This window comes from Hemiscyllium ocellatum, chromosome 15 (assembly GCF_020745735.1).
Source record: "Hemiscyllium ocellatum isolate sHemOce1 chromosome 15, sHemOce1.pat.X.cur, whole genome shotgun sequence".
NCBI classification, from domain to species: Eukaryota; Metazoa; Chordata; class Chondrichthyes; order Orectolobiformes; family Hemiscylliidae; genus Hemiscyllium; species Hemiscyllium ocellatum.
In genome coordinates, this window is record NC_083415.1 from 18,452,236 (window position 1) to 18,524,324 (window position 72,089).

Here is a 72,089-nt window from a genome sequence, read left to right on the forward strand (position 1 = left end):
GGTGGGAACCAGCCAAGGAGGAACAGCGAAAGCCTATACATATTTTTGACAGATTCAGCACCCAACTTCAGCCAAAATTGAAATAACAGATATACCAATTTGAATTTGATGGCCTCAGAATGGTATAGACAAAACAAAACAATTGAAAAATGTAGCCAATAAATGTAAGTTTAAGAATGTAGCTGAAGGGCTAATGGATCTACTAACCTGGAATTCCGATCTCAAAAGACCGAATGCAGTAATTGGAAAGGATGAACTCACAGTTTCATAGAATATAGACAATGCCAGACACACAAAACAGTGAACAGACAGATAAGAATACTAAAAGCTCAGATAGCTAAACTTCAGTTAAACTAACAGCTATTTGGCATGGTGAAGTGAAACCTGGACAAAAGCACATTTACCATGCAGAGCGAAAGACAGGGAGAATCTGTGGATAACCACATGAATTCACATGGATCAATCTGCAGAGCTTGTTGAAAGGCCAGTCGTTGGGAGAACAAAGATGGCAGACAAATGACCAGAACATAAACAGTGCAGGTTCTCTTCACTGTAATGTTATAGCTCAAAGACAAATAAAAACTTCAGCTGCATTTGACTTTTCACACAGTCAAAACATCTCAAAAACATCATAGTCAATGTGACACTTTGAGAATGATGTAGAGAAACATGCTTATCAATTACGAAGCAGCAATGTCCAACAAACTGCAATAATAATGCTAACCAGGTAATCTAGTGATGTTCAATGTGGGATATATTGGTTAGGACACAAGGGGTAACATCACAATATCGACAGCATCCCAGCAATAGTACTAAAGATGTGAGCTCCAGAACTTGCTGTGCCTCTACCCAGGCTTTTCTACAACAGTTGGAGAAAGTGAGGCCTGCAGATGCTGGAGATCAGAGCTGAAAATGTGTTGCTGGAAAAGCGCAGCGGATCAGGCAGCATCCAAGGAGTAGGAGAGTCGACGTTTCCCGCATGAGCCCTTCTTCAGGAATGAAGGAAAGTGACTTTCCTTCATTCCTGAAGAAGGGCTCATGCGGGAAACGTCGACTCTCCTGCTCCTTGGATGCTGCCTGACCTGCTGCGCTTTTCCAGCAACACATTTTCAGCTCTTTTCTACTATAATTACCACACTGGCATCTACCTAACAAAATGAAAAATGCCCAGGTATGTCCTGTACTTAAAAAACAGGACAAATCCAATCTGGACAATTATCACCACATCAATCTGTTCTCAATCATCAGTAAAGTGATGGAAGTTATAGACAACAGTGTTATCAAGCAGCTTCTCCTTAGCAATAACCTGCTCACTTACATCCAGTTTGAGTTCTGCCAGAGCCACTCGGCTCCTGACATCATTACAACCTTGGTTCATACATGGACAAAAGAGCTAATTCCTGAGGTGAGGTGAGAGTGACAGTCCTTGACATCAAAGCTATATTTGACTAAGTATGACATCAAGGAGCTCCAGCAAAACTAGAAAATCAGGGAAAAATTCTCCGATGGTTGGGGTCATACCTGAGATACAGGACGATGGCCATGTTTGTTAGAGATCAGTTATCTCAACCCCAGGACATTTCTGCAGGAGTTTCTCTAAGGCTATAATGATGTCAGAAGCTGAGTAGCTTTGGTGGAACCCAAACTGGGCATCAGTGAGCAGGTTGTTCCTAGGCAATGATGTTCCCTCCATTGTAAGAAGCAGGAATGTTCACTGATGATTGCACAGTGTTCTGCACTATTTGTGGCTCCTCAGATACTGAAGCAGTCCATGGTCAAATGCAACAAGATCTGAGCAATATCCAGGCTTGGACTAACAAGTAGTAAGTAACCTTTGTGCCACACAAGTGCCAGGCAAATGCCATCTAATAAGAGATAATCCAACCACTGTCCCTTGAAATTCATTCCCAAATTTTAACATTCTTGGGGTTACCATTGACCAGAAGCTGAACTTGACTCAGCATATAAATACAATGGCTACAAGAGCCGGCCACAGTCTATGAATACTGCACTAAGTAACTCACTTCCTGAGTCTCTAGCCTGTTCCCATCTACAAGGCACAAGTCAGGAGTGTGATGGAATACTTTCCACTTGCCTGAATGAGAGCAGCGCCAACAACACTCAAGAAGCTTGATACCATCCAGAATAAAACAGTCCTCTTGACTGGCACCACATACACAAACATCCATTCTCTCCACCAGCAACATCCAGTAACAGCAGTCTGTACTATCTACAAGATGCAATGCAGAAATTCTACCAAAGATGCTCAGACAGTAACTGCCAAACCCATGACCACCTCCATCGAGAAGGACAAATGCAGCAGAATACCACTACCTATACGTTTCCCTCCACATCATTCATCATCCAGACTCGGAAATATATTTCCTTTTCTTCAATGTTACTGTGCCAAAATCTTGGAATTTCTTCAAAATAAAACTGTGGGTCTACCTGCAGGACATGGACTGCAGTGATTCAAGAAGTTAGCTCACCACCACCTCTCAAGGTGACGAGGGCCAGGCAATAAAATGCTGGTTACAGTTAGTATTGCCCAGATTCCATGAGTGAATGGGAAAAAGACTGCTTTTCTTATTGAGCACCATGAACATCTTATATCCACTTGGGAAAACAGGCTGACCTCAGTATAATATTGCATTGAAAATCCATTACTATCTATATTGCTTTACTGAACCTTTAGTTTCCCATTCCTCCCTGTGCAGTTTGAAGAGTGGCTTCAGTTCCTAAATGAATTCAAACATTGTAATACCTTGCATAAGCAGGAAGAAAATTCATCCACTATGATGTCCATAAGAGACTGACACATTTTAAAAAGAGATCCAAATTTCCAGTTGTTAGCTAAAATAATAACAAGACAAGATTTTATTTAATATGTTTAAAATGTAACAAATGAATAATAAAACATCATTGAATAAGCATTGTTCCCATTTTATTGATATCACCCTCACTTTCCAGAGAAATCAAGTCAAACAGTTGCTGACAATTGCTGACAGTTCCCAACAGATTGTTTATTTTTTTATTTTGCCAGCCAGCAAGTTCTAATCACAAAACTGACTTTCTCTTGGAGTTTACATTGTTGATTACTTTCCTAAAGCCCAAGCTAACAAATCTTATAGCCTCCCAGAAATCCACACAGATGTAGTTTTCTCAGTCACACATAATCTGCATTCTGCATAGTCAACAATAACATCAGTAATGCTTCCTGCTTCAGAATCTGGAATGGTTGCCTATATCACATGGCTTTGCCTGATTGGAAGGTTGCCAACTACCCCAACCAAAAAAGGTTACCTTTCTGTGACATGCACAGATTGTAGTAACCTGACCTCAAAACTGGGATCCTCTGCCCTCTGTTCCATGGCAACTAGAACTACAACTTTAAGAAACACTATTTCTCTTCATTGTGAACTTGGAGACTGTGATCATTGTCTCCAATTATACATATCTTGCACCTTCGATGAACTCTTATCAAGTTACCCATGACTACTGACAGACAGAGTCCAGAAGAGGTCACATAACCTCCTTATTTTACTCCAAATTTAAAGGTATAGTCCCAATATATAAAAATCTTATAGCCTCATAACAAAACCATGCAATGTCAAAGATAACTTTAATTAGGATAAGAAAGAAAAAAAAAATTAAGCATATGAACTGAATGCAGTGTCTAATGATTATATGAAAAGAAACCAGATAACCCATCCCTAAATGAAAATCCATGCATTCAGAGAATAAGTAATTGGGTATTTAAGCTCTTATACTTGTTTCCCCTTTTCTCTATTGTTCTTTTACATTTATGTCCAAGGATCCTTTCATACTTATTGTTTTGTCACAGTCAAAGTCCACCAGTAGCTTCTTCTTTCCAGTCTTATAAGGAACAATCTTACAGTTCACTTTTGCTTTTTGATTGGGTAGTATATCTGAAAACCTAAAGTGAAGAAATAAAGAGGAGAAACAAAAAGTTTAGAATTCTAAGACAATGATTTAAGCTGATCTTGTTTTTCCATATACAATGTGATGATAGTTATATTTAAACAAAATATATAAAGATTTCAGAATAGTTGTATGCGGGTATTGGTTAATTTTTGGAAGATTTTAAAAAGAGAATATAGAGGTTGGGAAGTCATGTTGAGGCTGAACAGGACATTGGTGAGACCTTTTCTTGAGCATTGTGTCCAGTTCTGGTTACCCAATTATAGGAAACATATTAAGCTGGAAAGGGTTCTGAGGAGATTTACTAGGCTGTTGGCAAGTTTGGGAGACTTGAGTCATAATGAAAAGCTGGATAGGCTGGGACTTTTTTCATTGGAGCATAGGAGGTTGAGGGTTGAGCTTCCAGAAGTTTATAGATAGGGTTAATGGTAGGTGTCTTTCCCCTAGTTTGGGGGATTTCAAGACTTAGAGGGCATATTTTTAAGGTGAACATTAATGTGAAATATTTGTTTATGCTCTGGTGATTTATAATAAATAGAGGAAACATTGAAGGCCATTACCTTGTTTTTTTGTTAAGAATAGTCAAGAATTAATTTTAATTTAGGAAACACTTAGAGTGAAAAACTTTAAGGCAGCTTAGAAAAAACATGAAGGAAAAGCAAAGATAATTTTCTCCTCGACAGAAGAAAAGGACAGTTCAGGGAAGGTAATCATTTCAGTAAAAATGTTTAGTTTATGAAATGAAGTTAAGGGGATTGGATAGAAATCCTCAGGTTAATGGGTTTTGAATAAGTTCTCAGTTTTGTCGACATTCATGTGAGAAGATTCCATACTTCATAGAAACTGAGGGGAATCATTTAAATAGAACTTAAATATTTTATGGATGCAGAGGTGCTGGCATTGGACTGGGATGGACAAGATCAGAAATCACACAAAATCAGGTTATAGTCCAGCAGATTAATTTGAAATCACGTCCTTTCGGAGCACTGATCCTTCATCACCTGACAAAGGAGCAGCGCTCCGAAAGTTTGTAATTTCAAATAAACCTGTTGGACCATAACCTGGTGTTGTGTGACATTAGATCTTTTTATCCATAGGGGCGAACTCTCTGGATTTGTTTCTCTGGAAAGTCATAGAGTCATAGAAATGTACAGCATGGAAACAGACCCTTCGGTCCATGCCAACCAGATATCCCAACCCAATCTAGTCCCACCTGCCAGCACCTGGCACATATCCCTCCAAACCCTTCCTATTCATATACCCATCCAACTTTTAAAAGTTGCAATTGCACCAATCTCCACCAATTCCTCTGGCAGCTCATTCCAGACATATACCACCCTCTGTGTGAAAAGGTTGCCCCTTAGGTCTCTTATATCTTTCCCCTCTCACCCTAAACCTATGCCCTCTAGTTCTGGACTCCCCGACCCCAGGGAAAAGACTTTACCTATTTACCCTATCCATGCCCCTCATAATTTTGTAAACCTCAGCCTCCGACGCTCCAGGGAAAACAGCCCTACCTTGTTCAGCCTCACCCTATAGCTCAAATCCTCCAACCCTGGCAACATCCTTGTAAATCTTTTCTGAATCTTTTCAAGCTTCACAATATCTTTCCGATAGGAAGGAGACCAGAATTGCACGCAATATTCCAACAGTGGCCTAACCAATGTCTTGGTGTTGTGAAATAAATTAAAATATTTGTTTTATGATTTTTCTAAACCATCATCCATGTCTAGATAGCTTGTTACTTCGTATTTTTGAATTTTGTTAAAGAAACCTTTGTTCTGGGTTTGATGAAACTCTGCCTGATCGTGTGGCTACTTTTCAGTGAATGAACCCCCGTGTTAACAAAAGCAAAATTACCTCACTTATTGAGCATGATTTCATTCTGAGCAGTATATAGTTAAGTGGGATCTTAATGGTGCTTTGTTAAGTGAGATTCTTGGTATCCAGTTTGCTACAGATTAGAATGCAATACTTTGCTTTTCAGCTCATCAATGATGCTATTCGGCTCCATGGTGCCTTCTTTTGAAATCAAATGGCAGGAAAGGCAGAAGTACTTACTGCTGTCAGGATTTTCCAGTCTTTATGACACTAGCACCATATTTAAAGCCCAGCTGCACACTATTTCAGAAGTTGCAAGCCAGGGGCTGCCCGTCACACTTTGGTGTTTCAATATCTTTACAGAACACATGACCCCAAGTGGAACATCACAGCATCACTTCTGGGCAGTTATATATTGATCAATACCCTCATTTAAGCAAGTCTGAAGTATCGTCCAGTCCAAAACTTCGTGTTTTGTGTTCCCGCTGCACTGAAACAGCAGTGAAGAAGGAAAAGCTTGGGGATTGCTGATGATTTGTTTATTAATAAGTTTACCTGATGGTTCCTAATTGATAAAGCAAAGAGGAATTTGACAAAATGGACATGTTGAAAAGAAAACAATTATCTTTGCTTAAGATTCAAATTCATAAGTCAGAATTCCAAATGATATGATCCAATTCTGCCCCTATCTGGATCTACAATGGTAGTGCAACATCAGTCTTTCAAAAGTAAGGTTGGCTTTGATCGAAAATATATATATGGTACACAAATGACTTTGCAAACAAACTGCAAAGTATTAAAATATTCCAATCATTTAGCATGATTAGCTTTTTGGAAAAGGGTAGAGGATTTTTTTTTCGCAGACAGTCAGTAACATGTGGCGGACTCTTGCTGTCAATTAGGGACAGCAAAGTTGTCAAAGACCAGTTTTTTTCCTCATTCACAGAGTGAGGGCATCTCTAGCTAGGTCAGCAGTTCTTGCCCATCCCCTAACTGCCTAGAGGGCAGTTAAGAGCCAACCACATTGCTGAAGTCTGCATCACATGTTGGCCAGATTTCTTCCCTAAAGGGCATTAGTGAACTAGATTGGTTTTTCCAAAAATTGACAACAAGTTCATGGTCATCATTAGACTCTTAATTCCAGATTTTATATTGAATTCTAATCCATGGTAGGATTAATAGTTTCTGAATCAATAATCTCACGGTAATACCATTAGGCCATTGCCTCCCTGAAGCTTACAGGGACAGTCATATATTTTGGTCAGATCTCCGCCCCATGTTCCCTATAATTACATTTGCCGCTGTATGGACTTCCAAGGTTCTGGTATAGCAGTGACTTCCAGAAGTGAAAATCAAAGTGTTTGCACCCCATTTGGCATGAGCAAGGTATGTGCAGAACCCCAGAGAAAATGTGCAGCATCACAGTTAAAAGGGAGAATTGGTCTCAGCCACTTCCATTAAATTCTGACCCTGTCAAAAAAAGACAGCAATCGCCAACAACACTGAAAACAATCCTGCTGCACCTTTTAAATTTCCTGATAAATGAGCCCTTGACAGAATTCAAAACACTACATTATTTTCATTAATTTTATTACAGATTAATTTCATAAACTTTATGGTGGCAAAGTGTTAAGTGGTGCTGCCTCAGGAAGATCTGAGGAAACCCGTGTAAAAGATTTGAGAGCTTCCACGCTTCTGCTATAATTCGACAGGAGACTGACTTGAAGAAATAAAATGAGACCAAAGTAAGGCAGATTTCACATATATTTGTGAAATTTTGTTTGGTTAATTACTCGTTCAGCAACCAAACTTGGACTCTAGATAGAAAGGCCATCCTCATCACACATGACCCTCTGAAAGAAAAATATTCGCTTCATCTCTGTTTTAAAGGAGCAACTCCACTGGTTTTGAAACAGTAATCCTGAGGTCTTAATTTTTACCAACGTGGAAACATCCTCTCCGTGTCAGTATTTATCAGGCCTTTTATGTTTGGATCAAATTTCTTAAGTTTCTAAATTCCAGTAGGTAAAAGTTCGCCTGCCCAACCTTTCAGCTTAAGACAAAATGCCTAGTCCAGGTATTAGGTGAAAATGAGGATAGCAGATACTGGAGATTAGAGATGAGAGTGTGGTACTGGAAAAGCACAGGAGGTCAGGCAGCATCCAAGGAGCAGGAGAATCAACATTTCGGGAAACAGCCCTTCATCAAGAATGAGGCTGGGAGCCTTGAGGGTGGAGAGATAAATGGGAGGGAGGAAGGGGGTTTGGGGGGAAGATAGCTGAAAGTGTGATAGGTGGATGGAGGTGGGGTAATGGTGATAGGTCAGAGGGGAAATTGGAGCAGATAGGTGGGAAGGAAGTTGGTCAGGTAGGACAGGTCAAGATGGTGGTGCTGAGCTGGAAAGTTGGATGTGGGATAAGGTTAGGGGAGGGGAAATTAAGAAACTAGTGAAATCCACATTGATCCACATTAGTCTGGTTAACCTTGTCAAACTATTTCCAACATATTTACACTCTTCCTTAATAAGTTAATCAATAAAATTATCAGGTTAAATAAAATATCATCAAAAAACTGATACTGGAGATACATTTTAAAAGATCCTTTACTTACTTTACTTCTAGTTCATCTTTAATCAGACCCACTCCTTCAAGAGTCAGAACACAATTCTTCAGAGTTTCAGGGGTGGTGTTCTGAAGGTTGATCTCAAGGCTCACTTCTTTATTCACAGTAATGTCGTAATTCAACACCTAATGAAATAAATTAGTTTCTAACACATTGAAATTATACTTCATTCATTTTAAACAAGAAAGATTAATAATTGCATGACCTTCAATTGCATATATCTCACCTGTGACATAATATTTGGAATTAAACAGACGTCTTCCCAAGACAACAAATATGAATGCTGTATTACACAATGTGATTTCTATTCAGGTATTTTCCAAAATACTAAATAACATGCTGGTAAAGAGCAGCTAACAACTCACAAATAGAAAATATAGTTGTCCCTCCTTCATTGACTATTCAAGACCTTTTCGGGCAACTTATTTGTGAAGGCAACTATTGTCATCATTGGCAGCTAAGGTCTCCAGGGATGCACAGGTGCATAACAGGTGAGAGTGATCCAGTCCTACAGAGTCTAGTTAGTGCACTATGCTTTGTTTTTCAGCATTCCTGCTACTAAATACATGTTGTGAATGCTGATCAGGAGCAGGAAGAGCAGGAACAGGAGTAGGATATACAGCCCCTTGGGTTTGCTCTGCCATTTAACTTGTTTAAGGCTGGTCTGCACTTTAACTCCATTTTCCAACCTTTGCTTCCTATTGCTAAGGTTATCAATTAACAAACCATTTCAGTTCTGGCAGAAACTATTCCCTTCACCTCCATAATCTTTTGGGACACAGCATTGCAGGTTTCTGCTACAATTTGAGAGAGAAGATGTGCAAAATTGCTCATTCTGGGCTTTTTGGGAGGTGTGGTTGTTAATCACAGATTAATTTCATAATAAACAATGAGAAATTGGGTAACTTATGTTAATTAGGTGCTATGTATTTTGAGCGACCAAGGTTTCGGCTAACTTCAAACTCATCCAATTCACCTACTCAACACTTCAACTATTGAAATACTTGTTACCTCTGAGGGTGACTATTCCTATGCAGTCCTGATGGGCCTCCCAGTACCTGTCTGCTGTAAACTTAAGCTCCTATTCATTATTCCCTGTTTCTTTATTCACATCAAGTCTCACTTAACCAGCACTGAAGGACATTGGTTTTTGGTCAAGCAACTTGGTTTCAAAACCTCCATGTCTCGAGCCCTCAATATCCTTCAATATACTCCATTCCACAACTCTCCAAGATAACTACACTATCTAATTTTGGATGCTTCAATGTTCCAAATTATAATTGCACCACAACCGACAGCCACACCTTTGGATTCCAAGGCTATTTGCTCTGAAGTTGCATCCTTAACCCACTTTGTCTTTCGTTTGCTGCTTTATTGCTCCTCATAATCTCCCTCATTGACCAAGCTTTTTGTCAACTGACCAAATATTATTAATACTGTTTCTGTGTCAAATTTTGTTTTCAATTCTCTTCTGAAGTACATTTGGTCATTTTATGATGTTAAGTACACTAGTACAGTATTTGTGGTGTAAGGGCCCTAGGACGTTGGAGTAACCATGCAATGTTGCTATAGGTGTTCCCCATTGGGCATAAATACTAGAATATGGGTAGAGCTATTTGGACTCAGATAGATAAAACCGGAAAAAATTTGAAGAGAGAAGCACATGTAGCGAGTAGTATTAACGATATAATGGTAACATTACAGCTTGGTATATCTTGGGCTAACATTTTTAAGAGTATTTAGTATTATTATGCAGTAAACAGAGTTCCAAAGGAGTCTAAATCACAAGACAGCTCTTGTCTTTGCCTCCCCCTTGTGCAGTCTGTATTGAACTGAAAGCCAAACTCATGAATGTAGGCACAAACCCACAAGACAATACAGAGGCATAAGTTGCTATTCTTATTTTGCAAACTTGAGTAAAGATCTGATGTCATAATACTCACATTGTGACTAAACCTGGTGCAAAATCTATTCTAATGTAAAGAGAAATTAACTTCTTAATAAATATTCCTCAAACAGTGTTGGATTCCACAGTGGAGATTCAATGAGGTGGAACCATTCTTCACCATTACCTTAATAATAATGGAAGGGTTGATCAGAGAAATGTCAGTTATTGCAGATGCACAGGCATTTGATTTTGCTTCAGTTACCATAGACATCAGCTTCATCATGTTGTACGTGTCAGGGAATGAACCATATTCTTTGTAATCTATTTTCAAAGGGATTTCCATATCTAAAAATAGGAGGCAAGGAAAAAAAATATAAACTTGAGTTGTTTAAACTTTTAAGAATTAAATCATAGTACATGAACAAAAATGGTACACTCATAAAAAATATGGATTAACCTTTTATAAGACGCTATCCAAATTAAATCTCCTCGCTGACATTGTTGGTGGATATGGGAACTCATTGCAATGAGAAATAATACTTTAGCCAAGTAATTACAAAGCAGTCAGCTTTGATAGTCTGTACACCTGGCATCCTTGATAGATCATGTGTTTTCTACAAATGGGGAGAAACAGCTACCCGCTTTGCATCCACTGGGCACCTAACCCAAGCCAGTGGGGTCAAAAAATACTCTAGATATATCCTAGGTCTACATTCCAACACTTAATCCATAGTCCTGAATGTTATGACATTTCAAGTGCTCATTCATTCTAAAGGCTGCAAGGCTTCCCGCCTCAACTAGGTGGTTCCCATCACCTTCTTGATGAAAGCTGTTTGTGTCAAAACTGTCAAGATCATCTCTCTACATTTTTCTCAATTGACATCTCAAAGATTCTTGCTAGGCAGAGATGAAGTCCCCATTAATGATCATTATTACTTATCGCCAGCCCACCTCACCTCAGGTTTCAATGTTACCAAACTCAACTTGCAAACCAGCCATTGGAAAGACTCAACATGGAAACCAGAACAGATTCAACTCATTGCTTGCTCCAAAAAGCCTCCAAGATGGATACAGGCACTGACATCCTGGGCATGCTCCATGGGCAATATCCATATGTAGCCCAGGTCTGCGGATGTTAATATCTGACACGATGCAGCTTCTATGATTATACCATATCTCTGATCCACTTCCAGGACACTTCTGCAATTCAATGCTGCACATCAATCTGCATACTTCTTGATAACTATCTGGTACCAAGCACAATTTGTAGTCAAGGACACACATATAACTCAGACTGGATCAGGCTGCATCTCTAGGCTGCTCACTTTGCTCTAAAGCTACCTGGATGCTTTCAGTCTTTCAATATCCATGTCTTGCACTGTCTTTCAATTTTGTGCATTGCCCTGTCAGCCAGAGATATCTGGGCTTATATCTGCTGTCTTGCCAAGCCATTTGGTGCAGACACAACGCCAGGAATTGTATCACTGTTGCTGGCAAGCCTCAGTCCAATTCAGGGAGATAACCTTCACTCAGCAGAACCTGGTGTAGTAAACAAGAGCAGCCCCCTATATCAGTCCAAGTCCTGTTTGTGGCTTTCAGGGTTAGAATCTTCTGCTGATAAAGGGTAAGTGCCTAAATTATAGAATGAGGGTAAGTGGGGAACATAGTAAATGTATTAGCAGTAGATCATGAATCTTGGTGGGAGGTGGGGCCAGTAGCAAAGTTACAGTGAGTGTGAGGTATCATTAGAAGATGGTGGAACTCCTCTATTGGATTGGAGAAGGTGATTTCCCTTCTTCTGCAGGGCTGGACTGGAATTTCTCTAGTTGCTGAGACTGCCCTGAACCAGGTAGAAACCTCAGAGCAGTCTAGCATGTTCTGGTGTCATGGTTTCCACTGCTGGTTCTGGGGGAAGAGCAAGTCCCACCTGTGTTCTACCTGTCCAGTAAGAACTTCAAGACCATGCCTGCACAGTGGACTGGTTCAGGGCAGTCTCAGCATCTGGAGGAATGCCCAGCCCAGCCCTGCAGGAAGAAGGGTAAATAACCTTCTCCACTCCAACAGGGGAGGTTTCACCATCTTTTTATGATATCTCACACTCACTGTATCTTTGCTACTGTCTCCACCTCCCACCAAGGCTCATGATCTGTTGCTAATACATTTAATACGTTCCCCACTTACCCTCGTTCAATTCCCCACTTACCCTCTCTGCCATATTGAAGGCAAATGTCAGAAACAATGCAGGGCAGTTCTAGACCTATAGTGCACATCTGGGTACACAGTGCTGCTAGGGATGCTGGTCCACTGTCTGGTGAGTGGTGAGTTGTTCTGGGAATAAGGTATGGTAAGCTGGGCTGGGAGTTGGACATATTACTCAGCATAAGGACTGAAATGGTAACTACTGCAGTGAGAAAGCTTGCTTGGCTGCACAGTGAGAATCAGAGTCAAAACATGTCGCACTGGAAAAGCACAGCAGGTCAGGCAGAATCCAAGGAGCAGGAGAGTCAATGTTTCAGGCAATAGCGCTTCATCAAGGGTTCTGCCCTGTTACAGTTGGAGTAGTAAGGTTCGAGGGTGGAGGTGCAGGACATGGAGAAGATGCGCTGGAGGGCATTATTGATCACGTGGGAGGGGGAATGGTGGTCCCTGAAATAGGAGGACATCTAGGAGGTCCTGGAGTGGAATTGCTCATTCTGAGAGCAGATGTGGTGGAGGCAGAGGAATTGTGAGTAAGGGAAATCATTTTTACAGACGGAGAGGGTGAGAGGAGGTGTCGTCAAAGTAGCTGTAAGAGTTGGTGAGTTTGAAATAGATGACCATGTTGAGTCGGTCCCCGGAGATGGAGACAGAAAGGTCCAGGAAGGGGAGGGAAGTGTTGGAGATGATCCATGTGAACTTTAGGTCAGGGTGGAAGGTGCATGGTGAGAATAACTCCACTAAACTCAAAGCCACTCACACTTAACCAACAAAAAACGGTAAGATTCAGCTCAGAGTTAACATTGCAGGCGAAAAACATAGATCTGAATTTTCAGGGCACCTCATCATCAAAATGTCAGTTATCAACTCAAATAAAACCTGGCTGTTCCTCAAGGAGATTACAATAAGATCTTAAGTCTTCCATGGTGTATTTAAATTTGAAAGGAGTCTTACGTGAGGGATGCAATAGAGGTAAGGAGGACTTGGAAATCATCTGGACAATGACCATGCTTTGCAAATACTTTTCTTTGTCTCTTTATAGAGACTGCCTGACAAGCTAAGCACTTCCAGATTTCCAGATTTTGCAATATTTTGCTTCAGTAAATATGCCTTCTATACTCAATTTAATAAGATCAGTACAGATTTATATAAGTCTCAACAGAAGTTGTGATTGGCAACATCAGAATCCAACTTAGGTGCTAACATTTATATGCCATTACTTTATCACAGGTTATTATTTTAACAGAGTTATATCTCCTTGAAAATAATAGATAAAAAAGTGTCATGCAAAAGAATCATCTTAAAGCATTTTTCATGAACTACAGTTGCTGTATGCTGTGCAATGAATGTAATAGCTTGTCTCCACAAACATGATGCCGTGCTTCGTATTGAAGTAACTAGTTAACCCAATTTGAAAAAGTTGCTTGAGATGAATGTTAACCAACATAACAGGAGAACTACCTACTGTTCTGTAAATATCTTTAATGTGCATCTGAACAGGCAGTCAATACTTCAATGGCACACTTCATCCAGTAGACAATGTTTCTGGAAATGCAGAATTCCCTCAGAACTACACAGAAACTGTGAATTGGGGTTTAAATTAAGGCCATGTGACTATTTAATAATTGGTCTAATTTGGAAAACATTAATCTGTCCTGTCATATAACTACTACTAATCTTTAAGTTTGAAGACAACAGTTCTTTCATTACCTTTATTGGGGCCGACAGTGATCTCCTTTTTAAATTTCTTGAAACAGCATTTCTCTGTGTGTCCAGTGTATCTTCTTCTCTTTGCCCAAAATCTGAGGTTGCAAGACTTTTCCTCTGATGTCTTGTTGGAAACAATCATGGAGACAGCAACTGGTTTGCCATAGTAAGCAGGCATGTTAGTGGTCATGGACAAACCTAGTGTTTTATCTGGCACTGCGATATTTTGTATTCTATTAGCTTTTTTAAAAATACATGCTTCTTCCATAGAACCTTAGAGTAAAATAAAAATGTGTATGAGATATCATAAAACATTAAAAAAACATAAAAAAATATTATGCCCATCAATCCTGCTATGCCAGTAGTCATGGCTGACAATCTGAATCAGTAGCCTGTTTCCACTTTCTCCCCATTACTTTTGATCCCTTACTCGAAAATTTCAATGTTTTTACCCTTCAACTGCTGTCTGTGGCAAAGAATTCACTGTCTTGTTGAAGAAATCTTTCCTCATCCCAGTTCTAAATGGCGTACATGATATTCATAAATGGTGACCACTGGTTCTGGATTCTCCCATCATCAGGAAGACCCTTTCTGTCCTTACCCTGTCTAGTCCTATTAGAATTTTATAGGTTTCTAGATGACCCCTCATTCTTCGAAACTCCCGTGATTATAGTCCTCAATGATCCAATCTCTCCTCATATATCTGTCCTGCCATCCCTGAAATCAGTCTGGTAAACCTTTGTTGCACTCCTCCTTAGCCAGAACATCCTTCCTCAGATAAGAAAACCAAAACTACACGTAATAGTCCAGGTGTTGTCTTACCAAGACCCTGTAAAATTCCAGCAAGACAACCCTGCTCCTATACTCGAATCCCCTCACTATGAAGGCCAACATAGCATCTGCCATCTCCACTACCTCCTGCACCTGCATGGCTAATTTCAGTGGTTGCTGTACAAGGACCCTTGCGTCACATTTATGTCTGTCTTTCCAATCCATCATCAATCAAATAATAATCTGCCTTCCTGTTTTTGCTACCAAAGTGAATAACCTCATGCTATACTACTTCAGCTATGCATTTGTCCACTCACTCAACTTGTCTAGTACCAAATAGGTTTGCCTACTTTTGTGATGTAGTGTATTGATAACATTTTTTTCTGACAGTTTCATAGTCAGTATCATTGACAAATTAAACAACTGACTTAAAACTGAATTCTTTACTACTTGGACCATGCACATGGATCAGCTTCTTATCATAGTTTACACCACAAATAACTGCCATTTTGTTTATTTTCCAGTTTTAAGAAAATGTGTTAGTTTGTAACCACAATAAAATCATCTATACATACTTTATACATCCTTAACTTGTGCAACAACCAATTTTGTCTTAACTTTGTGAAAATTTGCATAGATTTCCTTTAATTTCCATTAGGATTGTGGATGATACAAAAGTACGACTGAAGATAAGCAATGAGGATGACACTAATCCACAGAGGTATTTGGACAAGTTAAATGTAGGGATAAGATTTGGCAGATGAAATTTAATGTGGAGAAGGGTGAGGTTGTGCACTTTGGCAGGAAGATAGAGGAACTGAGTATAATTTGGATGAAGAGAGACTGCAGGAAGAGATTCAGGAGACATGAGCCTGAATGACAATAAGATAACATATGGGTTCAGTGGAAAATTTGGAAGGCAAATGAATTGGTAAGCCTTTATTTTAAGGGAAGTGGCTTATAAAAATAGGAATGTCATACTAAATCACTATGAGGCTCATCAGTTCATATCTGAATACTGTGTATAATTTTGATCCTTTCAATTAAAGGAAGATATTTTGGCATTTGAGGCAGTCCAGAGAAGGTTCACTAGGTTGATTCCAAAGAATTCTAATGAACAGAAATTCAATAGTTTGGGTCTGTACTCATTGGAGTATATGAGCATAAGAGGTGATCTTATTGAAGTATATAAGATTCTTAGGTGACTTCATAGAACTGCTAGAGTTTGGAAGCAAGCCATTCAGCCCTTTGAGTCTACAACAATCCTCCAAACACCATCACCCTGACCCACCTCCACTACCCCATCCTTGTAATCCTGCATTTCCCATGGCTAATCTACCTAGCCTACACATACTTGCACATTATGGGCAATTTAGCATGGTTAATCTACCTAACCTGCACATTTGTGGATTGTAGGAGGAAACCGGAGCACGAAGAGGAAACCTATACAGATATGGGAAAATGTGCAAATCCACACAGATAGTCACCTAAACAGAGGGAATTCTGTAAAATCAAAACCAATGCATGCTCAATCTCTTCAGTGACTTATTTTAGAGTATCAAAATGTTCACCATCAGATCGAGGTACCTCTTGGCTTGTTTTACCACAAATTTCTCCAGGTTTTTGAATTACAAATATTGATTTCCTCATTTTCATCAGATCCCTGGTTTCCTAATATTTCTGACATGCTTTATGTGTCGTCAATTGAGAAGACAAACAAAAAAATTCTAATATTTCTGCTAGTTTGCTATTCTACGCAGCATGAGGAGATGGGGAATTCAACATTTTGGATATAACCCTTTTTCAGAACTGGGGGTGGGTGTAAAGGGAGCAGCAGATAAAAGGGGGAGGGGTAGGGAAGTGGGGAATAAGTGAACATAGGTAGAGGGTACGGCCTAGTTGGTCGATGGGAGGAATGAATCAGATTGATAGCTGGAAGGAAGGGCTGATCAGAGGAATGGAAAGGAGAGGGTGCTGGGATGGGAGGTTATTTGAAATTGGAGAACTCAATGTTTTGTGCTCCAGACTGTAGGCTGCAGGTCTCCAATTTCAAATAACCTCCCTGCCAATGCCCCATACCCTTCCCAGGCCCTCTCCCTCACTTCCATTCCTCTGTTCAACCCTTCCTTTTAGCTAACCTACTAGATTCATTTCTCCCATCGACTAACCAGATCATACCCTCTACCTGTGTTCACCTATTCCTACCTCAGCACCTTGCTCTCCCGCCCCACCCCTCACCCATTATCTGAAGCTCCTCTTTCACTCAACCTCAACCTCGTTATATCCGAAATGTTGACTTCTCCACCTCCTGACGCTGCCTGCCTTGCTGTGTTCTTCCAGCTTCCTGCTTGTCTACCTTGGATTCCAGTTTTTTTGTCACTAACCAAGTTTGCTCTTCAGATATCATATACATATCATTTATATTTCTTGCTAATTTATTCACATATTTTATTTTGCCCCTGTTGTTCTACTATTGATCACCTTTTTGAGCTTTTAAAATGCTCACAATTTTTTGATTCTAGAGTCAGATACCAATTGTTTCTTGCAAGACTTTTTTGTACGCCAACTCGTAAATGTTAACCAGATATCTCCAATTGTTCTAGTCCCATTTGCCAGCAGTTGGTCCATATCCCTCTAAACCCTTCCTAGTCATACACCCATCCAGATTCCTTTTAAATGTTGCAATTGTACCAACTTACATCACATCTTCTGGCAGCTCATTCCATAAATTATATTCCATCTGCCACTTCTTAGCCCATTGGTCCATTTGATCAGGATCTTGTTGTAATCTAAGGTAACCAACTCCTGTACTCAACACTCTGACCAATAAAGAAAATCATACCACTATCCTAGCTACCTGAGACTCCACTTCCAAGGAACTATGAACCTGCACTCCAAGGTGTCTTTGTTCAGCAACATTCCCCAGGACCCTAATATTGAAGTGTATAAGTCCTGCTCTGATTTGCTTTCCCAAAATGCAGCATCTCACATTTATCTAAATTAGATTCCATCTGCCACATCTCAGCCCAGTGGCCCATCTGATCAAGGTCCCATTGTACTCTGAGGTAACCTTCCTTGCTGTCCAGTACACCTCCAATTTTAGTGTCATCTGCAAACTTGCTAATTATACTCACATATCCCAGCTCCTGACTACTGTTTGGAGGTTGTACATAACTACATACAATTACAGATTTTAAAAAATTTCCTTTACTATGTTCTTACCATCAGGATATTTGTAGTGGCTGGTGACGTCCTCACGTTCATTGGAACCACATTTTTTTGTGCTTATATTGTGGCCAACACGTGATCGCCGAGAATCTAATTTCATTTTCTCGCCATTTTCAAAAACTAACCAATTAACACAATTTGCATTTACTTCAGCAAAAACAAATGGGGCATCATAATTCATGTCAACCACTCCTTCTCTGATTGCCTTTACTGAAGCTGGTCCACAGCAGTAAATTCCTAAAAAGCAGGGAAAATTTGAGTCAATTATAGAAATATGATATGAAATTGCAAAGTTTTTTTTACTGTCTGCACATTGAATTAAACTTTGATACTTGGAAGTGCATTTTCCATGAACATAGATCTATCCCTTTATTAGGGATTTCAATAAATTTCAATATTTTGCAGTTTATTGAAAATGCTCCAATTCAATTACCATTTGGTGTCACAAATTCATAATCTCTCATTTTATCCCTAAATGAGCATAAAATGCTAAGACATGAACATATCTTAAACAGAGGAGCCTTATATTATCACAATATATACAAGATTAATGGGCAATCTGAATAAGATTTTTTAAGATGTTTAGAGGAATTAATAGAGTAGAGAAAAATATACCTTTTCTGATATGAATACCAAAAGAAAGTCATAATTTAGTCTAGAGCATTTAGAAGTAATGTCAGAAAGTATCTCTTCACACAAAATTGGTGCTAATCTGAGGAATTCCCTCCCCAAAACATTTTTAGTACATAATAGTAGTGAATACTGTGGAATCAAGGCAGATAGATAGAATTACATTTTAGATCAGACACAACCAAATCAAATGGCAGAATAGGCTCAAGTGCCTAAATGGTCAACCCTTGTTCCGAAGTTCCTGAAGTGTTGAACCTTCATTCATAATTCACACCGTGTTCCTTAATGCTATTTTGATTCTTTACCTTCACTTTTCTCCTGTGGTGTTGCATCCACTGCCTGCCATCCATCATAACCTGGCTGCAGGTCATTTCGTAACATCCAACATTCATTCCACACATGGAAGTTCCTGAAGCCAAATACAAAAGTGTAAGATATGATATTGTTGAAACTCTCACAGAACAAAGCTATGGTTCTTCCTAAGGAAAGACCACAAATGCTGACTGGTTCTTAGCAACAAATACTGACAGTCTCCAAGAAAACCTATGGAAGTATTAATTTATAAATTGTGACTTCCTGTAAATATTGACCCACTATAGAAAACTCCAATCCAATCAATCAGAAATGTAATTGCAGAAATTATTTATTATTAGAGAAGAACAGTAGGCTTCTACTGCAAAAACAATACATACGGTACAGAAATTTGATGATGTGATGCCTAAGTTGAGACGTCCTTTATCTAGTTTGGCAATGTTTGTTAAATATTTTGAGTTATGATTAGGGCCACTTATTTATTCCTAAGATTGCTATTCTAATTTTACCCTCTATTTGCCAAACTGACAATCTCTGGTCATTGTTCAATATCAAGCTCTAATTAATCTTAATTCCCCAAAAAAGTGATGCACAATATCCAGAAGTGTGTTTTGTTGCAGTTAACATTGAATTAATAAATTGATTACTAAATATTCCAAATAACCATTTCATATTGAAGGCAGAATTGTGGCTCAGTGGTTAGCACTACTGCCTCATAGCACTAGGGAGTCAATTATACATCAGGTGATGGTCTGTGTGGAGTTTTCACATTCTCCCTGTATCTTAATATGCTCCTCCCACAGTCCAAAGACGTGCAGGTTAGGTGGAATGGCCATGTTAAATTGCCCATAGTGTCCAAGCTTTTGTAAATTAGATGGATTAGCCATAGGAGATGCAGGGTTAGAGGGATAGATAGAGAGTTGAATCTGGGTGGGATGCTTTTCAGAGAGTTGATGTGGACTTGTTGGGCTGAATGGCCTGTTTACACACTGTAATGATTCTGTGTATGATAAGCCTTGAACTTTTAGGAAAGCATTCAAAATGCTTCTGTCAAATTTAGGTTTTTGACAGATCTACACTGCTTATATTAATACTTACATTGGCAAAAACCCTTAGGCTAATATGCCATGATTGATAAAGCTCATGTAAATACACAGCTAAAAGAATAGTCCCACAATATGGGAGGATACAAATGAATCCCCTTTAACTATCTTATTAAATACAAATTTAGAATCTCTTTCCTGTCTGCACCACTGTCAGAATACAATAAGTAACCTTTTCCAATTGTACATCAATCCATGTGAAATAAAGACTTCCTATTTAAATATGGACAATTAGACTTCTGTTTTCATGTTACAATTATTCATTCACTCCTTTTGCTAACAAGATACAGTGCAGTTTCACTATGCATTTAGTCGTTAACTCACCAAATGCTATCATCGGATTCTCCCACAGATTCTCCTTCTACGTTCCAGTATTCATCAATGGTCAAATTTGCATTAGTATCATGAGCTGAATCAAAGTTTGTGACCACACGAGTAGGAATTCCCAAGCATCTCAAAACTAAAGAATGAAAATGTAATTAATTTACATCCTTTATTTTCATTAGTGGTAAAGTAACTATCCTGTAATATTCACAACTGATTTTACTATCTTATATTTGGATGCAGATTTCGTAGGTGTGTTCAAAATTTAAATGTAAAGATTGTTCTCAATGCAAACTGTAATGTTAACACAAGATGTGTGATTCTGGCTAGCAAATTAACATGCAGTTTATAGCTAAATTGCTAAAGCTTTTCTGACCCTAACACAATGCATAATGATATCTGTTTCAATAATAGCAACCAATATAGAAGATTAAATATCATTCTTTATTGCAAAATGACTTATGCGGTCAATTAATTCTATCAGGGTGCTTTCCATTTTGACATTGGACTAGATTTAATGTTGACAATAGGACTCTTGCCCATAACATTTTAAATGAGAATCTTCACAATCACTCCTCATAATGTAGTCATCGAATTCAAAATACCACCATGGTAGACCACTTTGGCCTGATTTGACCAGCTGGAGGATGTCTTAATCTTCCTATTTCTCTTGATATAAAGGTCAGCATTTCATGAGTGTTTTTGTTCATTTTTTGGTGCTACAGTGGCACTGTTACACACCACTCCTTCAGTCTGAAATGGAACCTGTTTTTCTTACAACAACACTGCAGCCAATCTTGTGTTAGTGAATGTTCAATGGAATTTTCAGTCCTTATACTTCTAGAGTTTCTTGTGGGTTAATTGGAACTTTTATTGTTTCAACAAAAGATTAGCAAACATGCTGGAGAAGTAATGTAACTATGATGATCTTGCAATTTCTCATGATGTGCCTCTGAATTATGGTCAAGTCAGGAGAATCCAAGGATATTTCAGGCCAAAACCTTCTTCGAACATTAATGTATATCCTACAAACTTTCTGTATACAAGTATATTTGGAAATATCTATGTACATACCAACATTCACAACTGAATTTAAATTGTAAATCCTTTCTTTTAGAGGTACAGCATGTTTTATTTTTGTCTACCTGTGCAGGTGACTGCTGCAAATACCCAGCACTGCCCATAGCGAACTGGTTTGCATCCAAGCTTGTTCCATTTGCGAAGAATTTGAACACTTCCATTCCATTTCCCAGGAGGTACTCCAAAATCATATGAGCCACTCCAGTTGCCATAAATTATTCCATTGTCATCAATGCAATTCACCTGAAAGGATAACACAAGTAATTTTTATTGTGACTACTGTGTAATTACAGCAATAAAGAAGACAGCACAATTGATGGAATCAAGGCCATTTAATAGTTTGCAGCCATTTACAGAGATTGCCAATGCAACTGTTCTTTTTCTGCCATTAATACTTATTAGATTCAGCCTTTTGCAATAAATTATAGGATTAGCATTGATTGCACATTGCATCTTGATTGCTGGGGGGAGGGGGCGTGGCCATGGAGGAATCTTACTGTTCACAGGTTTGTTGTACATTTACCAAAATATTTAATTGGGTGTAATACACTTGGAATATTCTGAAGCTGTTATGTTTTGTCCCACGGTCAGTATGTCAATACTTCTTTAAGAGACATGATCATGACATTGTCACTATGATATGATGGCATGTTATGTTAGCTCATTCTAACTGAAAGCTCTGTAATCTGACATTTTAATGTATAAGGAGAAAGTGAGGTCTGCAGATGCTGGAGATCAGAGCTGAAAATGTGTTGCTGGAAAAGCGCAGCAGGTTAGGCAGCATCCAAGGAACAGGAGATTCGACGTTTCGGGCATAAGCCCTTCTTCAGGAATGGATTCCTGAAGAAGGGCTTATGCCCGAAACGTTGAATCTCCTGTTCCTTGGATGCTGCCTGACCTGCTGCGCTTTTCCAGCAAGACATTTTCAGCATTTTAATGTTTACCCAGACATTGAGGAGCTTGTGAATGTAATGTAATGTTTTGATACAAAAGTTGATTATAATAAACATCCATTGGATTTTTCAATACCACAATATTCATGTCTAGTTCCTTATGTTATGTGCAATCGTATCAGCGTTGCTGCATCCATTAAAACTTCCCAATTTAAGATAAGAAACTAATTAATACCAGCTTTAGAAAGCAAGTATTTGGAAGGGGAAAGCTTCTCATCCTTTGAACAATGTCAATTTCTGTGAATGCTGACAGCTGTATTTTTATTAGTTGCCACTGCAGAGGTCTGTGTAAGCACTTACCATAGCAGACACAATTCTGGAAACATGAACAGGACAACCTCTTTCCTTAAGTGACTCATTTAGATTGGGTGTGTTGTTCAATAATTTGATGCATATGTCCAAAATATCTTCTTCAAACTGTAAGCATATGCATGAGTCAATTGACAAACTGCATTAGAAATCATTGATAAAATTCAGTCTTCATGTTTCTCTCATTCTATAATATTTCATTCAATTATACATTTCTTCTCTATATTAAACAATCATTTATGAGCTGACCTTGATTTTGTTTCACTTCTCTGCCTGATTAAGCAAAATTTAGGTCTCCTGAAGTGATCTAATCATTTTTAGGACCTCATAATCATGAAACAGTTCATTATTGACAAACCTTTCTCTTCTATTCAAACTACAGGCTTTTAAATCCAATTCCTCAAATTACATATCATCTCAACTTCTCCTTTCAAATGTAGTGGTGCCCTACATTCTGCATTGGTTTCTTCAACAAAATCCTACAATCCTCAGTCTACTGCCGTACGTAATTCATTTAAGTGACTCTGCATCATGGTTCATGGTTTTGTGCCTGTGCTTATTGAATTAAGCTGTTTGATTACTCCACATGCAGTATCATTTAGACCAATTAGGGAAATCAGATCTTCCACTTAATGTATAGTTTTATCTCACAGCTATGTGTTTCGGATTACTTTCTGAAATCATCCCGCACAAAACAATAAAAAAAACTGGTGTAACTTTGGAATTTTATACATTGCAAAAACATTGTGTAAAACTGAATTTCACCTAGCATCAGTTGTGTAATTTGAACTAAAATGAAACGTCTCACCTACGATGCAGGTAAATGTTTAATAATGTTGCAAGATTTCACTTCAGCTGATTATTCAAAATCAGAAGTTGCCCTGATTTTCACATACCTGGCCAAAATTCCAGGAACGATCACTGATGTAATAACTGGAGCCAACATAAATAATTCCAGTTTCGTTCATCACATATTCATCTCGCTTAGCATCATTGTCCAGAAAAACCTCATCCTCTGAAAGTAGGTACAACATTGAGCAAACAATATGGGATGTATAATCAAAAGAACAATTATAGACTGGAACTGATAATGCACTGATTCCAGAGTAATGCATGAAAATTAATTGAATGCATACAAAATAGTAAGGTGACCACTCCAGTGCAAAAAGCTGAAGTAGTGGTATATATTTTCAGCCAGAAACACTCAGGGTATAATCATTTCAATGTTCACCAGAGGTCCCAGGCATCAGAGACACCAATCTTTAAATAGTTCATTTCACTCCATGTGGCATCAAGAAAGGTTACATATACTGCCTAGAGCAAAGGCTATGGTTCCTGACAACATTCTGGTATTAGTGCTGAAGACCTGAGCTCTAAAACAATCTGCACCTTGGGAAAAACTGCTCAGTTCAGCTTCATCAATAAGCTATTAAACATCAGTAAAGTGATGGGAGATGTTTTTGACAATGATGTGCACTCAGCAACAACCTACTCATTGATGCTGAATTTGTGCTTCGGCAAAGCCTTACATTTTCAAACTTTATTGTTGCAAACATGGAAAAGGTAGAGCTGGATTCCTGATATTAGTTACATCCCTTGATACCAAGGCAGTATTTGACTGGTCATGATGTCAAGGCAGCTGGCAAAATTGCCGTCATTAGGAATCTGAGACAAAAATCTTCACTGGCTGAAGTCAATCCTACCATAAAGGAGACTGGCTTTGAAAACCATCTCATCTCAGGCTTTTTGCTGCAGGAGTTCATCAGAGTCAAATCCTGGTCCAACTTCACCTGTCTCATTGACGATTATTCTATTATATAGTATGGAAACAGATCCTTTGATCCAACTCATTCATGCCCTCTAGTGTTGGTCACTCCTACCCAAGGGAAAAAGACTTTCGCTATTCACCTTATCTATGCCCTTTATGATGAGCATGAATTTGGAGAGATAAGGACTGAGTAGGGATAGCCAGCATGGCTTTCTGCATGGGAACTCATGTCTCACAAATTTGATTGCGTTTGTTTTTGAAATGTGACCAATAAGATAGATGAGGGCAGAGCAGTAGACATTTTAGATTTGGTACCTCGGTAATGAACCGGGACAAGTGATGGGCTTGTTAGTGGGTGAGCATTTTGGTGATGGTGACCACAATTCTGTGACTTTCACCTTGGTTATGGAGAGAGACAGGTGCGTGCAACAGGGTAGGTTTTACAATTGGGGGAAGGGTAAATACGATACTGCAAGACAGGATCTGAGGAGCATAAGTTGGGAGCTTAGGCTGTCAGGGAAGGATGTCATTGAAATGTGGAACCTTTTCAAGGAACAGATACGACGTGTCCTTGATATGTATGTACCTATCAGGCAGGAAAGAGATGGTCATGTGAGGGAACCTTGGTTGACGAGGGGGGTTGAATGTCTATTAAAGAGGAAGAAGGAGGCTTAAGGTTGAGGAAACAAGGTTCAGACACAGCAATGGAGGGATACAGGATAGCTAGGAGGGAGCTGAAGAAAGTGATTAGGAGAGCTAAGAGAGGGCATGAAAAATCTTTGGTAGGTAGGATCAAGGATAACCCCATGGCCTTTTATGCGTATGTGAGAAACATGAGAATGATGAGAACGAGGGTAGGTCCGATCAAGGACAGTAGTGGGAGACTGTGTATTGAGTCGGAAGAGATAGGAGAGGTCTTGAATGAGTACTTTTCTTCAGTATTTACAAATGAGAGGGATCGTACTGTTGAAGAGGAGAGTATGAAACGGACTGGTAAGCTAGAGGAGATACTTAGAACATAGAACATAGAACATAGAAAGATACAGCGCAGTACAGGCCCTTCAGCCCTCGATGTTGCGCCGACCGAATCCTACCTAACCTACACTAGCCCAATAAGTTCCAAATGCCTATCCAATGCCCGCTTAAATGACCATAAAGAAGGAGAGTTCACCACTGCTACTGGCAGGGCATTCCATGAACTCACAACCCGCTGTGTAAAGAATCTACCCCTAACATCTGTCCTATACCTACCACCCCTTAATTTAAAGCTGTGTCCCCTAGTAACACCTGACTCCATTAGCGGTAAAAGGTTCTCAGTGTCTACCCTATCTAAACCCCTAATCATCTTATACACCTCTATCAAATCTCCCCTAAACCTTCTCTTCTCCAATGAGAACAGCCCCAAGTGCCTCAGCCTTTCCTCATAAGATTTTCCTACCATTCCAGGCAACATCCTGGTAAACCTCCTCTGCACTCGTTCCAATGCCTCCACATCCTTCCTATAGTATGGTGACCAAAACTGCACACAGTACTCCAGATGAGGCCGCACCAGAGTCTTATACAACTGCAACATGACCTCAGGACTCCGGAACTCAATTCCTCTACCAATAAAGCCCAGTACACCATATGCCTTCCTCACAGCACTATTTACCTGGGTGGCAACTTTCAGAGATCTGTGTACATGGACACCAAGATCCCTCTGCTCATCCACACTACCAAGTAGCCTACCATTAGCCCAGTAATCCATCTTCTTGTTACTCCTACCAAAGTGAATGACTTCACACTTAGCTACATTGAATTCCATTTGCCACATTTCTGCCCAGCTCTGCAACTTATCTATATCCCGCTGTAACCTACCACTTCCTTCCTCACTATCCACAACTCCACCGACTTTTGTGTCATCTGCAAACTTGCTTACCCAGCTTTCAAGCCCTTCCTCTAGATCATTTATAAAGATAACAAAAAGCAATGGTCCCAAAACAGATCCTTGTGGTACACCACTAGTAACTGCACTCCAAGATGAACATAGTCCATCAACTACTACCCTCTGTCTCCTTCCAGCCAGCCAATTCCTAATCCAAACCTCTAATGTATCCTCAATGCCATACCTCCGTAGTTTTAGCATTAGCCTACCATGGGGAACCTTATCGAACGCCTTACTAAAATCCATATACACAACATCTACTGCTTTACCCTCGTCCACTTCCTTAGTCACCTTCTCAAAGAACTCAATAAGGTTTGTGAGGCACGACCTGCCCTCCACAAAACCATGCTGGCTATCCTTGATCACGTTATTCCTATCCAGAAGGAATCCAGAAGGTTGTTAGGAAGGAAGATGTGATGGGCATTTTGAAAAACTTGAGGATAGACAAGTCCCCTGGGCCTAATGGGATATATCCTAGGATTATGTGGGAAGCAAGAGAGGAAATTGCAGAGCCGTTGGCAAAGATCTTTTCGTCTTCACTGTCAATGGGGGTGGTACCAGGGGACTGGAGAGTGGCAAATAGAACATAGAACATAGAAAAATACAGCGCAGTACAGGCCCTTTGGCCCTCGATGTTGCGCCGACCAAAGCCTACCTAACCTAAACTAGCCCAATAACCTCCATATGCTTATCCAATGCCCGCTTAAATGACCATAAAGAGTCCACCACTGATACTAGCAGGGCATTCCATGAACTCACAACCCGCTGAGTAAAGAATCTACCCCTAACATCTGTCCTATATCTACCACCCCTTAATTTAAAGCTGTGTCCCCTAGTAACAGCTATCTCCATTAGCGGAAAAAGGTTCTCACTGTCAACCCTATCTAAACCCCTAATCATCTTGTACACCTCTATCAAATCTCCCTAAACCTTCTTTTCTCCAATGAGAACAGCCCCAAGTGCCTCAGCCTTTCCTCATACGATCTTCCTACCATGCCAGGCAACATCCTGGTAAACTTCCTCTGCACTCGTTCCAATGCCTCCACGTCCTTCCTATAGTATGGCGACCAAAACTGCACACAATACTCCAGATGAGGCCGCACCAGAGTCTTATACAACTGCAACATGACCTCAGGACTCCGGAACTCAATTCCTCTACCAATAAAGCCCAGTACACCATATGCCTTCTTCACAGCACTATTTATCTGGGTGGCAACTTTCAGAGATCTGTGTACATGGACACCAAGATCCCTCTGCTCATCCACACTACCAAGCAGCCTACCATTAGCCCAGTAATCCATCTTCTTGTTACTCCTACCAAAGTGAATGACTTCACACTTAGCTACATTGAACTCCATTTGCCACCTTTCTGCCCAGCTCTGCAACTTATCTATATCCCGCTGTAACCTGCCACATCCTTCTTCGCTGTCCACAACTCCACCGACTTTCGTGTCATCCGCAAACTTGCTCACCCAGCTTTCAAGCCCCTCCTCTAGATCATTTATAAAAATGACAAGCAACAATGGTCCCAAAACAGATCCTTGTGGAACACTGCTGGTAACTGCACTCCAAGATGAACCTATACCGTCAATTACTACCCTCTGTCTCCTTCCAGCAAGACAATTCCTAATCCAAACCTCTAATGCACCCTCAATGCCATACCTCCGTTGTTTTTGCATTAGCCTACCATGGGGTACCTTATTGAACGCCTTGCTAAAATCCATATACACCACATCTACTGCTTTACTCTCATCCACTTCCTTGGTCACCTTCTCAAAGAACTCAAGAAGGTTTGTGAGGCACGACCTGCCCTTCACAAAACCATGCTGACTATCCTTGATCACATTATTCCTATCCAGATGTTCATAAATCCTATCCCTTACAAATCTCTCTAAGACTTTGCCCACAACAGAAGTGAGACTCACTGGCCTATAGTTACTCGGGCTATCCCTACTCCCCTTCTTGAACAAGGGGACCACATTCACTATCCTCCAGTCTTCTGGCACTATTCCCGTAGACAATGACGACATAAAAATCAAGGCCAATGGCTCCGCTATCTCCTCCCTAGCTTCCCAGAGGATCCTAGGATAAATGCCATCAGGCCCAGGGGACTTATCTATTTTCATCTTTTCCAGTATTCCCCAGACCTCTTCCCTACATACCTCAAGGTCATCCATTCTAATCACTTGTGACTCAATATTCACATCAGCAACAGTGTCCTGTTCCTGAGTGAATACTGATGAAAAGTATTGATTTAGTGTCTCTCCAATCTCCTCCGCCTCCACGCACAACTTCCCACTACTATCCTTGACTGGACCGATACCTACCCTAGTCATCCTTTTATTCCTGACATACCTATAGAAAGCCTTTGGGTTTTCCCTAATCCTACCAACTAAGGACTTTTCATGTCCCCTTCTCGCTGCTCTTAGCTCTCTCTTTAGATCCTTCCTGGCTACCTTATAACTCTCAATCGCCCCAACTGAACCTTCACGCCTCATCTTTACATAGGCCGCCCTCTTCCCTTTCACAAGGGATTCCAATTCCTTATTAAACCACGGCTCCCTCACAAGACCCTTTATTCCCTGCCTGACTGGTACATACTTATCAAGGACACCCAATAGCTGTTCCTTGAACAATCTCCACATATAATTTGTGTTCTTCCCTTGAAGCCTATTTTTCCAATCCATGCATCCTAAGTCATGCCTCACCACATCATAATTTCCCTGCCCCCAGCTATAACTCTTGCCCTGCAGTGCAGACTTATCCCTCTCCATCACTAGAGTAAAAGTCACCGAGTTGTGGTCACTGTCCCCGAAGTGATCACCTACCTCCAAGTCTAACACCTGGCCTGGTTCATTACCTAGAACCAAATCCAGTATAGCCTCACCTCTTGTTGGCCTGTCTACATATTGTGTCAGGAAACCCTCCTGCACACATTGGACAAACACCGACCCATCTAACAAACTCGAGTTATAGCTTTCCCAGTCAATATCTGGGAAGTTAAAGTCCCCCATAACAACCACCCTGCTACTTTCACTCTTCTCCTGAATCATCCTTGCAATACTTTCCTCTACTTCTCTCGGACTATTAGGAGGCCTGTAGAAAACTCCTAACAGGGTGACCTCACCTTTCCTATTTCTAACCTCAAATGTTGTCCCCCTGTTCAAAAAAGGGAATAGGGATAACCCCGGGAATTACAGGCCAGTTGGTCTTACTTCGGTGGTAGGCAAAGTAATGGAAAGGGTACTGAGGGATAAGATTTATGAGTATCTGGAAAGGCACTGCTTGATTAGGGACAGCCAGCACAGATTTGTGAGGGGTAGGTCTTGCCTTACAAGTCTTATTGAATTCTTTGAGGAGGTGACCAAGCATGTGGATGAGGGTAGAGCAGTGGATGTAGTGTACATGGATTTTAGTAAGGCATTTGATAAGTTTCCTCATGGTAGGCTTATGCGGAAAGCCAGGAGGCATGGGATAGAGGGAAATTTGGCCAGTTGGATAGAGAACTGGCCAACTGGTCGAAGTCAGAGAGTGGTGATAGATGGTAAATATTCAGCCTGGAGTCCAGTTACAAGTGGAGTTCTGCAGGGATCAGTTCTGGGTCCTCTGCTGTTTGTAATTTTTATGAATGACTTGGATGAGGGAGTCGAACGGTGGGTCAGTAAATTTGCAGACAATATGAAGATTGGTGGAGTTGTGGATAGTGAGGAGGGCTGTTGTCAGCTGCAAAGGGACTTAGATATGATGCAGAGCTGGGTTGAGGAGTGGCAAATGGAATTCAACCCTGTCAAGTGTGAGGTTGTCCATTTTGGAAGGACAAATAAGAATGCGGAATACAGGGTTAACGGTAGGGTTCTTAGTAAGGTGGAGGAGCAGAGGGATCTTGGGATCTATGTTCATAGCTCTTTGAAAGTTGCCATTCAGGTGGATAGAGCTTCTAAGAAGGCCTATGGTGTATTAAAGTTCATTAGCAGAGGGATTGAATTCAAGAGTCGTGAGGTGATGTTGCAGCTTGTACAGGACCTTGGTAAGGCCACATTTGGAGTACTGTGTGCAGTTCTGGTCACCTTACTTTAGGAAAGATGTGGAAGCTTTGGAGAGGGTGCAGAGGAGATTTACCAAGCTGTTGCCTGAAATGGAGAATAGGTCGTACGAGGATAGGTTGAGAGTGCTAGGCCTTTTCTCATTGGAACGGTGAAGGATGAGGGGTGACTTGATAGAGGTTTATAAGATGATCAGGGGAATAGATAGAGTAGACAATCAGAGACTTTTTCCCAGGGTACAACAGAGTGTTACAAGGGGACATAAATTTAAGGTGAAGGGTGGAAGTATAGGGGAGATGTCAGGGGTAGGTTCTTTACCCAGAGAGTGGTTGGGGCATGGAATGCACTGCCTGTGGGAGTGGCAGAGTCAGAATCATTGGTGACCTTTAAGCGGCAATTGGATAGGTACATGGATAGGTGCTTAAACTAGGACAAATGTTCGGCACAACATCATGGGCCGAAGGGCCTGTTCTGTGCTGTATTGTTCTATGTTCTATGTTCTATGTTCTACGTTCTATGTTCTATGTTCTACATTTAATAAGGCGTGAGACAAATTTCCACAGAGTAAACTGGTTGGTAACATTAGATCACATGGGATCCAGGGAGAGCTTGTCAGTTTGATATAAAATTGACTTGACAGTAGGCGACTGAGGATGTTGGTGGAGGGTTGTTTTTCAGAGTGGATGCCTTTAACCAATAGTGTCTGGCAGGGATCGATGTTTGGTCCACTGTTGCCTGTTATTTATATAAACTGTTTGGATGAGAATATAAGAAGCATGATTAGTAAGTTTGTGGATAACACCAAAATAAGTAATATGTGGACAGTGAAGAGGTTATCTAAGAGTACAATGGATCTTGGTCAAGTGGACCAATGAGACGAAAGGTGGCAAATATAGTTTAAATAAATGCAAAGTGTTGCATTTTGGTAAGACGGACAAGGGCAGGGCATACATTGTTAATGGTAGGTTCCTAAGGAGTGTTACTAAACAGAAAGACACAGGGGCTCAGGTATATAGTTCCTTGAAAGCTGCATCACAGGTAGACAGAGTTGTAAAGAAGACATTCGGCACGCTTGCCTTTTTTGCTCAGACCATAGTGTAGAGAAGTTGAAACATCATGTTGAGGTTATACAAGGTTAAGCCGCTTTTGGAGTACTGTGCACAGTTCTGGTTGTTCTGCTTTAGAAAGGATATTATTAAATTGGAGAGGGCTCAGAAAAGATTTACAAGGATGTTACTTGGCCTGGAGGATTTGTGATATAAGGAGAAGTTGGATAGGTTGGGACATGTTTCATTGGAGGTTGAGGAGATGCAGTGCTATAACTCACCAAGTTTTCTTTGACCACTCCTGCCAACCTTGTGATACCTACCAAAGGAGTTAAAGGGACTCAGAAATCTCAGCATATGCATTTCTTCCAAGACTCACTAGAGTATATTACATATTGCTGTTCACTCACTGTCACTGGAGGAAAACTTCTAGAGCATTTTCACAAGTCATATTGTGGATGTACCTTCATCAAAAGAACTGCAATGGTTCAAGAAGGTGAGGAACCACCACATTCTCAATGTCAATAAGAGATAGGCAATGACATTTAGTCTTGTCAGTGATTCCCACATCCCACAAATGAACATACCAAATATGGTAACTATTGGTAGAAATACTGTTCCTTAAAAGAAATTGTACCTGCACACCAAGGGTTGAACAGCACAACGAAATTTCCAAGGTAGTACTGCACATCCTGATAACAATGCTGCAGTGTGAAATGATAGTAACCAATCTTGGCTTTTGGTGATGGTGATATGGTTAGGTGCAATTCACTGCTGGTGGACGAGGAAATAATGCCACTCCATCTCTTCGCATTTATTGAATCTGTTAATGGAACTTCTATTTTAGTTCCATTTGATTTCTGAGGTTCTGAACCTAAATCAAGACAAACACAGTTAAACGAGTAACAAGAAGAATTTATTTTTAACCAAGCTATCATATTAATCATATAATTTGATTCCCATCTTTGTTTTTTTAAAAATCTCCATGCTCTTGTATTTTCTTCAGCACCACGAACCTCCAAGATATGCCCTCACTTGAGAATTCCCTTCTTAAATTTTCTTCTTCACTTTCCTCTGTTCAAATGCTCCATAAAAATTAAATTCTTTAAGCAGGTTTTTGGTCATCTGCCTAATATCTCATTATGTAGCTTAATATCAAATCTTGCTTTAGAAAGGCTCATGATAAACATCTTGGAATGTTTTATTATGTTGTACATGATATGGAGGAGCTAGTGTTGGACTGGGGTGTACAAAGTTAAAAATCACTCAAACTTTAGTTAAAAATCACACAACACCAGGTTCTACTCCAGCAGGTTCAATTGGGAGCATTAGCTTTCGGAGCACTGCACCTTCATCGGGGAGCTGTGGAGCCTGATGAAGGAGCTACTCCAGAGCTATAACCTGGTGTTGTGTGATTTTTAACTTTACTATTTTGAAGGTATTGCATAAATATTAATTATTCTTGTTGTTATATTTTATGATAAATTGTCTTGCTTTATGGGTTCAGAAACTGGTTTCTAATTCAATATAGCACTGTAGTCCTCTTACGTTTCATTAGCTGCTTTTTTGTGATATATCCTCTATACAACTTTGGCCTCAGTGCAAAAAGGTTACTACATTGTATCAACTCTGTTGTATAAACCTAGAGTCAGGTCTCTCAACTTACTCTGAAGTGATGTTGTCAAATAAAATTATTCTGGATTAGTGGTGCTGGAAGAGCACAGCACTTCAGGTGGCATCCGAGGAGCAGTAAAATCAATGTTTCGGGCAAAAGCCCTTCATCAGGAATACAAGCAGGAGCTGAACGGTGGAGGGATAAGTGAGAGGAGGGTGGGGATGGGGAGAAAGTAGCATAGAGAACAATAGGTGAGATGGGGAGGGAATGAAGGTGATAGTTCGGGCTGGGGGGGGGTGGTTGAGTGGATAGGTAGAAAAGATGTTCCCTAAAGCGCTCTGCTAGGAATGTATTCAGTCTCCCCAATGTAGAGGAGACTGCATCGGGAGCAACGGATACAATAAATGATATTGGTGGATATGCAGATAAACCTTTGATGGATGTGGAAGGCTCCTTTAGGGCCTTGGATGGAGGTGAGGGAGGAGGTGTGGACGCAGGTTTTGCAACTCCTGTGGTAGCAGGGGAAGGTGCCAGGATGGGAGGGTGGATTGCAGGGGAGCGTGGACCTGACCAGGTAGTCACAAAGGGAACAGTCTTTGCAGAAGGCGGAAAGGGGTGGGGAGGGAAATATATCCCTGGTGGTGGGGTCTGTTTGGAGTTGGCAGAAATTCGGCAGATGATTTGGTTTATGCGAAGGTTGGTAGGGTGGAAGGTGAGCACCACGGGCGTTCTGAACAATCCTTGTTATGGTTGGAGGGGTGTGGTCTGAGGGCAGAGGTGAGGGATGTGGACGAGATGCGTTGGAGGGCATCTTTAACCACGTGGGAAGGGAAATTGCAGTCTCTAAAGAAGAAGGCCATCTGGTGTGTTCTGTGGTGGAACTGATCCTCCTGGGAGCAGATAAGGCCGAGGCAGAGGAATTGGGATTACAAGATGGCATTTTTGCAAGAGGTAGGATGGGAAGAGGTGTAATCCAGGTAGCTGCGGGAGTCGGCGAGACTGGACGCCTCCTAGCAGAACACTTTAGGGAACATCTCTGGGACACCCACACCAATCAACCACACTGCCCTGTGGCCCAACATTTCAACTCCCCCTCCCACTCTGCCGAGGATATGGAGGTCCTGGGCCTCCTTCATCGCTGCTCCCTCACCACCAGTCGTCTGGAGGAAGATCGCCTCATCTTCCGCCTCGGAACACTTCAACCCCAGGGCATCAATGTGAACTTCAACAGTTTCCTCATTTCCCCTTTCCCCACCTCACTCTAGTTCCAAACTTCCAGCTCAGCACTATTCCCATGACTTGTCCTACCTGCCTATCTTCTTTTTCACCTATCCAATCCACCCTGCCCTGACCTATTATCTTCATCCCCTCCCCCACTATTGTATTCTATGCTACTTTGTCCCCAACCCCACCCTCCTCTCACTTATCTCTCCACCCTTCAGGCTCTCTGCCTTTATTCCTGATGAAGGGCTTTTTCCCGAAACGTCGATTTTACTGCTCCTTGGATGCTGCCTGAACTGCTGTGCTCTTCCAGCACCACTAATCCAGAATCTGGTTTCCAGCATCTGCAGTCATTGTTTTTACCTAAATAAAAATTATTGTTTACCTACTGCATGCCAATGGTGGCTAAAGCTGTTTTATTTGAAAGCATTTGTAGATATGCAGGTGAAAAAAAACTTGTGTGAGTATGAACTTCACAAATCATTCAGTAATTAAGAAAGTAAAGCACTCCCACCCTTATGTCTTATCAATAGAAGGTTAAAGTTTAAACATGCATTCATCTTCTCAACATGAGCACAAAAATTCATGTGTCCAAAAACCAACACTGTTACGTCTGGAATTAAGTATTGATTTATTAATTAGAAATGAAAATTCACTATATTTGGCTCTTCAATTCTCCACATCTGATTTGTACTGAATATATTGTTAAAAACTGCTCTAAAGTAATATTGTTTATACCTTGAATCTCCCTCAGGTGGCAGTCTAACACCATATTTATTCAATGTTTTTCATTAAACAATTCTGGATCCTCACAGATACTTTCTGCACCCACCGTCAATAAGTTTTAAATATTTAGATAGTGCAGATATAGATCCTCCATTTGAAATTCAGGCAAAGGGGTTCTGTATATATGTGTTCGCATATATATGAATTCTTTGCTGGGAACAAAGAAGGTTTCTGTCAAATTGAGACCCAAATTGCAGCTACCAGTCTCAAAATTCTAATGCTCTGTAAGTACACCTTACTGAGGGAAGTGAGAGACTTTGTCTCTCAGCACTGACTTGACATCAATACACAAACCAAACCATGGCATGACACAACCATGCTTGAATGACATTCGTTAAAGAAAGGATCAAGGTGCAGGGGCAGAAGAATGAAGGGGCTCTAGGAGGTAAATCCAGAGCATCCTTCATCAGGTGAAGTCTTGTCACTTCACCTAACGAAGAGCAGTGCTCTGAAAGCTTGTGACTTCAAGTAAACATTTTGGGCTATAACTTGATGTCATGTGACTTCTGACCTAAGACAACCTTGACTGATCTGATATGCTCTTAACTCAATCTTGATGTCTGTCCCCATTACTTTGATTCCTATGTCAATCAAAAACTTGTTAAGTTCAATTGTGAACGTAATCAATAAGCCAGCATCTACTGGTCTCTGCAGAAGAGACTTCCAAAGACTCATGAGCCTCCTGGAGAAATAATCTCTTCTCATTTATATTTTGAATGAGCAATCTCTTGTTTTGAAAATCTTAGTTCTGGATTCCCTATGACTCAAGCACCCTGTCAAGCCACCTCGGAATTTGATTTGTTTCAGTATAATCAGCTCTCATTGTTCTAAATTCAAATCAAATGATCTGCTCATAAGAAACCACCTTCATCCTAGGAGTCAGCATTGAATTGATTGCCTCAGGAAAATACTTCTTCAAGAAAGAAAATTGAAACTGCACATAGTACTGTAAGTGTGTTCTCAAACAGCCTACAATGTTGGAACAAGATTTTCCACTTCTATATACCATCCCACTTACTATAAAGGCAAACTTTCCATTTACCTTCTGAATTACTTGCTGTATCTGCATAAGTTGTTCTTCAATTGATATACAAGGACACTTAGATCCCACTTCACTGCAACATTCTGTGGACTCGTTCCATTTAAATAATATTCTGCTTTTTTATTCCTGCCAAAGTAGGGAATCTCACACCTTCTCATATTATATCGCATCTGTCAAATCTTTAACCATTCACCTAGCCTACCTGTATCTTTTTACAAATGCTTTGTATCCTCTTCCCAACTTTTTCATGACCTGTCTTCTTACAGTCAGCAAATGCAATACTGTTTGCACTTTCATACAGTAGATTAGAGATAGTTGAAGCCCCACTACCGATCCCAGCAGCTGTCCACAGTTTGCGAATCTTCTAATCATGTTCATCTATCACCCTAACATTGTTTGTTCTTATCATGTGTAGAACTTTATTTGTGTGGCATCTGATGATCAAGTAGAACCTGAAATGGTTAGTAGCAGGTTTTTGAATGAGTTTAAGCTGCCCAGGTTTAGAAGAACATTGGAGTGATTGAGACTGCAAATAATGAAATCATAAATAAGGGTTTCAGCAGCAGTGATCTGAAGTGTGGACAGAGGCTAAAGGAGGAAGGCTTTGTGATGATGCAGGAGTTCACTGTGCTACCCAAGGTCAAGTAAGATGCCAACGTTACTATCAATTTGAAATGTGTATTGTCCAGGAATAGGCATTAGCTCAGTGGCAAAGACACAGTTTGTTGTAGAATGTATGATAAAAGCAGTTTTGACTGGGCAACAATAAGGAGAACTCAAACATTATCCTTTTCATATATATATTATGATTAAGCATTCATTAGCAGTGTTTTTTTTAATGCCTGGCTACTTACCCATGTCAAAGACCAGTTGCAACTTGTTGTTTTCTGGATTGAATCCATCCGTGAACTTCACCTTAATGTTGAAGCATTGGCCCCTTCTGACAATCAGTCGCCTTTTGCTAATCTGGTCAGTCCTGTGCTCCTTGTTATTCTTCTCAAATTGAAAGTCAACTTCGCACTTGTCACTATTAGGTTCACTATCCTCAGCTGAAATAATAAAGGAGATTTAGAGTTTTTGTATTATTAGTGTCAAAGACAGCAGTTGCACATGTTTGCTGAGTTCCCCTTTATGGTGACCTCATTATTTACAGAATATCCACTTGAGACTGGGGAGGAAAAATAAAGTTCAATAAAAAAGCATCTTAAATTATTAATTTTATGTTAAGTGCATTTCTGTTTAATTCAATATAATTGACACAATGAGTTTTTGGCTGATTGCAAAAAATTTCATGGTAGCATCTGTGGTCCATCAGGGAGAATTTGGGAGAATTCTAAGCTGTGTTGTAAGTTCATGAATGGTTTTCTCCATTAACAGAATGATAATATCAAGCCAAGAAGATATTTTGATGACCACACATAGGATTAATATGGTAAGTATTTCAGTGCCAGTGAGTATGCAGGCCTTACATCCAATGACTGGCAGATGGTATCAAACAATAGGTCCCATTGACCATTTGCGGCTGTCAAAATGTAACTTGCCTGTGTTTGCAATTTTCAGTAAAGTATGTCAACCATTAGATGTGATTTGGTAGTTGGAAATCGTTAACTAAATAATCCAGATGGTGCTAAGAGCTAGACTAGAAACTGATCGAAGATTATTAGCTGGGCTCACAATGTGATTCATTTGCATGTGTTAAAAGCTTCATGTATATATTCTTAAATCCTGTTTTATGAAACCAAAATGGAATGTATACATACTTTGCACCCTTTTCAAAAGAGATCATGGGGACAGCCAAACTTTGTCACACCCAATGCCAATGCCCTGTACAATCTGAATTTAGCTGCCTGATCTGAGGATTAAGATTGACAGTTAACTGTTTTCATTATATTTCCACTCAGTGATGGCCCACCAAATCAGTATCTTCTTCTCATGCTGTATAATATGGTGTTTCTTTTTGTTTCAAAGCTGTTTCTTGCATTCCAGTTCTGTTGAGTGCAAGATGTAAAGCTCAGCTTAGAATTCTAAATGCATTTCTGGCTGCCTCATCATAAGACGGATATTGGGGCACTGGACAGGGTGCAGGGAAGATTTGTAAGAATGATAACACAAATGCATGGATATGTACATCAGGATGGGTCAGCATCCCTTGAAAAAACAAGGTTGAATTGTGATCCAATGGAGGTCTTTAAGATAATGGCCTGAATTTTACACTGTCTTAGGATGTAGCGTCTTAGTGTGGTAGGGTTGGGGAAAGTGTAAGGAGTTGTAAAATTGGGCAGTGGTACCATACACTAGAAGGAAAACCAATAAAAGTTGCGAATGACAAATTCTGGTCCAAATCATCTTATCTACCTCAAAATGGAGATATAACAAGAAGATTGTACTACATTTTCTTTACTAGCTTTTCTTTTTGCCCATCCTCACAGTGGTTTTGACAGAAGAAGCACCAGGTGGCCTGCTTATCCATGGGCCAATTAAGGTCCTTAGGTGCATACTTAATGGCCATTTAATGACCATCTTCCTGCTTCCTCTGCAATTGTTTGTATCATGGGGCAAGTGAGTGTTAAATAATCAGAAACCATATGGTGGGGTAAGGATGGGTAAGGATGCCTCCTTTTCAATCCCCTCAGCCCAATGAAGGCGTCCTACAAGTTATTATCCCTTTCTCTTTCTTCCCCCTTTCAGTTACCACATGCACATACAGGACTAACTATCCTGTCCCAGTAAGATTCTGGACCCAGCGTGTTACTGGATCAATGGCTCTTCTCATTGAAGGGACTGCCCATATTCCCAGCTATGCCTATTATCCTGGGAGCACTGTGGGATCAAAAGAGATGCTGACTAGTTGGTTGCCAATATTAAATGACTGTGGTGTGATTAAGCCAAGCAGGTCTAGGCTTCTTTAATTAAAAAACTTTCTTCCAGCAGTGACTCCACCTCAGCATAAATTCAGCCTTGTGAAATGTTTCAACGGAGTGGAAACAGAATGGCACAGTGTTAGTGACCTTCCTTTGGCTCGGAGGACTGGGTCCCATGTCCTCCTAAGGTGAGTTGTAAAATTGAGTGGGTTTGTGGTTCAATGGAAGTGCATCTGATTCCACGTCAGAAGGTTGTGTGTTAAATCACAGCAGTCTCATCAGGCTCTTGTGTAGGGTCCTTACATCTGCCCAGCTTCAAATCCCACTTAGCCTAGTGGTGTGTCCTAAAACGTTGGTTAAAAATAATTTATAGAATGGTATAGAGATAACATTTCCCATGGTGGGAAAGAATAACCATGGGTGAAAGTGAGGACTGCAGATGCTGGAGATTAGAGTCAAGATTAGAGTGGTGCTGGAAAAGCACAGCAGAACAGGCAGCATCCAAGGAGCAGGAAAATCAATATTTCGGCAGGAGCCCTTCATCAGGAATGAGGCAGAGAGAAGGAATAGATGGTTTAAGTAGAAGAGAGTTAGGTTGGTAAAAAAAAGAGTGGAGAATCAATAGCCTGAATACTGGCATGGAGTTTTGAGCTGCGTGGCTTGTCTCTGTTCTGTTTATCCTCTGTGACTCTTTGTAATTCTCAAGTTTACTACAACTATTCAGGTTAAATTAACTTCTACAGTGCCTTCTACATTTGAGACATTCTATTTTACATTTTCCATCCAGTTTTCACTTCTTCCTTCCTGAAGATGAAAACAAGAGTGCAATTTGATCTGAAAGGGTGTTTTCTTCTTAAAGTTTACCCATGAATTTTCTTGATAAACTGTGATCGTGCATCACAGTTAAGAATTTTTCCACAGATCTTCTACACCCTCAGGACATCTGAGCAAATCTAGACATTCTTATGCAGGTCACTGGATGGCACTACATATTGAGAACTTTTGATTTATTTCCTGTTTCGCCGCTCAATAGCACCAAAGTCAGTTGCAGTCTCTTCACCACTTCCCTGATAAGGTCAACAGATTCAGCCTGAGATCAATCCTGCAAGTTTCAGTGCAAAACATTTTATGGTAGACGTAACGCAACCTGATTTAATCAACACTTGGTATAAAACATAAATAATAACAGTACTATTGCAATTGAATACATTATTTGTCCATTCTTAATCACACTGTAAACAATTTGAGTATTTCAACTTGCTTCATTGGTTGTGAAGTGTTTTGGAACATGCTGATATTGTGGAAGGCACAATAAAAAGACAAGATGTTTGTCAGAAGTAATGACTTTGGAGCAATAACTCGTATTGGAATGGGTTATTGGTAGAACTTTTTTCTCTTGGTGAGTAACTTGGATAAGGTAACATGCTAAATGTATTTATGCTTTGAATATCACCCTTTGCTGCACTATAGAAGTTAATAAAACTCCATAAAATGGATATGTTTACGACAAATAGGAGTTGTTGACACAGTGACTGATGGAGAGTAAGATGGTATAGAGATTTCTTTACATTGATGTGTGTCTTTGAAGTGTGACATCAGCTATGAAGCAAAGTGTACAGTTGGGAATTCCCTTCTTATCCAAGTACTCAGGGTTGGAGCAAGTGAATTGGTGAACCACTCCTTCAGCAGTGTTTTATATAAAACTATGGTGACATATTCATGTGCTTATTGATATAAATCAGAAGTTTCCAAATATATTCAGTTGAAATTTGATATTCCTTAAAATGCAGATCAATTCAGTTTCTTCCAAAATAGTAGATGAAGCATTTAGATTACTCACTATATCTTTAATAACAGATTAGGCTTATAATGTACAATCCATACCAAACATTGTCTGATACACACTACCTGAGAGGTTTCCCCCTGAGGCTGTGTCCTTTCCCGATTCAACATTTGCAATGGACACCCTAGACTTTATGGCCTCCTGGATGTTCTTGCACTGTACTAACCGACCACACTTAGTTACAAACAACGATATGCTATGGAATACCTGCAAGAATTTGTTGAAGTATAAATGATTTTTAACTGAGCTCATGGTTCTCCAACCACAGGTAAAGTTTACCCCAATGTGTATTTCTGGGGAGCTGCTCATACAGCAGAATCTTATGTCATAGAGCTGCTCAGAATAAACCTTGTCAATAAAGCTACATCTCTTTCCAGATCTTCTTTGCAAAGGGACATTTCAGAAAGAGGTGGACAATGGTTTCTTCCCCATTACAGAGGTCTGAGGGAAGAATGCAGTAATGCTGAACCCTGAGGTGCTTGTTAGAGTGTGCCCTACCCACTACCATCTTGCTTGAAAGGTCTTATGATGAGATATTCTGTCAGACGATTTTGACAGGCTTCTTCGTGAACCACCCAATCACTAGCTCTTTCTTCCCTCAGTGTCTCAAAGATGTCACATGCACACTATGGATGTGATCAAGACTTCTATCTGGTTAATGGTTTCACAAGCATTAGGGGATGCAACACCTTCCTTTGGATCAGAGTGTTCTGTGGTAAACTGGCAACAATTGGAACAGATACAAATCCTCCAGCCTTCCCCCATAACCCTTAACTGTGGCCTTGATGATCTTGTAGCCCAAGGGGAGTGGTGGGGGTAATTTTTAACAGGAGTCACAATGGCACTGTTGAGTAAAAGCTCTTTCTCAACACGACATTTGCCCCCAAGGGGATTCCAGAGGATTTTCCAACGATGGCTTCAGAATGTTTTGGTTGATATGTGATCCATTGAGCCTTCCTAAAAGGGAGGCAGGTGTCTTGTCAGTTTTCCAGTTGGCACAACAGATTGCAGATAACAGGAAAAAGATGCCAGTTCATGATTTTTGCACACCAAGAGTCTACTCAACTGCACAGGACGGTTGCCAACATGCTGAGGACTTCATTGGCAACATTAATCTTCCCTTTATTTAGACATTTCTATAAAATATTTCACATGTGCTTCAATGCAAAAGCAGTAGTCCAAAGGCTGACTGAACAAGACCGAGGTCAAGTAATATAAAAGCCTCCCCAACAGAACAGTGTCCTAGACTACCTGATTCACACTTCCTAGGTGAGTACAATTCTATTGTATAGAGGGTTTAAACAGTACTGTCCAAGGCTGGGTCTGCTGAAAACCATCAAGAAGTGACACACTTTCACATTCTCTGCCAAAAGTAAATAGACTTAGATTAGACTTACCGTGTGGAAACAGGCCCTTCGGCCCAACAAGCCCACACCGACCCGCAACCCACCCATACCCCTAACCTAACACTACGGGCAATTTTAGCTTGGCCAATTCACCTGACCCACACATCTTTGTGACTGTGGGAGGAAACCGGAGCACCCGGAGGAAACCCACGCAGACACGGGGAGAACGTACAAACTCCACACAGTCAGTCGCCTGAGTCGGGAATTGAACCCGGGTCTACAGGCGCTGTGAGGCAGCAGTGCTAACCACTGTGCCACCGTGCCGCCCACTTAGTTTTGCATTCTGCTGTAGTTACCTGCTACGCATTTAAAATTTCACATCAGGTATTTCAGTAGATAAGAATGTGCATTTAAAAGAAAAGCATCAGAATACAGTATCCACATTCAATCTCTCGACTTCTGACTGCAGTCTAAAAGATACCAAAGAAAGAGGGAAAGAAATTCCTATATCAAACAGAGAGAATATAATCAAAGCACTACTCTTCAACTAAGCCACAAAATACTTCATCTACAGGCATTAAAGCAAAACCATTTATAAAGAATAAGCAAAAAAGAGACCAAAGCAAAGTCAGTGGAAGAGATTGTTCAAGATTTAGAACTTTGAACTTACAATTCGACATGTTGTTTATGATGTTGCTTTCAACTAAATGATTTTTCAAAAAAACCCACTTCCTCAGTGAGCTATATGATCAGAAGACAGCGTCTGCTTACCGATCCAGAGCATATGTTTACGGCAACAGTCTGTGTCTATTTGTAGCCTCAGTAACAAATTGCCACACCTCTGTGGGATGTGTCATGACTAAAAAGGGCATGGCACTGTTCAAAAATTCAAAATCATAATTTGCTTGATTACCATACAATGATGTAAATTTCTTCAAGGGCAATCCATTGCACAACATTTCAATGAGAAATAAGGGAATTAGAATTAGAATATCACTATAGATCCACTACTCCTTTCCTCTTTAACAAGAAATGTACAGTGTTTCTTTCCTAGATGGACTGCTTTTTTATAAAGTAGGCATGTCATTCATGACATGATTTTTTTGCCTTTAAATTTCTTGACAAATTAAATAACCAGTCCTAACTATTGCATCATTATTCTAGCCTAAATGGGATTGGCTACATGGGCTTCTGACTGGTATTTCCAGATCTTAGCATTTAGTTTGTCTGCCTTCCTGAAGACTAGAAAGGGAAGAAAAAGATGTGTTTTCATCAACTCAAGACATCTCAAAGCATCTTACAGCAAATACAATTATTTTGAAGTGCAATCAGAGTTACCTTGTAGAAAACAAGAAGGCACGTGCTTTCATATAATGTATGTTTATTTGCGTAAATTACTTCGTATATACAGATTGGACCTAATTATGAGCGTATCCCATTTTAGATGTATTGAAACTAATTATTGGCTTAAACATCTTAGATCATATTCAAATAAGTGAGTTTCACCACCTTTCACTTGCCCAGGACCCCTCGCAGTGGTTGGAGCTTGAAGCTCAATATTCATTTTCACAGCACTCATCAAACTGGTGAAGTCCAACAAATTGTGAAAAGCCCCTTAATGATATACTGCATTTGATGTTGCATTTTGAATTACCTCTTCTGAGTACTTTACCCACACATTCCTCTGTACTTGTAGTCAAAAGCAAGTCTAAGTTTTGCTGCAAAACAGCCTGTTCTCACACCCAGGCCACCTTAGATTAGATTAGATTACTTACAGTGTGGAAATAGGCCCTTCGGCCCAACAAGTCCACACTGACCTGCCGAAGCGCAACCACCCATATCCCTAACCTAACTCTACGGGCAATTTAGCATGGCCAATTCACCTGGCCTGCACATCTTTGGACTGTGGGAGGACACCGGAGCACCTGAAGGAAACCCACACAGACACAGGGAGAACGTGCAAACTCCACACAGTCAGTCGCCTGAGGCGGGAATTGAACCCAGGTCTCTGGCGCTGTGAGACAGCAGTGCTAACCACTGTGCCATCGTGCCGCCCTTCTTGCTAAACAGCCAGTTCTCACATACTTTTCCACTCTCCAGCAATTGCTTTCTGCTCTGTCCAATGAACTCTTATTGATCTGGGTTGGAGGTGTCATTTTTGGTATCATGCACTACACACTGCCTTACAAGGAGACATTCTGTTATCAGCCTAGGGACTGCTCTGGGCAATCAGAGTCAGGACTGTCTTCTCTTAAGGGGTGAGGAGGCAAATAATTGGCAGCACACCATCGATCCTGACCCTATCTGCCTTATTGTGTGCTGTTTTCTTCATGGAATGAGAAAAAGGCAGGTATTACAGAAGTTGGTGCAGGTGGGGAGGTGTCCAGAGTGAGTGAGTGGGCAGTGCAGAGGGTTAGCATAGAGTGAGCAGTAGCACGTGTTGGGGTGGGAACTCCTGTGAAGATGTTCTGGAACTGAGACGAATGACCTCCAACTACCATTTTTCTCCATGGTGGGTAGGACTCCATCCAATGTAGAACTCACCCACCCTCACCGCACAGAATCCTATTGTCTCCCACTTTACTGGGTTTTCTTGGTGCTACACTCAGGCAAATGCAGATGATGACGGCCTCCTCCTGCAGTCTTCTGGGAGCAACCTCTCTCCTTTCTCTCACAGTGTCCAGCTTCAGAACCAAGTTGGCATCAACAAAGGGAGGAAGCTGTTCACCCATGAATTCCAGACTTCTGCTCACCTCTGACACCTTATATCCCCCTGTGCTTTGAACAACTTTAGCACAATCAACACATTTCTTCCTTTTGAAAATTTGCAGCCTCTATAATGGCTGCCTTGGGAAGGCGAAATCAATCCTGCACACTTCATCTATCCATTTCTATTCCCAACTCACTTGTTCTAATGGACAAAGAATGGACAATTAAAGACTTGCCAAGTGAGAAATCAAAACTTCAAGCAGTTCCCGGTGGAGGTGGTTTTCTGATCTAAAAATAGACCACTGTTCTTTTTCCCCCTTTGACTGTTTCTCTCTCTACAGATGATGCCTGACCAACACAGAATTTGGACCATTTTCTGTCTTTAATTCCAGTGTTTGTGGTAGCTGTGGAAAGCAACAGACGTGGTGATGAAAGGGTTACAACAAATAAACATGGAGCAGAATCAAACAGCAGGCACTTTTGTGTAACCTGACTCTCATCATACTCTGACATTTAATGTAGGTGCGACATGTAGGAAAATAAGACAATCACATCAAGCAACCTCCATTGCTGAGAAAGTATGAAAGAATTTAGTCAGTTCTATCAAATAAACTAACATAACAGCTAACTCCATACATCAGCAATATTCCAACATGAAGCAACATGCAGTCCATTATCTCCAGTGCCTCCGTAGATCCTAATTTGAGCCACTGCCAAGTATATTGAGTATTTTTGTAGACTCAGCACTGATCTCTAAAACATACCACAACTTGTCTCTTTCCATTTCAATCCAGCTACCATATATATACAAATGCACTTTGCTTTCTCTGCCTCAGCCAATTTTCAGGTTGGTTCAGAAACGTGTTGCCTAGGCCAGAATTTCTAACTTTATGAAACATTCTCTCATTCGAAGACATCGAAAGAATCATTGAAATACAGCAACAGCCTCTGATCCCATGAAGTTTACACTCTCTTCAAATACCTCAAAGAACTTACCATGAGATTTCCCAGGAGAAGGTGAGGACTGCAGATGCTGGAGGTCAAAGTCGAAGGATGTGGTGCTTGAAAAGCACAGCTGGTCAGGCAGCATCTGAGAAGCATTTCAGGCATAAGCTCGATTCCTGATGAAGCACTTATGCTCGAACTGTTGACTCTCCTGCTTCTTGAATGTTGCCTGACTGGCTGTACTTTTCCAGCACCACAATCTTCAACATGTGAGTTCACTTATAGATGTACGGTTTCTTCAGATGGTAATTATTTTACTTTAAGGACACTTTCCAGTAATTTCCCCTCAATAAATGCTACGTTGATGATGCCTAGCATCTTTATTTACCTCGTTTTTAAAAATATCTTCTTCCATTTTGCTCCTTCCTCAAATGCAAGGCAGATTTCTGCCACCAAGCAGCAAGTCACATTGTTGTCAGGGATGAGAACTGCAGCCTTTGCATCATTAGGTATCAGGCCCTGGGGTATCGTTTTCTCACTGGTGACAGCCAATTAGCAGAGGGAAAACTATTCATGGAGGTGGGCTTCTGATCTAAAAAGATCATTATTCTTTTTCCCCTTTGACCTATTTCTCTCTCCGCAGATGCTGCCTGACCAGTTTCTATCTTTAATTCCAGCAGTTGTGGCAGCTGCTTTCAAAATTACATGTAAGAAAGCAACAGGCAAGGTGATGAAAGGGTTATAGCAAATGTATGAAAGCAGAATCAAACACCAGGCGCTTTTGTGTAACCTGATCTTCAACATACTCTGACATTTAATGTAAGTGTGACGGATAGGAAAAACTGGTAATCACATCAAGCAATCTCCGGGGCCACTGACCTTCCATTAAGGAGTAAACCTGACCCAGCCCTGCAGAAATCCATCAGGACGCTGTCTTGGTTTACCTGGCAGTCTCTACCTGCTGCAGCGGGACCTCATGACTCAGCAAAGGCTAGGTTACAATCCTTAATTAAGCCCTTAAGCATATTAAATGGCCTCCAGGCCACACCATTGAGTTTCTTACCAATGATAAACATTGAAAATAGGAACAGGAGTGGGCCATTCAGCTCCTCAAGTCTGTGCCACCATTCCATATGCTCTTGACTGATCATCCAACTCAGTATTTTGTTTCTACTTTCACCCTATACTCCATGTACTCTTCTAGTCCTGTTCGAATTTTGTAAGTTTCCAGGAAATGACCACTTAATTTTCTCAACACGAGCGAATATAGTCCTAATTAATTCAATCGCTCTTCATATATCAGTCCTGCTATCCTAGAAGTAAATCTGGTAAACCTTCATTTCATTCATCCTTAGTCAGGATACCCTTCCTCAGATCAGGGTCAAAGAGTGTGGTGCTGGAAAAGCACAGCCAGTCAGGCAGCATCTGTGGAGCAGGAGAGTCGATGTTTCAAGCATAAGCTCTTTATCAGCTTATGCTCGAAACGTTGACTCTCCTGCTCCTCGGATGATGCCTGACTGGCTGTGCTTTTCCAGCAGCCCACTCTGCAACTCCGATCACCAGCATTTGCAGTCCTCACTTCCTCAGATGAGACCAAAACTACACACAATACTCCAGGTGTGTATACAAGAATCTTGTTGCAACTCAACCCTCCTCCTGTGCTTGAATTCTCTTGCTATGAAAGCCAAAAAAACATCTGCTTTCTTCACCACCTACTGCACATGCATGCTTACTTTCGGAACCTGGCGTACAAGGGCATTCAGGTCTTGTTGCAACTTCCTTTTTTCCAAACTATCGTCATTCAAATAATAATAACCTGTATGTCTGTTTTGTTACCAAAGTGGATAACCTCACACTTAACCATAGTCTACTACATCTGCCATGCTATTGCCCACTCAGTCAACTTGTCCAAATCACACTGAAGCATCACCAGACATCATCCTCACATGCTCACCCTCCCACCCACCTTTGTGTCATCTACAAACTTGGAGATATTACTTTTACAAATAACCCAGAGATATTAACATGGCACGGCCACAAGAAAATATTGGCTCTCTTTCCAAAATCTTCTCATTCATGTCAATAGCCCTCATATCTCCTAGAAGAAAGGGAAAATGCAACTCTCTGACTGTGTGTCTAAGTTTTTCTGAAAGGCATCCACTGTAACATATAGTCAGGTTGACATTCTTGGAGAATACAGTGTCCCTTCACCACTCACTCTCTTCCAAAAACAGTCTTCCACTATTTCCCAGGATCCTTTATAATGGTCCAGACATGGTCAAATCTTTAGTGTCCATGTTGTTTCCCAAGCCTATATCATACTTGCACTGACCAGACAGCAGAATGCTTCTTCTCCTCATTTGGCATGCCAGAAGATCCCAGGCTGGATAATAGAAAGTTCCAAATCTCTACTCTAGCTACACAGGCTCTGACGAGGCAATCTGAGGACTTAACTTGTAACAGTTAGCCATGGAATCCCTACACTGTGGAAGCAGCCCACCAGACACCTGCCTATCCCTGTACCCCTGCAATCCTCCTAGCTTGCACACTATGGCCAATTTAGCATGACCAATCCACCTGACCTGCACATCTTTGGGACTGTGGGAAGAAACCAAAACAAACCCACACAGACACGGGGAGAATGTGCAGACGCCACACAAACAGATGCCCACAGTTCAAATCGAATCCAGGTCCCTGGCACTCTGAAGCAGCAATGCCAACCATCGAGCCACCATGCTAACCCAAATGTGCGTGATGACACTGAAAGTGGGGATTCAATCCTCAGACTGACTCAGTTCTTGGGATCTGCATCTATTACTTTTTCACTCTGTGATACTGGAGCATCATGGAGCTTGATTAGCAACACTGGGCTATCCAGTACACTAAGTGTTGTGTTGTGAGGCTCACTACTGCAGGTGGAGACTGCCAGGTAAATCAAGTACATTAAATGTAGATAGAGAGACTCACCAAACCATAATTTAGGGCGTTTGCTGTTGTTCATTTGATACCATCCTACCTCTGATTCATATCTGTTGATTGAAATGTACTCCAGGAGTTCAGCACAAAAGACAATGCTTACAGCTCAGAGCAGTACTGAGGGAGTGTTGCATTATGAGAGATGTTGATTTTCAAATATGTTGGTAAACCAAGATCCTGTCTCCCTTTTCAAGATGCATAATATTCCATGACATCATTTCAGGTGATGGGTCTAATTCCAGATAAAAGGTGATTTACATTTGAAGGCCTAGAATACAGAATGAAAATTTGTGTCAGTATGAACTAAAAACAGGAAATGCTGATGAAATATTGGTAGAAGCAGAGCTGGTTGAGATAATGGATGAAAATTGAGGGGCATCAGGTACTGGAAAGTCTGGCTGTGCTCAGAGTAGATAAGTAACTGTCTGGACGGCTTGTATCCCCGGTTGTTAAATCCCAAAAGGGGTGGTTGAAGAGACAAGCTGTAATCTTCCAATCTCCTCTAGATTCAGGAGTGGTGCTGGAGGCCAAAGTGTGACAAATCTGATATCAAAATCAAGAAAGATTATCTGCAAATCTAAGATCATAAGAAATAGAAAGAGGGGTAGGCTATTTGGTACCTCAAACTTGCTTTGCCATTCAATAGAATCATGATTGATCCGATAGTCCTTACATCCAATTTCCTGCCTTTCCCTGTAACCTTTGATTTCTGTAATCTTCAAGGATCCATCTTTCTCAGCCTTAAATATACACAAGAACATCGAATCACTACAAAATCCCTACAGTGTGGAAACAGGCCCTTCGATGCAACAAGTCCACACCAAGAGTAACCCATTTAGACCCATTCCCATATTCTAATACTCTGCATTTACCCCTGACTTATGCACCTAACCTACACATCCATGAACACTATCGGCAATTTTAGCATGACCAATTCACCTAATCTGACATCTTTGGACTGTGGGAGGAAATTAGAGCACCCAGAGAAAACCCACACAGTCACGGGGAGAATGTTCAAATTCCACTCAGAGAGTCACCCAAGCCTCTCTGGGCAATGAGTTCTAAAGACTGGCAACCCTCTAAGAGAAGAAATTCCTACTCACCTCAACCTTATATTTGTTTATTCTGAGACTGTGCCCTTTGGTCCTAGACTCTCCTGTGACAGGAAGCATCCTCTCAACATTTACTCTATCAAGCCCCTTAAGAATCCTATATGTTTCTATAAAATCACCTCTCATTCTCCTAAACTCCACTGATGGGCTGGAGACTTGGAAAAAGACTAGCAGATGGAGTTCAATTCAGACAAATGTAAGGTAATGTATTTTGGAAGAACTTGCAGGAGAGAAGTATATAGGAAATGGTAGAACACTTAGAAGCATCAATATCCAGAGGCTTCTTGGCACACAGGTCCACAATTCCCTGAAAGTGGCCTCCTGGTCAAGGAGGCAAATGGCATGCTTGCCCTCATTGGTCAGGGCATAGAGTATAGAAATTGGTAAGTTGTGTTGCAGCTGTATAGAACTTTAATTAGGAAACATTTGGAATATTATGTACAGTTCTGGTTGCCACATTATCAGAAGGATGTGGAGACTTTGGAGAGGGTACAGAAACTGTTCACTAGGTTGTCACCTGGTTTGAAAGTATTAGCTATGCGGAGAGATTATTGGACAGAATTGGTTTATTTTCACTTGAATGTCAAAGAATGAGGGATGACCTGATAGAAGTTTACAAAATTATGAGAGGTATGGATTGAAAGAATCATCAGAAACCTTTTCCCAGGGTAGAAATATCAATTACTCAGGGATAATTTGGGGATAGATATAAGATACAAGGGCCAAGTTCAAAGGAGATATGACAGGCAACTTTTTTTACATGGAAGGTGATTAGTGCTTGGTATGCGCTGGCAGAGGAGATATTGGAGGTGGATACGATAGCAACATTGAAGAAGTGTCTTAACAGATACATGATAAGCAGAGAATAGAGGGATTTGGACCATATAAAATCAAAAGATTTTTAGTTTAGAAAGGCTGTGTTGACTGTAAATTTGGCGAGAGTAATTCATTACTTTCCTTCAATTCATGAATGTATATTTATATTTCCTATATTTGTTAGCTTAAAACCAGTGGTGGTTAATGTTTTATAGACAATAATCTGAGAAATAAGGACATCAACAGGCACTTGGAGATGTTTGAGTTAATTAAGGAGTGGTAGTGTAGATTTATAAGAGGCTGATGTTTTCCTTATGTAATGATAGAGGGATTAATGAAGAGAATGGAATGGGTGGTGTCCACATGGGTTTCAAGACATGCGTGACAAGCTATCAAATAAAATGGTAAATTACAACATAAAGGTTCATGAAGAGATAGATCTAGTGTCCAATGAATTTTAAAAAAGCATTTGTTTCAGGACAGAATACAATGAGTTTCAGACCGAAGACTGGTAGAAAGTAATGCTCCTAAGACTCAGTGTTAGGAGCACTTTTCTTTATATTTCTGAATGACTTTAATATTGGAATATAGGATACAATTAAAATATATTGATGTGATGAAGTTTGGATGAGTGACAACAAGTAAAGATGTTGCTGACAGTTTACAGCATGAGAAAGATAGGCTGTCAGAATGGGCAGGTCAGGCAGCATCCAAGGAGCAGGACAGTCAACGTTTCAGGCAAAAGCTCTTCATCATGAATGAGGGCATTAGCCCGCAACCTCGACTCTCCTGCTCCTCGGATTCTGCCTGACCTGATATACTTTTCCAGCACCACAGTCTCGACTCCAATCTCCAGCATCTGCAATTCTCACTGAGGTGATACATTTGACTGAGAGATAAGGAAAGGCAGTGTAGAATTAATGGCAAAGTTCTAAAGAGTGTTGAAGGACAGAAGGACCTGGAGCTGCTTTGATCTTTGAAGATGGCAGAACAAATTCACACAGTGAATGATTGAGTCATTGAATCCCTACAGTGTGGAGGCAGGCACTCAAATCCACACTGACCCTCTGAAGACCATCCCACCCAGACCCACCCCACCCCCATCCTGTCCCTATAATCTTGTATTCTCCATGGTCAATCCACCTAACCTGTACATCTTTGGACTGTGGCAAACATTTCCTAACGAAGGGCTTACGTCTGAAACTTCAATTCTCCTGCTCTTCAGATGCTGCCTGACCAGCTGTGCTTTTCCAGCACCACACTCTTCAACTGTGGCAAAAGTAACTAGAGCACCCGGAAGAAACTCACGCAAACACAGGGAGAATGTGCAAATTCCACACAAACTGTCGCCCAAGGCTGAGAACAAACCCAGGTCCCTGGCACTGTGAGGCAACCAGTGCTAACCACTGAGCTACCATGCTACCCTAAAATGGACAGGCAATTGAAGGAAAAAAATGTTGCAGCACCATGGCGTTAGAGGGAAGGAATGAAATGTGACTCGGTTGCTGTCCAGAGAGCTAGCACAAGTATGAAGGGCTGAGTAATTTGTTCCTGTGTTGTAAATTACTCCATAATGCTTTCCTGTGGAAAAGGCTTCAATGCACATTCTCCCTGTCATAAGCATAACTTTTATTTTTCTGAACTGTGGACGAAAAAGTGGGAAAAAATACTGTTTTAAACCAAGGGAAGAAAATGTTTTAGTTTTAAAAAAGGTACTCATTGTAAATTTTGTCTACAATGTTGCCATGTTCAGGCAGTGGGGTAAGATGTTACACAACCTAGTTCGATGGGTGTGTCAGGGACAGGTTTCCAAGTGACAGACATTTGTTTGTTTTTCAGACTAGGCCAGTCATGTGAATTCCAGCTGACTTGATATATCAACAACTTCTTAACAGGTTCCTCGGAAGGTGGCTATAACTTAGTGTTCAAACATTATGGTGCAGACTTCCAGCCTGTAAAGGAGAAAATATCTCTCTCTTCCTCCTGTAAGGGCAAATCTGAAGTTGCTAGTTGCTGTCTGTCTCTCCCCCCCCCTCTCTCTCTTTCGAGATACTCAATTACTGAATTCTCAATCGATAGATGAAAAGCTGAGAATTGAGTCACCACAACCTCTTATCCTCATCAAAGAGTTAAAAAGCGCCGGAAGGAACTGAAGAAAAAACAACTCATTAATGCTTGCAATCCAGACTGGTGCCAGGACTGTGGCCCACTGACTTAAGTTTTGGTTTTTAATAGGCCCATAGGAATTAGGCGCCAGGAAAGGCAATTCAGTCCTTTGAGCTTGCTCCACCATTTAACATATCATGGCTGAACCTATCATGGTCTCAACTCCACTTTCCTGCCTGCTCCCCATAGCCCTTTATCCCACTTTTCATTAGAAACACATCCATTTCTGTCTTGAATCTGTTGGTTAATTCTGCCTCCACTGCACTCTGGGGCAGTGAGTTCCACAGATTCAGAACCCTCTGAGAGAAGCAGTTTCTCCCCACCTCAGTTTTGAAGCTACCTCCACTCGCTCTATATCTATGACCTCTTGTTTGAGACTCCTCCACAAGGAGGAACATCTAATCAACACCCACCTTATTAATCCCCTCTAGCGTTTTAGATACCTCAATCAGATTCCCCCCCTCATTCTTCCAAACTTTCTCCACTTATAAAACTTTTTGTCCTTTTGTATGGATTTGGGATTCATTTTTAGAAATGACTAGAGTTAATGTTCTGGAGACTTGTAAGTTAGCAATTTGTAGCTCTTTTCTCCCTTCAGCAACAAACAATTTGTTTTAAATAAATAACTTTTTTATTGTTAAGTGCAAAATCCTCGTAGGTGCTTTCTTCTAACTTGTGTTCATCAGTTTGATGAATTGTGGACTTTGGATTATTTGATTAAATCTTTTTATATTTGTGATGTGTCTGGAAATGGTGGAACTTGATTTCCAGTGCCCAAGCCTATTGAATTGGGACCGCCATTAGTCACAATTGCAATGTCCCCAATGCTTCTGGAATGTTGTAACTCTCTTCAGTCACAATGTTTGATCCCACTCTTCCTTCCTGCAATAACAGTAGTATCTGGGCAGGTTTTATTTTGCTTGAGTCAACATGCAGATGACAGTGATATGGGCATATGGAATTCATTAATCTTGCCAGTCTACTTCAACCAAAACAGGTGGTCTTCCCTGCTAGAACTTCCCCAATGCACACTAACCAGTTTTTGCTTATTCATAATATAAGTACAAAGACCCCCTTACTTTTCAACCAACACTGGGCCTGAATTTCTAAGCACCTTTTGGGGCACTTCTGCTTTATTTAGAAATACAATTTACAGAGGTAGGTGCAGGGCTCAACAGGTTTCAGCATGAATCTGGGAGTAATTGCTCAACTATGGCAAAATTAGGATAATAATTCTTAGTAGTTAATGAATGTGCGAGTTTCAACAGACATTTGCTACTCTAAAAGGAAGTCAGTCGCACAGGAAGTCATCAGCAAGTACAGTTAGAAGAAGTATATGACTTTGACAACTTAGTGCATAGGGCATGGAGGAGGTGGTCCAGTCTAAGCAAATGATAGATTTGGACCGGAAACAAAGAAGTAAGTACAACAATTGATGATAACAATAGCAATTTGGCAATTGCAAGGAAGAGTGAAAAATGTGACATGATGGGGGTGGCACGGTTGCTCAGTGGTTAGCACTGCTGCCTCACAGCACCAGGGTCCCGGGTTCGATTCCAGCCTTTGGCAACTGTCTGTGTGGAGTTTGCACATTCTCCCCATGTCTGCGTGGGTTTCCTCCGGGTGCTCCAGTTTCCTCCCACAGTCCAAAGATATGAAGGTCAGGTGAATTGGCCATGTTAAATTGCCTGCAGTGTTAGGTGCATCAGTCAGAGGGAAATGGGTCTGGGTGGGTTACTCTTCAGAGAGTCGGTGTGGACTGATTGGGCGGAAACGCCTGTTTCCACACTGAAGGCAATCTAATCTAATACCTAAGTTGATTGGTGAATATCCATTATAGCTAGATTAATCATTACTTTTAGGAATGGTGCGCAAATCATGACCTCTATCGCTGTATCAATTGTATCCCATTGTTCTTTGTTACAGATTAGCCCTAAGCTCCAAGAAGCTAGAAAATATGACAACACAATCAATCTAAGATTTTGAGATAGAACAAAACAGAGAAGGAAGTGGCATTTTTATCATGTGTTTTCAGTAATCATACCAGGATTGATTGCAATGTCCAGTGCTTCTGAAATACTAGGATGGACAGTCATATCATGAGAGGTATAGATAGGATAAATAGACAAAGTGGGGGTGTCCAGAACTATAAGGCATAGGTTTAGGGTGAGAGGGGAAAGATATAAAAGGGACCTAAGGGGAACCTTCTTCACGCAGAGGGTGGTACGTGTATGGAATGAGCTGCCAGAGGATGTGGTGGCGGCTAGTACAACTGCAACATTTAAAAGGCATCTGGATGGGTATATGAATAGGAAGAGTTTGGAGGGTTATGGGCCGGGTGCTGGCAGGTGGGGCTAGATTAGGTTTGGATATCTGGTCAGCATGGACAAGTTGGACCGAAGGGTCTGTTTCCATGCTGTACATCTCTTTGACTCTATGACTCTAAAAAGAAAAAAAGCTACAATTTTTCATCCCACTCTTCCTTCCTTCAATATCAATAGTATCTGGCCAGGTTTTATTTTGCTTGGATCAACACGTATTTGACAATGACATGGGCATGAGCAGTTCATTGATCTTGCCAGTATACTTCAATCAGCACAGGTGATCTTCCCAGTTAGAATTTCCTCAATACACTGTACCCAGCTTTTTGCTTACTCATTATATGAGGACAATGGTGTCTTACATTTCTAAGCACCTTTTGGGGTACTTCCGCTTTAATTCGAAATACATTTTACAGAGGCAGGTTGTTGAGCTAAACAGGTTTCAGCATGAACCTGGGAGCAAATGCTTAATTGTAGAAGTTGGCAAAGTTAGGACAATATTTAGATTCCCTACAGGATGGAAACAAGCCCTTTCGGCCCAATAGGTCCACATCAACCCTGCAAAGAATAACCCATTTCCCCCCTCCTATATTTACTCCTGAATAATGCAGTTTAGCATGGCCAATTCAGCTGACCTGCACATCTTTGGGTTGTGGGAGGAAACCAGAGCACCCAGAGGAAACCCACAGAGACACAGGGAGAATGTGCAGACTCCATTTACTCAGCTGCCTGAGGCAGGAATCAGACCCCCGTCCCTGGCACTATGAGGCAGCGGTGCTAGCCACTGAGCCACCATGCCACGCAATTCTTAGCAGTTAATGAATGTGCAAGTTTCAACAGACATTTACTACTCTAAAAGGAAGTCAGTTACACAAAGATTACAGCTCATCAGTAAGTACAGTTAGAAAAAGAATATTAATTGAGAATTTGGTGCATAAAGGCATAATGGAGGAGGACCAGTCTACACAAATGACAGAATAAGGCTTGAAATGATGAAACATGAATAACAAGTGACAATTAAACATGGAAGAATTTCAGTGGCTTCACATACACATGAAGTGGGTGTTGGGGTGGGGGCAGATAGTGATGTGGTTGATATCTCAATCTGGACCACTGCTAGATAACTGTGATGTTGTAGCGAAGTCTACAAGTGGGTGAATGTTTGCTCATCTCTTTTAAAACTCCAATAATTCCTGAGCAATTGCAAGGAGGAGTGAAAAAATGTAACCACTGTAGCAAAGTTGTAAGTTGATTAATTGGTGAATATGCACTATGTGTCATTACTTTTAGGAATGGTGTGTAAATAAGTCAATTTTAGAAAAAGTACGTATGTCTTCAAAACATTTTAGTACGTAACTAGTTGTCACAGAAGAAGGATCTGATTCATCTTTCTAGTTTCTAGATTACACTAAGTTTTCCGAAAGTAACCTCAAGGCATTTTAGATATAGAGTTTTGTAATGAGAAGGGGCTAATAAATGTTAAAGACTCTTCAGAGAAGAGTGACCATTATGTGATGGAATTTTACTTTGATTTGAAAATGATGTTGTTCAATCTCAAAATAAATTCTTAAATCTAAAACAAATGAAACAATAAGATATGATGGAAAAGGTAACTGTCATAGATTAGGAAAATACATTAAAGTTATAATGAAAGGCACATAATAGCAGATATTTAAACAATTAATACGTTTTGCAACAGAAATACATGACAGAAATATATAGCAGAAATACACAACAAGGAAAGTGAGTCAAGTATTGCTCACAGAGACAGTTGTTAAATCAAAAGAGGAAGGTTTATAACATTGCCAAAAGGTAGAAAATCTGAGGTTTGAGAGCATTTTAGAAGTCAAAAAAGGAGGATAAAGTAATTGATAAAGTATGTTTCTATGAATATCAATGCAAGGTGACAAGAAACATAAAAACAGACTCTAAAAGCTTCTATAGGTATGTTAAAAAAAGATGAGCAACAATGACCATGGATCCATTAAAGGCAAGAAAGGAAGATCAATAACACAAAATGGTTAAAAGCCAAACAGTTACTTTGTGTCTGAGGTCCTGGAGGCAAATACAATAACTTTTCCAGAAATTATAAAAGATTTGAGGAACTATTGAGAATGAGGAGCTAAAAGAAATTAGTATGACGTAAACTGTAGCTTTGGAGAAATTAACAGAATTAAAACTTTTCCATGAACTGTTGATTTACATGGCAAAGTGTTGAACAAAATGGCTCTATAGATTATGGTGCATTGGTGATCATCTTTCAAAGTACTATGTATTTGGAATGGTGTCTGCTGATTGGAAGATTTCAAATGTTATCACATTATTTAGGAAAGGATACAGAGACAAAACAACGAACCACAAATATGTAACCCGACAATTGTCATAGGAAAAACATATCTGTTATAGAGAATGTGATCTCTGGACACTTTGAAAATAATTGAACAAGGATAACATGGTGTTATGAGGGCGAAACCATTTTAGGAAAACTGTTTGGAGTTTTCCATGGATATTACTAACAAAGTAGATGAAAGGGGAATATGGATGTGGACTTAGAATTTCAGAAGACTTTCACTTAGGCCTCACACAAGGAGTTAGTGAACAAAATTAGAGCACGTGAGATTCGGGGTAATTTATTGGCATGAATTGGCGAGTGGTCAAGGATGGATATTCTTGCCACTGAAGGATTGAAACACAGGCTCACCAGTCTAATTCCTGGAATAGTAGAACTGTCCTAAGGGGAGAGATGGAGGAGACTGGGCCTACATTCTCTAGACTTTATAAGAGTGAGACATGAAATCAATGAAATTTACAAACTTCTTCAAAAGTCAGATGGTGTGGACACAATTTGAATGTTTCACTTGTGCCAGGAGGTAGAGAGCCAGGAGCAGGGAGTAATTCCTTCCTTCAGTGTGTTATGGGTTTTTGGAAGTCTGTATGATAGACAGCTGTGGACGCTCAGTTATTGAGTATGATTCATATAAAGACTGATAAATTTCTAGATACTAATGTCACAAAGAGATATGGAAATAATGCAGGAAAATGAAATCAAGGTGGATGATCAGCCATGATCTAGAACAGAGCACGTTTGTAGGGCTGAATAGTCTACAGCCCGTATGTTCCTATGTTCATCGGCTCTGTTTTAGATTCAGTTAATGTTCAGTCGTTTGGTTTAATTTTCTTCATTCCTTCATGGCATGGGTGGCAAGGGTGGCATTTTGTTGCCTATCCCTAGTTGCCCTTGCACTGGTTGGATTTCTGGACAATTTCAGAGGCAGTTGAGAACAAGGAATATTGTTGTGGTTTTGGAGTCATATGTCAGCCAGACCATGTAAGGATGGAGTATTTCCCTCCCTAATGGACATTACTGTTTCTGCTGGTTTGCCATGCAACTTGGCCACAATTAACTTCATTTGAAATGTGTTGGCTATCACTGTTAGAGAAGGTATAGCACTTTGCAAACTTGTGCAGTTTTAAATGTACCATTATGTATAAATTATGGTTAGGTGCCATACAATATTGTCATATGACTAATTTGTTTCCATCACCATTTGATTTGAAATGGAATTAAAATAGCTACTGCTGTCAGAACAAGGTACCTGAATTACTTCATTGAGACTAAATATCAGGTACCGTGTATAACAAACAGCCAATATGATTCCCAATGTCAGGACCATACACAACTCTTAAGTCCATGCTTACTGTTAAGGTGTCTGTCAGTGAAACTTTGTATGAACCCCATTTCTAATCACTGTCCAATTGAAAATGATGGGCTTGTTCCTGAGATCCTCTCAGAGAGCTGGAAACACTGCAGGTCCAGCAGTGCTAACAGGAGAGGTGGGCATTGCTGGGACAGAAGAGTAAGCACATGGTGGCTCGGTGGTTAGCACTGTTGTCTCACAGCACCAAGGACCCAGACTTGATTCCTGCCTTGGGCGACTGTCTGTGTGGAGTTTGCACATTCTTCCTATGTCTGGGTGGGTTTCCTCTGGATGCTCTGGTCCATAGATGTGCAGGTTAGGTAGAGTAGTCATGTTAAAATTGTCATGTAGTGTCCAAGAATTTGTTGTTTAGGTGGATTAGCAATGGGAAGTACAGGGTTATGGAGATAGGGCAGAGGTGTGTATCTGGCTGGGATGCTATTAAGAGATCAATGTGGACTCGAAGGGTTGAATGGCCTGCTTCCACACTGTAGGGATCCATGATCTAATGAAAACATCTCACTGTTGAGGAGCACTGGTTAGCTGTTTAAAACAATTGCTGAAATGAATTAAAGGAGGAAATTGTTAGAGGAAATATATAAAGGGATATCTCCCCCAGATGATTGGTTATAGATGTGGCTTTGGCATTTTTATCTTTGCAGTTCACTCCATCATTAGGACATCCTGTGGTTGCCGTGCCAGATTTTGACACAGCACTGGGCGACAATGATACCAGTAAATGACCAATAGTGTCTGAATATAGCCCTTAGGTAGAGCCTTATTTGACCCATGACCTCCTTGGAGGAGATCAATGCCCATAACCTACCTGTGGGAACCTTAACCAGAGCTGGAGCTCCATTGAGGAGATATCCTGGCAGGGATACCTGCCAATTTCTCAGTCTTCCATCAAGTCTCTCAAAGCTCATCTCATTGGAGCTAGGAAACTCTATCCTAACCATATCGCATTAAAAGCTCCAACCGTAGCAATCACTAGTTCTGTCTGTGAGGTTTTCTTGAGTTCAGCAAGGTAATGCATTTGTTTTTCTGCTGATACAAACTCTACACCTAATCTCCTGACCTTTCCACAAATGTTCCATGCCAGTGAGATTCATTATTTTGACTGATATTCAACATCCCAAAGGCAAGGAATACAATTCCCCTTCTCATGGGGAAGGATAATGAATTTGGGCTTAATGGTAAAAATATATTTACCCACCTGGATAGATCTCCTGGTCCTGACCAGATGTATTCAAGAACATTGCAAGAGGCAAGAGAAGAAATTGCAGGGAACCTGGCTGATATATTTGCATCATTGTTAGCTACAGTGAAGTCCCAGAAGTCTGAAGGATAGTGAATGTTGCGCCCTTATTCAAGAAGGGCTGCGAAGAAAAACCTGGGAACTACAGACCAGTAAGCCTAGCATGAATGGTAGGTTAGTTATTTGAGAAGATTCTGAGGGATAAGATGTACAGGCATTTGGAAAGATTAGGAGGGCAGGGTGCTAGATGTAGTCTAAATGGATTTCAGTAAGGCATTTGATAAGGTTCCGTATGGTAGGCTGCTTTGGAAGGTTAAATTGCATGGAATCCAGGTGAGCTGGCAAATTGGATATACAATTAGCTTGATGATAGGCAGCAGAGGGTAATAGTGGAAGGATGCTTGTCAGACAGGAGGCCTGTGACTAGTGGTGTGCTTTAGGGGTCGGTGCTGGGCCTATTGCTGTTTACTATCTTTTTCAATGTTTTGGATGAGAATGTATAAGGCATGATTAGTAAGTTTGCAGATAATTCTAAAATAGGTGGTTTCATGGACAGTGAAGAATGTTGTCAGAAATTGCAGCAAGATCTTGATCAACTGGGGAAGTGGGCCAATTCATGGCAAATGGAGTTTAGTATAGGCAAGTGTAAGGTATTGCATTTCGAAAAGTCAAATCAAGTTAGGTGTTTCACTGTGAATGGTGGGGCCTTAAGGAGTGTAGTGGAACAGAGGGATCTTGGAGTTCAGGTGCACAGTTCTCTGAAAGCGGAGTCACAGGTAGACAGGCAGTGAAGAAGGCTTTTGGCACATTGGCCTTCATCAGTCAGGGCATTGAGTATAGAAGTTAGGAAGTGATGTTGCAGTTGTACAGGATGTTGGTGAAGCAACACTTGGAGTATTGTGTTCAGTTTTGGTCATCTTGCTATAGGTAGGATTTTATTCAACTGTAAAGAGTGCAGAAGAAATTTACAAGGATGTTGACAGGACTCAATGGTCAGAGTTATAAGGAGAGGTTGGACAAGCTAAGATTTTTTCTTCATAGCATTGGGGGGTGTCTTTCGGAAATTTATAAGACTATGAGAGGCATGGATAGGATGAATGCACTCAATCTGTTTTCTATTGTTAAGGAATCAAGGTCTGGAAGGCATTGGTTATAAGGTAGGAGGGAAAAGGAAAAAGGGAACCTGAGAGGCAACTTTTTTACACAGAGGGTGGTATGCAGATGGGATAAGCTGCGAGTGGAAGTAGCTGAGTTGGGTACATTAACAACTTTTAAAAGGCATTTGGACAAACACATGGAAAGCAAAGAGTTAGAAGGATATAGGCCAAGTGCAGGGAAATGGGGTTAGCATGGATGGACATTCTGGTTGGCATGGATAGTTTGGGCCAAAGGGCCTGTCTCCATGCTGTAGGACTCTATGACTTTATGACCTGATGAGTGATAACTTTCCCAAACTTTGTAAAGGCATTACATTAAACACTGATTTCCTGGCACATTAACATATTCCAAAAAGTGCAGACCACTTTATTTATAATTTGGAGATGCCGATGTTAGACATGTCCATAGTAAAGAAGAGGCCGCTGGAGCCCGCAAACTGGAAATTCTGAAACGGATGTAAAGCATCCGAGGAATCGCAGTTTGAGTTGGCACGGTCTGGATTAGAGAAGAAAAAAATCAAGTTGAGGTGCGAAGAGATGGTTCTATGGGGCAGGAGTTTTGTGGGGTTTCCTCAGTGGAAGTGCATGTGCGAATTATGATACTTTGCAAAGAATTTGTTACATGGTGTTCATTTGATGGTCCTTCGAAATCAATACATGCATTTACAAGCACTTCAGGCTTAATAGCTTAATTAGAAAAGATTAAAACAATATTACAATTGTCAGTTAAATCCGTATTTATCTATGTAATTTCAGCCCTAATACAGGCTGCTTATTATCACTTTTGGAACCACATGCAGTATTTTCCATGCGATTAAGCCCTAATCAAACAGTTTACAGGCCAAGGGAGACTGTATTCACAGGAAAAATGGAAGGGCTGAAAAATCTATGATATAAGACATTGGGCATAATGACTGCCATAAGACCTTTAATGTCAAAAAGGCTAGCAAGGTGGAGAAGACAAATGGGTAATGGCGTATCATTAACAACAATACTTATAAATAAAGTTAAAAATCACACAACACCAGGTTATAGTCTAACAGGTTTAATTGGAAGCATACTAGCTTTCAGAGCGTCGCTCCTTCATCAGGTGATTGTGGAGGGCTCGATCGTAACACAGAATTCATAGCAAAAATTTGCAGTGTGATGTAACTGAAATTATACATTGAAAAATTGATTGTCTGTTAAGCCTTTCATCTGTTAGAATACAGTGGTAGTTTCACTTCTTTCATGTGTAAATCACAAAACCCTTTTTTTAAAAGTTGCATTCTCGGGTTAGCTGTTAACAATGGTGATAGCTAGACAATATGTTGAAGGTGTTAGCCCCCATGTTCTCTGTCTATGACCTGATGTTTAGATTGATTCTAATCTAATAAGTGAGATAACAGTGTTTGACATAAATTCATGTAGTTTTTGAGCTCAGAGTTCTACATGAATGTATGCAGTTTCTGAGCAAAGTGCAATGTAACTCTGCAAGTACAAATTCACCACACAAAATATATGTGTGCATGTGGGTCTTTGTCTGTGTGTGTCTGTCTGTCTGTGGTGGGGGTTGTGAGTGTGAGAAAGTGTGTGTGTGTGTGTGTGTGTGTGTGTGTGTGTGTAGGAATATCTGTCTGTGTGTGTAGTGCAATGGTGATCACCTGTGATGTGACATGAACCCAAGGTCTCGGTTGAGGTCCTCCCTATGGGTACCAAACTTAGCTATCAGCCTCTGCTTGGCCACTTTCCTCTGCTGCATGTCCCGAAGTCCACCTTGGAGGATGGTCACCCAAAGGACTGAGGCTGAATGTCCTGGACCACTGAAGTGTTCTCCAACTGGGAGGGAACCCTCCTGTCTGTTGATTGTTTTGCAGTGCCCATTCATCCGTTATTGTAGCCTTTGCTCGGTTTCCCCAATGTACCATGCTTTCAGGCATCCTTGCCTGCAATGTATAAGATAGACAATGTTGGCTGAGTCACATAAGTACCTGCCATGTACAAGGTGGGAGGTGTTCCCACGAGTAATAGTGGTATCTATGTCCACAATCTAACACGTCTTGCAGCGTCCACTGTGACAGGGTTGTATGGAGTTGTCCTGAGAGCCGGGCAGTTTGCTACGAACAATGATCTGTTTGAGGTTTGGCGGTTGTTTAAAGGCAAGTCATGGAGGTAGAGGATCTCCAAGAAGATCGCACATATCGACACAGACATCAAGTTTCTACAGGAATGCAGGCAAGCAGGAAAGATCCCAAAAGGCTTACGGATCACAAACCCGCTTAGGTCGACCTACAACACAGACTGCGCAGAGAGACTTCGACACCACATCTCTCGTAAACTCCTCAATCATCTCGTGCACCAACTCTACAGCAGGCGCCACAACCTTGAAATTCAGATGGAGTCCACACTCACAGCCTGCACACAGGATACATCAGTAAAATTACGTAACATTGCCAAACAGACAAGGCGACAAAACTACACCACGTACAACTTGATGCTGAATTCTTCTTCCGTTGCTTTCGCCTCCATGCCCATTTCTTGGGACAAGAGTCCTCTCCCCACCCTATAGGGCCCTTCAGCCACCTCCAACACTCTCCCTCCACCAGGAGCACTCTCTTTTAACTGCACTTGGACTGTTCATTGAGAACTATCAATGTGATGTTGATTGTCTTAATCTCTCTGCCCCACTCACCCATTCCAATTTATCACCCGGTGAACTGACTGCACTCTGCACTCTCTGATCCAACCCTGACTTTGTAATTAAGTCTGATGGCAGGGGTGGTGATGTTGGTATCTGATGTGGTGACCTCTATATTACACAGGCTGATAGTCAGCTCTTGGACACCTCCTCCTATCTCCCCTGGATCATGACCCCACCTTGGAACATCAAGTTATTGAGTCCATGACAGTCACTAACCTCATTTCATCTGGTGATCACACCCCTACTGCCTCCAGGCTCTTAGACTCCTAATCCCGCATAGCTCACTTCTACCTCCTTCCCAAACCCCACAAAACTCCTGCCCCATAGAACTATCTCTTCGCACCTCGACTTGATGTTTTTCTCCCCTTATTCAGACTGCACCAACTCAAACCGCGATTCCTCTGATGCTTTACATCAGTTTCAGAATTTCCAGTTTGTGGGCTCCAGCGGCCTCTTCTTTACTATGAACATGTGGTCCCTTTACACGTTCATCCTCCATCAGGGTGGTCTCAGGGCTCTCTGCTACTTCCAAGAAAAAAGGCCTGAACCGTCCCCATCCATGGCCACCCTCCTCCGCATGGCCAAGCTCAGCCGCACCCTTCTCTTTTAGCTCCTCTCTCTCTCTTCAGGTTCAAGGGATAGCCATGGGTTATGCCTATCTCTTTGTGGGATACATGGAACATTCCTTATTCCAGTCCTATTCCTGCCCCACCCACAGCTGTTTCTCCAGTATATCAATGATATAATCTGGCTGCTTCCATCTCTCATCTGGAATTGGAAAAAATTATCAATTTGACTTCCAATTTCCACCCTGCTCTCACCTTCACCAAGATTAGAGTGCCATGGGGTTGAAGTGTAGCAAGGATTAAGATGAGACATTCTTCCTCCAGGGTCAGGTGGTGAGGGAGTGGTGGTGGAGGAGGCCTAGGACCTGCATGTCCTCGGCAGAGTGGGAGGGGGATTGAAATGTTGGGCACCAGGGCGGTGTGGTTGATTGGTGCGGGTGTCCGAGAGATGTTCCCTAAAGCACTCTGCTAGGAGGTGTCCAGTCTCCACAATGTAGAGGAGACCACATCGGGAGCAACGGATACAATAAATGATATTGGTGGATGTGCAGGTAAGACTTTGATGGATGTGGAAGGCTCCTTTGGGGCCTTGGATGGAGGTGAAGCGGGGGGTGTGGGCACAAAGTTTGCAATTCCTCCAGTGGCAGGAGAGGGTGCCAGGAATGGAGGGTGGGTTGTTAGGGCGTTAACCTGACTAGGTAGTCATGGAGGGAACGGTCCTTGTGGAAAGCGGAAAGGGATGGGGAGGGAAACATATCTCTGGTGGTGGGGTCTGCTTGGATGTGGTCAAAATGTTGAGCTCCTGGCATAAGTGAAACATTCAAATTGTGTCCACTCCATCTGGCCTTTGAAGAGGTTTGTAAATTTCATTGAGTTCACGTCTCATTCTTATAAAGTCTAGAGAATGTAGGTCCAGTCTCCTACCATCTCTCCCTTTAGGACAGTTCTACTATGCCAGGAATTAGTCTGGTGAGCCTGTGTTTCAATCCTTCAGTGGCAAGAATATCCATCCTTGACCACTCGTCAATTCATGCCAATATATTACCCAGAACCTCATGTGTTCTAATTTTATTCACAAAGTCCTTGTGTGAGGCCTTATTGAACGTGTCCAGTGATCACATTTTCTATAACAGATATGTTTTCCCTGTGACAATTGTCAGGCTACATATTTGTGGTTTATTGTTTTGTCTCTCTATCCTTTCCTAAATAATGTGATAACATTTGAAATCTTCCAATCAATCGGCACCATTCCCAAATACATAGTACTTTGAAAGATGTCCACCAATTCACCATAATCTATAGAGCCATTTTGTTCAACACTTTGCCATGTAAATCAACAGTTTATGGGAAACCTTTAATTTTATTAATTTCTCCAAAGCTACAGTTTATGTTATACTAATTGCTCTTAGTTCCTTATTATCACTAGTTCCTCGAGTCTTTTATAATTTCTCGAAATTTAATGTATTTTCCTCCAGGAACACAGACACAAAGTAATTATTTGGTTTCTCCATCATTTAACCTTTTTCTGTTATCAATTGTCCTGGTCTTGCCTTTAATGGGCTCATGGTCATTGATGCTAATCTTTCTTTTGATTTTTACATATCTATAGGAGCTTTTAGAGCCTGGTTTTTGTGTTTCTTATCAGCTTACATTTATATTCACAGAAACTTTCTTTATCAATTACTTTATCCTCCTTTTTTGAATTCTAAATACTCTCAATCCTCAGATTTTCTACCTTTTGGCAATGTTATAAGCCTTCCTCTTTTAATTTAGCGACTGTCTCTGTGGGCAATATTTGACTTGTTATGTACTTCTGCTAAATATTTCTGTCATGTACTTCTGTTGTAAAATGTATTACTTCTTGAAACAGCTATCATTATGTGCCTTTCAATATAACTTAAATGTGTTTTCCTAATCTATGACAGTTACCTTTTACATCATATCTTATAGTTTCACTTGTTTTAGATTTAAGAGCCTATTTTGAGATAGAACAACATTATTTTCAAATTAATTTAATTTTCTAGCATGTAATGGTCACTCTTCTTGAAATCTCCTTTAACAATGATATAATTTATTTGCCCCTTCTCATTACAGAATTTTATATGTAAAATAACCTTTCATTAATTGGCACCTCAGCATCCTGCTCTGTAAAGCCATCTTGTAAACATTCCAGTCCTCCACTGCATTGGCGCTCATTTGTTTTAATCTAAAAATTAGATTGATGTCACACATAACTGCTTACATGATTAATCCAGTGACAGCACTTGGACTGCAGTGGTCCAAGAAGGCAGCTCACCACCACATTCTCAGGCACAACTAGGGATGAGCAATGAATACTGTCCAGGCAGCAATGCCCATGTCTCTCTCACAAGAGAATTAAAACAAACTTCATTCTCCTTGTTGTGTTCACTTCTAATTTCCTTATTTAAACCGTGCCTGCCCTGAATTGCTACCAATATTTCCTGCTTCTTCGCGCAACTCAAGTAGATTATACAATTTATTATTCTGATCTGCATGCCCCTCTCACTAATGTACTGATTCCACCCCTTAGTAACAGCCATACCACCTGTTTTTCTTTTTTGACTGTCCATCCTAAGTGCTAGATATCTTTGAATTGCCTCAAACCTGGAATTCAAGTTTCCACAACTGGTAACAATTCCTATAATAGTTCGTTAGGTCATGAGTTGATGCACACCACAGAATTGGCATTCCACGTGGTTGAGTAGACTTTCAATGCTTGATTTTGGAAAATTTAACATAATACGTAAACTAGAAATAGTCATTCTCCATCTTGATTCAACTCCTTCTTCTGTAACTATCAGTTAGGTTCTTAAATGTTTTGAAGACTTATGCATTTTTCTAAAATGAAATCACTTGCACACTGTTCCTAAAAGTACTGATTAATCTAGCATTTTGCACACAGACCCCCATAGTGCATATTCACCAATTAATCAACTTACATGTTTGCTATAAGATCACATTTTTCACGCCTCCTTACAAATGTAACTTGTTATTGTTACTGTCACTTGTTATTCATATTTCATCATTTCAGATCTTGATCTGTCATTTGGTTAGATTGGACTTCCTCCTTCAAGACTGTATGCACCAAATTCTCAAGTTCATGTTTCTTTTCTAGCTATGCTTGTTAATGAGCTGCAATCTTTGTGTGATTGATGTCCTGAGTATGCCGGTGTTGTCCACAATCACCTGATAAATGAGCAGCGCTCTAAAAGCTAGTGCTACCAAATAAACCTGTTGGACTATAACCTGGTGTTGTGTAATTTTGAACCTTTTAAAATTGTAAATGTCTGTTGAAACTTGCACATTCATTAACTGCTAAGAATTATTATCCTAATTTTGCCAACCTCTATAGTTGATCAATTGCTTCCAGATTCAAGCTAAAACCTGTTGAGCCCAACAACCTGCCTCTGTAAACTGTATTTCTAAATAAAGCAGAAGTGCCTCAAAAGGCACTCAGACATTCAGGCCCAGTTAAAAAGTAAGGCGTTGTGTGTGTGTGTGGGGGGGGGCATTGCCCTCACTTTATGAGTAAGCAAAAAGCTGGTTACAGTGCATTGGGGAAGTTCTGACAGGGAAGACCACTTGTTCTGGTTGAAGTAGACTAGCAAGATCAATGAATTCCACATGCCCATATCACTGTCAACTGCACATTGACGCAAGCAAAATAAAACCTGCCCAGATATTGTTATTGCAGGAAGAAAGAGTGGGATCAAAAATTGTAACTGAAGTGAGTCACACCTATTTCAGAAGCACTGGACATTGCAATCAATCCTGGTATGATTACTGAAAACACATGATAAAAATGCCACTTCCTTCTCTGTTTTGTTCTATCTCAAAATCTTGGTTTGTCATATTATCTAGCTTTTTGAAGCTTAGGGCCATCCTGTAATGAAGAACAGTGGGACAGATACAGCGATGGAGGTCACAAATCAATAGGCTAGTGTGTTGAAAATCAAGTCCCACCATCTTGAGAGGCATCACAAATAAACCAGAGGACATAGGTTTACGGTGAAAGAGGAAAGATTTAAAAGGGACCTAAGGGGCAACATTTTCATTATTAGGGTAATACATGTGTGGAATGAGCTGCCAGCGGTAAGGTGAATTCTGGGACAATTGCAACACTTAAAAGATATCTGGATGGGTATATGAATAGGAAGGGTTTGGAGGGATATGGGCCAAGTGCTTGCAAATGCGACTCAAATTATTTAGGATATCGGGTCAGCATGGACGAGTTGGACCGAAGGGTCTGTTTCCGTGTTGTACATCTCTATGATTCTATGACTTTATTTAATCAAATAATATATCATCCACAATTTGTCTAACTAATGAACCCAGAGAGTAAATTGAGTCGAGGTAGAAAGAGGTAGTTCTGTGGGTCAAGAATAGGAAGAAACAATGGGCCTGTCCATGAAATCCTGTTTATGGATTTTGTGAAGGAGATGGAAGCAAGCCATTTGAGGAATGGGAGATCATGAGGAGACTATTTAGAAGAAAGCACCTACAAAGATTTTGCACTGAACAAAATAAAAGTGGTTTATTACAAACAGATTGTTTGTCACCGAAGGCAGCAAAGAATTACATTTTGTTCCCTTTCAAGGAACACAAGATGCAACAGCACAGAAAAACTCATGGCCCTTGAGAAACTTCCTCACACCCTCTCCACCACACACCACCCCCCTGCCCCCCTCACCCCCTTCCCTCTGACTCCATCCCCTTTCCCAAAACCCCCCTCCTGTCTTGTATTTACCATCCTCCTGACCTTCTGTCTTCCGGTGCTGAATCTTTTGTCCACAGCAAAGATCTCAGTTTTATCCCTCCGCATTCCCACTTAAATGAGATTTGGGTGCGACAAGACATTGAATTCTTCTTCCATTGTCTTCACCTCCATGTCCATTTCTTTAGACAAGAGTCCTCTACCCATCTCACAGACCCCTTCACCCACCTTCAACACTCTCTGGCCCCTTCTCACTGGCATTTTACCTGCACTTGACCTGTTCATCGAGAACTGTTAGCGTGACATTGCTCAACTCAATTTCTCTGCCCCGCCCTCACCTATTCCAACCTATCTGCCTCCTGAACTGACTGGAATTTATGTTCTCAGATCCAACCCTGGCTTTGTAATTAAGCTTGTTAACAAGCGTGGTGCTGGTGTTATCTGGCGTATCGACAGAGGCTGAGTGCCAACTCTCAGACACCTCCTCCTATCTCTTTCTGGACCATGACCCCACCTTGGGACATCATGTCCACCATGTGTCCACCATGGTCACTAACCTCAATTTCATCTCGTGATACTCCAACCAACCTCACCCCCCCACCCATCAATTCCACTACCTCTAAGCTCATGGTTTCGCTTCTATCTCCTTTGCAAAAATCTAAAAACAGACCTGGCCGGGCAGACCCATTGCTTCTGCCTGCTCCTGCCCTACAAAATCCATTTCTTCCTATCATGCCTCAATCTTCTCTCCACTTCTCCAGTCCCTTCCCACTTACACCAACGATTCCTCTGACGCTTGAAGTCAGTTTCAGAGTTTCCAGTTCGCGGGCTCTACTCACGTTCTATTTACCATGGGCCTGCCATCCTTTTCTAGCAATTTCTATTTTAGTTCCTGATTTCCAGTGTCTGCAGTTCTTTTGGTTTTTATTTGGCATAGATATGATTAGTCTGACCTGAATGACTTTCTGGAATAGAAAAGTATTCTGTGCAGTGGCAAGGGATTAAAAGTAAATGCTCATTCAACAGGCTGCCCAAGTTTGAGTAGTGTCTGGTTTGTTCTTCAGAGCCAGCGCACAAAGTCAATGCTATCAGAACCTCCCCTTTTTTCAACTGAAGTGGTTTATTAAAAAAGCACCTGGAATTGACGGCTTACCAGCCGAGTTGTATTTGGCTCCATGGGACTTAATTAGCCAGGATCTGCTGGAGGTGTAAAACAATATGCTTCTGTCAGGTAGAGTGAGTGAATCCATGAGGAAAGATATTATCGCCCTCATCTACAATCGAAATGGGGAGAGGGAGGAAATTAGGATTTGGCAACCAATCTAACTGCTGAATGCAGATTACAAAATCCTGTCTCACGCTCCTCAGGCATATAATCAACTACATGCTGGAAGTGGATGGATGACCACCTCATCACCCTGGATCAGGAGAAGGTCTATGACACGATTTCGCACATGTAATTGGGCTCTGGGGAGGGAATTTGAAACTGGGTCCGATTGCTCTATACCAATATTGTTAGCGCAGTCTCAATCAATGGGTGGGAATCAGAGAACTTCCTGACCAGATGCAGAGTCAGGCAGGGCTGCTCAGTCTCTCTTGCCCTGTTTGTGTGTTGCGCAGAGCCTTTTGCTGAATCCATTAGGAAGGAGATGAGCCTGAGAGGGGTGACTGTGGAGGCTTCTCTGTACATGGATGATGTTACTGTTTTCTGCTTGGACTCACTGTCCGTGCACTGACTCAGGAGCATCTGTGACCAGTCCAAACTGACCTTGGAAGCCAAGGTAAATCGAGGCAAGAGTGTGGCCATGTTCTTTGGGAACTGGACTGACTGATCTTTTATCCCCTTCATCATCAGGAAAGTATGCCTGAAGGTGTTGGGAATAGGGTTTGGAGGGCCCAGCGCATGTCCTTTATGGAGAAGTTTGTAAGGAAAAGCACATTTGACCACAAGTCCATCAGGAAGTGGTCAGCATGTAGCGTTCTTGACACCCATAGGAAAAGCAGAGGGTGGTTTCTATTGGGTAGTTGCCTGAGTAGACGGTCAAAGTCATTTGGCAGAATGTCTCATCACCAGAACTTTCCAATAAGCACCAAGACATCGCTTGGCTGGTGGTGAGAAGGGCACTGCCTGTGAGATCCTTCTTGTACACCTGGTCTGACTGGCCACTGCATGCTGCCCTCGAAGCAGCTGCAGGAGGGAGGAGACTGTCACACATCTCCTTCTGGAATGTGCCTTTGCAAGGAAGTCTGGAGAAAGATGCAGTGGTTTTTGTCGAGGTTCAACCCAAGCAGCTCCATGACCCAGGACTCTGTGCTCTGCAGCCTGTTCCCTGGGATACACTGGAAGAAAGTGAGGACTGCAGTTGCTGGTAATCTGAGTCAAAAAGTGTTGGGCTGGAAAAGCACAGCCGGTCATGCAGCATCCAAGGTGCAGAAGAGTCGATGTTTCAGGCATAAGCATGATGAAGGGCTTATGCTCAAAACATCGACTGTCCTGCTCCTTGGATGCTGCCTGATTTTTCCAGCACTACACATTTTGACTCCCTGGGATACACACCGAGACAAGGAT

At 41.0% G+C, this 72,089-nt stretch overlaps 1 protein-coding gene across 1 annotated transcript; it reads right to left on the reverse strand.

Annotated features, from left to right (window-relative positions):
- Positions 1 to 2,922: 2,922 nt before the first annotated feature.
- LOC132822903 (protein-glutamine gamma-glutamyltransferase 2-like) lies at positions 2,923 to 43,185 on the reverse strand. Its single transcript, XM_060836301.1, has 13 exons — positions 43,052 to 43,185; positions 37,186 to 37,380; positions 32,305 to 32,541; positions 23,783 to 23,901; positions 22,878 to 22,994; positions 21,690 to 21,867; positions 20,545 to 20,680; positions 19,111 to 19,214; positions 18,170 to 18,412; positions 14,180 to 14,449; positions 10,458 to 10,618; positions 8,374 to 8,510; positions 2,923 to 3,937 (listed from the first exon to the last, which is right to left on the reverse strand). The coding sequence occupies exons 1-13, from the start codon at positions 43,059 to 43,061 to the stop codon at positions 3,787 to 3,789; spliced, it is 2,058 nt and encodes a 685-aa protein (XP_060692284.1). The 5' UTR covers positions 43,062 to 43,185; the 3' UTR covers positions 2,923 to 3,786.
- Between the last annotated feature and the right edge of the window lie 28,904 nt (positions 43,186 to 72,089).

Excerpts from the sequence above, each read along its gene's own strand:
- LOC132822903 (XM_060836301.1), bottom strand. Across the intron at positions 18,413-19,110 it reads ACCACAGGAGAAAAGTGAAG|GAATTTACTGCTGTGGACCA; the intron begins GTAAAGAATCAA and ends CCTGCTTTTTAG. Across the intron at positions 10,619-14,179 it reads CACTGTCGGCCCCAATAAAG|ATATGGAAATCCCTTTGAAA; the intron begins GTAATGAAAGAA and ends TCCTATTTTTAG.